This window comes from Panicum virgatum, chromosome 2N (assembly GCF_016808335.1).
Source record: "Panicum virgatum strain AP13 chromosome 2N, P.virgatum_v5, whole genome shotgun sequence".
Taxonomy (NCBI): Eukaryota; Viridiplantae; Streptophyta; class Magnoliopsida; order Poales; family Poaceae; genus Panicum; species Panicum virgatum.
In genome coordinates, this window is record NC_053146.1 from 61,049,905 (window position 1) to 61,116,525 (window position 66,621).

General features: G+C 47.0%; 11 protein-coding genes, 5 long non-coding RNA genes and 1 pseudogene across 17 annotated transcripts in view; 9 read left to right on the forward strand and 8 right to left on the reverse strand.

Annotated features, from left to right (window-relative positions):
- LOC120661580 (cysteine-rich receptor-like protein kinase 10) overlaps positions 1-2,609 on the reverse strand; it is a 3,907-nt gene extending 1,298 nt beyond the window's left edge. The window contains exons 1-4 of the mRNA XM_039940474.1: positions 1,507-2,609; positions 1,101-1,238; positions 871-998; positions 1-136 (exon numbers count right to left, since the gene is read on the reverse strand). The exon at positions 1-136 is cut by the window's left edge and continues 72 nt beyond it. Of these exons, the coding sequence (XP_039796408.1) occupies positions 1-136; positions 871-998; positions 1,101-1,238; positions 1,507-2,530 (1,426 nt within the window). The 5' untranslated portion in view covers positions 2,531-2,609. The remainder of the gene's footprint in view (positions 137-870; positions 999-1,100; positions 1,239-1,506) is intronic.
- Positions 2,610-4,630: 2,021 nt separating this feature from the next.
- Positions 4,631-5,628, forward strand: LOC120658958 (blue copper protein-like). Its single transcript, XM_039937065.1, has 2 exons — positions 4,631-4,870; positions 5,005-5,628. Exons 1-2 carry the CDS (start codon positions 4,699-4,701, stop codon positions 5,430-5,432), a joined length of 600 nt encoding a protein of 199 aa, XP_039792999.1. The 5' UTR covers positions 4,631-4,698; the 3' UTR covers positions 5,433-5,628.
- Positions 5,629-6,071: 443 nt separating this feature from the next.
- Positions 6,072-9,195, reverse strand: LOC120661581 (transcription factor ILR3-like). The gene is made up of 5 exons (XM_039940475.1): positions 8,841-9,195; positions 7,547-7,606; positions 7,376-7,453; positions 7,091-7,253; positions 6,072-6,586 (listed from the first exon to the last, which is right to left on the reverse strand). The coding sequence occupies exons 1-5, from the start codon at positions 9,023-9,025 to the stop codon at positions 6,308-6,310; spliced, it is 765 nt and encodes a 254-aa protein (XP_039796409.1). The 5' UTR covers positions 9,026-9,195; the 3' UTR covers positions 6,072-6,307.
- A 654-nt stretch (positions 9,196-9,849) lies between these two features.
- On the forward strand, positions 9,850-12,467 carry LOC120661582 (beta-amylase-like). The gene is made up of 6 exons (XM_039940476.1): positions 9,850-10,217; positions 10,294-10,368; positions 10,439-10,837; positions 10,938-11,102; positions 11,194-11,910; positions 12,071-12,467. The coding sequence occupies exons 1-6, from the start codon at positions 10,047-10,049 to the stop codon at positions 12,275-12,277; spliced, it is 1,734 nt and encodes a 577-aa protein (XP_039796410.1). The 5' UTR covers positions 9,850-10,046; the 3' UTR covers positions 12,278-12,467.
- Positions 12,468-14,072: 1,605 nt separating this feature from the next.
- On the reverse strand, positions 14,073-16,617 carry LOC120661588. Its single transcript, XR_005669965.1, has 3 exons — positions 16,381-16,617; positions 15,194-16,042; positions 14,073-14,929 (listed from the first exon to the last, which is right to left on the reverse strand). It is a non-coding gene; the product is annotated as an uncharacterized LOC120661588 (long non-coding RNA).
- LOC120661583 (beta-amylase) lies at positions 14,834-17,857 on the forward strand. Its single transcript, XM_039940477.1, has 7 exons — positions 14,834-15,066; positions 15,234-15,632; positions 15,747-15,911; positions 16,366-16,629; positions 16,794-17,003; positions 17,119-17,358; positions 17,450-17,857. The coding sequence occupies exons 1-7, from the start codon at positions 15,016-15,018 to the stop codon at positions 17,585-17,587; spliced, it is 1,467 nt and encodes a 488-aa protein (XP_039796411.1). The 5' UTR covers positions 14,834-15,015; the 3' UTR covers positions 17,588-17,857.
- A 7,221-nt stretch (positions 17,858-25,078) lies between these two features.
- Positions 25,079-26,310, reverse strand: LOC120661590. Its single transcript, XR_005669968.1, has 4 exons — positions 26,271-26,310; positions 25,549-26,173; positions 25,235-25,484; positions 25,079-25,171 (listed from the first exon to the last, which is right to left on the reverse strand). It is a non-coding gene; the product is annotated as an uncharacterized LOC120661590 (long non-coding RNA).
- A 2,336-nt stretch (positions 26,311-28,646) lies between these two features.
- LOC120661587 lies at positions 28,647-29,491 on the forward strand. The gene is made up of 3 exons (XR_005669964.1): positions 28,647-28,879; positions 28,979-29,054; positions 29,136-29,491. It is a non-coding gene; the product is annotated as an uncharacterized LOC120661587 (long non-coding RNA).
- Positions 29,492-29,928: 437 nt separating this feature from the next.
- Positions 29,929-31,265, reverse strand: LOC120661589. The gene is made up of 3 exons (XR_005669967.1): positions 30,997-31,265; positions 30,799-30,894; positions 29,929-30,396 (listed from the first exon to the last, which is right to left on the reverse strand). It is a non-coding gene; the product is annotated as an uncharacterized LOC120661589 (long non-coding RNA).
- A 681-nt stretch (positions 31,266-31,946) lies between these two features.
- LOC120661584 (oxygen-evolving enhancer protein 3-1, chloroplastic) lies at positions 31,947-33,380 on the forward strand. The gene is made up of 3 exons (XM_039940478.1): positions 31,947-32,293; positions 32,738-33,033; positions 33,141-33,380. The coding sequence occupies exons 1-3, from the start codon at positions 32,038-32,040 to the stop codon at positions 33,237-33,239; spliced, it is 651 nt and encodes a 216-aa protein (XP_039796412.1). The 5' UTR covers positions 31,947-32,037; the 3' UTR covers positions 33,240-33,380.
- LOC120661586 (54S ribosomal protein L24, mitochondrial-like) lies at positions 33,280-36,513 on the reverse strand. The gene is made up of 3 exons (XM_039940479.1): positions 36,185-36,513; positions 34,410-34,862; positions 33,280-33,951 (listed from the first exon to the last, which is right to left on the reverse strand). Exons 1-2 carry the CDS (start codon positions 36,382-36,384, stop codon positions 34,439-34,441), a joined length of 624 nt encoding a protein of 207 aa, XP_039796413.1. The 5' UTR covers positions 36,385-36,513; the 3' UTR covers positions 33,280-33,951; positions 34,410-34,438.
- A 2,665-nt stretch (positions 36,514-39,178) lies between these two features.
- LOC120661592 (probable histone H2A.2) lies at positions 39,179-40,212 on the forward strand. Its single transcript, XM_039940481.1, has 2 exons — positions 39,179-39,479; positions 39,748-40,212. Exons 1-2 carry the CDS (start codon positions 39,291-39,293, stop codon positions 39,964-39,966), a joined length of 408 nt encoding a protein of 135 aa, XP_039796415.1. The 5' UTR covers positions 39,179-39,290; the 3' UTR covers positions 39,967-40,212.
- Positions 40,213-40,891: 679 nt separating this feature from the next.
- Positions 40,892-42,919, reverse strand: LOC120661593. 2 transcript variants are annotated; one of them, XR_005669970.1, is made up of 3 exons: positions 42,280-42,919; positions 42,079-42,153; positions 40,892-41,665 (listed from the first exon to the last, which is right to left on the reverse strand). It is a non-coding gene; the product is annotated as an uncharacterized LOC120661593 (long non-coding RNA). The 2 variants fall into 2 exon arrangements; XR_005669969.1 differs by having other exon boundaries at positions 42,079-42,919.
- A 1,473-nt stretch (positions 42,920-44,392) lies between these two features.
- Positions 44,393-45,698, forward strand: LOC120661591. The gene is made up of 3 exons (XM_039940480.1): positions 44,393-44,647; positions 44,795-45,000; positions 45,131-45,698. Exons 1-3 carry the CDS (start codon positions 44,399-44,401, stop codon positions 45,336-45,338), a joined length of 663 nt encoding a protein of 220 aa, XP_039796414.1. The 5' UTR covers positions 44,393-44,398; the 3' UTR covers positions 45,339-45,698.
- A 2,058-nt stretch (positions 45,699-47,756) lies between these two features.
- Positions 47,757-51,468, forward strand: LOC120662855 (annotated as a pseudogene).
- A 5,667-nt stretch (positions 51,469-57,135) lies between these two features.
- LOC120661595 (probable histone H2A.1) lies at positions 57,136-58,284 on the forward strand. The gene is made up of 2 exons (XM_039940482.1): positions 57,136-57,415; positions 57,786-58,284. Exons 1-2 carry the CDS (start codon positions 57,227-57,229, stop codon positions 58,002-58,004), a joined length of 408 nt encoding a protein of 135 aa, XP_039796416.1. The 5' UTR covers positions 57,136-57,226; the 3' UTR covers positions 58,005-58,284.
- A 5,831-nt stretch (positions 58,285-64,115) lies between these two features.
- LOC120662856 (formin-like protein 11) overlaps positions 64,116-66,621 on the reverse strand; it is a 6,747-nt gene continuing 4,241 nt past the window's right edge. The window contains exons 5-8 of the mRNA XM_039941918.1: positions 66,016-66,621; positions 65,729-65,928; positions 65,140-65,375; positions 64,116-64,958 (exon numbers count right to left, since the gene is read on the reverse strand). The exon at positions 66,016-66,621 is cut by the window's right edge and continues 79 nt beyond it. Of these exons, the coding sequence (XP_039797852.1) occupies positions 64,116-64,958; positions 65,140-65,375; positions 65,729-65,928; positions 66,016-66,621 (1,885 nt within the window). The remainder of the gene's footprint in view (positions 64,959-65,139; positions 65,376-65,728; positions 65,929-66,015) is intronic.

The window sequence follows — 66,621 nt, forward strand, 5'->3', positions numbered from 1 at the left end:
AAAAACCCTCTAACCGAACGAGATTCTTGTGATGAAGTTTGGCCACCAGAACTAGCTCGTTTCTTAGTTCTTCTAGCCCCTGATCTGAACCCTTTGACAGCCTTTTCACAGCCACTTCTTGTCCGGAAAGATTTCCCTGCATAAATTTGATATCTTCCATGATTTTAATTCAATGAATACAATATACTGCATCAAAAAGTCTTAAAAGTATCACACCTTATATTCTCAATAATTTAGTACTAGCTTTTTAAAAAAACATCTTGAGTACCAAATCCATGCTTTCTTTATGCCTTTTACTTCATATTTTGATCATCCTTGTCTGGTTTAAATCAACTATCTTGTGTACATTATTTTTATTAATACACAGTGACACTTATCATGGTAGTATTTTTATATAAATAATAATAATATAATAACAGAAATAGTAATTTAAAAATTTTATATTAATATACTTTAATATTTTTATTATAATTATATAATTTAGATTCAGATTTAGGGGTTTCAAATTTTGGGCCCGTTTTGCATTATTGTTTTAGTGGCACAGGTGAGTAATTTATACGAATATTAGGGGGTACTTTAGTCTATTTTTATAATAACAGAGATAGGTAATTTATTAGAAAAGATAACAGATCCAATGATTATTATGATTAAAGCAGTCAAATGGATGGCTAGATATTTCTGATTTTTGTGAAAAATTTTAGTATTTCTCTATTTTTTTAGAGTGTCCACCTAGAATTCTAAGTGGCTTCACGTAGAGGTTTCAAAGAAGCCTCCAATTAGTAATAGTAAGATAACACAAATTTTTTACATAAAAGCTTGCTGCAAACTTTCAAAGAATCTTTTATTTATTGAAAATGGTGTCTTCATTACCTTATAAACTGCACCAAATCCCCCTTGACCAAGTTTATTGCTCTCATCAAAGTTATTTGTTGCTACTTGCAGCGATGCCAGAGATAACAATGTTGACTTGATGCTTTCGAAGTCCTCGGCCGTATGGGCTGGTAAATTTCCATCAATTCCATTACAGCTAGTGCTGAATTTACCTCAAAGGAAATGATAATAATTTTATAGCTTCATGCCGAACTGTGCGGAGAACTTACTTCGGCGGTGAAGCTTTGTTCCTCGGGATCTTCTCTTCTTACTCACATTCCAGACGTAAAGGGTTGTGGCAGCTACTACAGCGACAAACACTATTGGCAATATAATTCCAAGAAGTTTGCCAGCTGAATTGGTTTTACCTGTGATTTTGCCCAAAAAGAAAAAGAAACTCAGTTCAAGTTTGTCCAGTGCTACAGTTTTTTTTAATAGCTATCTTAGCTCATGATTGTAATTGTTGCTCAATGAAGGAAATGAAGTTGTAGTTTATCTCAGAAACTCCCGGATGATGCAGTAGTGTGCAGCAGGCACACAGCACTGCAATCTTACTAATTCACTACTTAAATGGGCCAAGCTCTGTTCTTTTTTTAGGAAAGCAAAGAGGTCAAGACCCGAGAGGCCTAGACACACCTCCCGTAGTGCCCGGTACAGGCACCGTCGAAGGCGCCGGCGCTGGAACGGTCGCGTCGCCGTTCATCTGCAGCTTCACCATCGGAGCGCCGGTGTAGAACCTGTCCCCGAGCTCGGACCTCAGGTTGCAGCGCGAGCCGGCGAGCCTCGCGCCCGCCCCGTTGGGTTCGAACCCGCTACCGTTCCACCACGTCGCCACCAGGTCGCCGAGGCACCCCCGGCACTGCGCCGGCGTCAGGTCCCCCGCGCACTGCGCCATGGACCAGATGTTGGGGACCCGAGGGTCGAGCCCCACCAGCTGCCCCGTGGCGAAGTACAACCTCGGCGACGACGACGACGACGGGGGCGAGCCGTCCACCGCGTAGCGCGCGGTGGCGTTGAGCAGGCGCGTGACCGCGGCGTCGTAGGCGGCGACGTCGACGCCGCTGGGGATGCTGGTGCCGCTGATGAGGGGCACCATGCCGGTGTTGTTGGGCGAGGCGAGGAAGTCGGCGCCGGCGACGCGGACGTAGCACTGGTTGTAGACGAGCGCGGCGTCGCGGGTGCGGTTGCAGACCCGCTGCACGTCCTGGCCGGCGCGGGTGCCGCAGTCGAAGCAGTCGGACGCGCTGACGTCGCCGCGGCAGAGCACGAGGCCGTAGACGGCGCCGGCGCCGGCGCCGGCGGAGCCCGACGCGAAGAGCGCGGGCGAGTTGGAGGCGTTGGCGCGGAGCACGGAGACGAGCCGCAGGAGGTTGGCCGCGTAGGCGCTCCCCGCGGAGTAGTTGCCGCTCTGGGCGTCGCAGACCGGCCACGGCTGCGCGGCCGCGAGGGGGACCATCGCCGCGAGCGCCGCCGCCGCCGCCACGGCGGCGAACAGCGCTAGGACAGGGGCGCGGGCGGCGAGCGGAGGAGCCATGGGTGGAACGACGACGAACTGGCTGGTGCGGCTGGTGAGACGTGAGTTGGAATTGGAAGCCTGGTAGATTGATGCCGCGGATAAACTTGGCAACTTGGCACGGAGGAGCGCCAGCGATGCATGCATGGAATGGGGAATGGTAGTCCACTAGCTAGCGCGATATGATAGCAGGTGGGTGGGTGGGTGTCCATGGCAACTTGTTGGCGGTCGGCCTGCCGAGGTCGACGCGTTCCATTAGGCTTTAGGAGGCCCTGAAATTGCGAATTCGAAAAGGAGAAGAGGACGGAAAGGGGGGCTGCAAGTTGCTCGGCGCTCGGCAGCAGGTTTCGCAGAAACCTGACCAGAGCAGGTGCACGTGCTTCAACTTGGCAATATTTTGATCGGTTCTTGCGTATACTAGGGTAGGCATTGCATTGCATCCACACCGGATGGATTAAACAAGGGCAGAGCCGTCGACATCGTCACCGGACATGCATGGCGCGGCGAAAGAATACGTGTGGAGTGTAGCTTGTGACTTGGAATTGGAAGACCGCGGCGCGGCTAGTCCGTGGTTTGTTCGGTCCTGGAGACCCACAAAAAGAAAGGAGGGGGAGGTCAGGTCAGGTCGTACGTAGCAAGCGCCGGTAGTATAATAAGTACAGTAATACACGTCGACCGTGCCTGCCATTGTTGCCGATACAGGTGTTCAATGTTCAAGGTCGCAGGTCCACGTCCACACCTCAACTGCCCCTCCGCGCGGTTTGCTCCGGCCCGTGCAGGACCGTCGTCGCCGGATCGTCGCATTGAATCCCGTGGGCGGGGCGCGGACGATCAGCGCGGCGGCGGCGGCGGCGGCAGTGGGGACCGGATCTCCGGGCTCGCCGCGCGCATGCCTGCATTCCCGCGACGCGACCGCATGCGAGCGCCGGCGACACGACGGACAAGCGTGAGCGGCGGATCTGAGAAATCCGGGTGCCGACCTGCGGCGTAGCGTAGCCGACGTCGCTGGAGACGGACGGGGTGCCCTTGTCCATTTTGGCTGCTGGCAGGCAGAGCTTAAGGACGGGCGGGCCCGCGGCGGGTGAACGGGAGCGATCGTCATCGTCCCTTGTGGCTGGGGCATCGGGGTGATGAAACCTGTCAGCAGCCATTGCCCTGTTGCCAACTTGCCGTGGCGAGGCCGCGAGGGCGACGCACTGCTGCTCACTGCCCCCTCCTCGTCTTCCGCGTTGTCCTTGTCCAGCAGCATAGCCCAGCCCAACCAGCGCTCTGCCGACTGCCGTGCCAACAAACAAGAACCCGGCCCGGCAGCCATATCACGACGCAGCCTCACAGATCCGGGAGTGGAGTTTTTTGTCCGAACTGGCCCACGACGCTGATTTCGGCTTCTTCCGCCGCCGGAAGGCTGCTGCCATGTTGACTGGCACAGACGACGATTCAAGGCCCACATGATGACTGCCAATCAGCTCGAAATGAAGCGGTAATTCACTGGTTATTGAGGAGGGAAGGCTGCAAATTGAGCGTAGCTCAGCAGGTAAAATTCATTATATTCATCTGAGTTCAAGTTCTAGACTCGGCACATGAGTGCTCATATTTTTCTAAATCTATTCTAAATTTTAACCGTTAATTTCTGTATCTGAATGTTGTTTCCCGAAAAATAAAGAGAAGGAAAGGTTGAACGACACCCAAATCCGGTGCCTCTCAAGGTAGAGACTAGAGATTGACGTTGCCCAGCAGGACATTCCATGCATTATGCGCCGATCAAATTCAAATCAAATCTGTAAGATCATGCGAGGCACCAATTCCATCTGCCACAGTCGTGCTCACGTAGTGGCTGCACGATGCTCCCGGAATCGGATAGTCGGTACCGAACTGAGATCACACTTGTAATGCTGGTTCTCGTAGGTCAAACCATAAACAACCAAGCCTTGCGTTGACCTTGCCAACCCGATCGCAAGCAGGCTCACGCCGCAGGTGCCTCAGGTGCAATGCACAGCTAATCATTCGTGCCGCGATGGATTCCAAATTAATTCGAAAATCACCCGCCAGATTCTCTGACGAACCAGTCTCTTCTCCCTCCCTGCTACTCCTACATGGGTGTGTCTATTTTCGTGGTTGGCAACGAACAAAAAGTTAAGCCAAAGAGGAGAAACGAAGCTCTCCACGCCCATATTCTACAGCTCCACTTCTTATATATATCCTCCTACCCTGCTGCGGCGATGTATCGCATCGTCTTCAGACAACCGATCGATCCAAGTGCAAAGACGCATCGGCCGTACCTGATCAAGCAGTTGTTCGCTCTACGACCTACGGACATGAAGGCCACCAGCTCCGGAGCTCTGCTCGCCGCCGTGGCGGCGTTCGCGGCCTTGGCCGCGACGGCGGTGGCGACGACCTACACGGTCGGCGGCATCGACCAGTGGGACACCTACATCGACTACGACAAGTGGACCGCCGGCAAGACCTTCATGGTCGGCGACACCATAGGTGCGTGCCTGCTAGCTATATACCGTCCGTCCATGCTCATCGATCGATCGATCAGTGGATCATGCACAGCTCGGTGAAGAACAATGCACCATGATTGCTTCCTAACAGTGCAAGCCTGTGCGTTGACATGGCAGAGTTCAAGTACATGCCCTATCACAACGTGCTGGAGGTGACGGAGGAGGACTACGCCGCCTGCAACCCGGGCAGCCCCATCTCCACCCACTCCGGCGGCGACACCACCTTCAACCTCAACGCCACGGGCACCCGCTACTTCATCTGCGGCATCCCGCGCCACTGCCTCAACGGCACCATGCACGTCAAGATCACCACCGTCCCCTACGACGCCGCCGCCGCCGCGAACGCCGCGGCCAGCGGCCCCGCGCAGGCTCCGATCGGCTCGACCCCGGCCGACGCCTTCGCGCCGGGGCCGGCGGGGTACAATAAGGTGGCCACGGACGGGAAGTCGCCGGTGGCCGCGCCGAGCGACGCGACGCGGTATCGGCAGCCCGCGGCGGCGGTGGCCGGCCTGGCGTTGGCTGCTCTGGTGGCCCTGGTCGCCTAAGCTAGCGGCGTGCGTATTTGCGAACAAGTCTTGTGGAGTTGTATTTAACTTTTCGTTTCTGCTTCTTCTTCTTTTTAACTGCTGTCTTTTTTTAAAACGATCTTTTTAACTGCTGTCGTCTATTTATATTCGATAAATATGGGTGGTGTAAACTGAGACATTTACTTCTTGGCAATTAATTCCATTTTGAGGCCGGCATTGGTTACTTCTTCAGTTACAGACTGACATGCTGTGTTGAATGGTCATTTCACCTCCTCTATGATACAAAACACAACACCATGTCCTGTTTTCCATTGCCAGAAGTGCCAGAGTTATTCCTCAGAAACACAGGAAATCTGAATAGCTTCCATTTCTTATACAAATCCAATTCATCTTTCTTAATCAGAGAGATGGAAGACTGACAATCAATACATTTCAGGCAAAAGAACGTGGGTGAGCACGTCTTGCTAAGTGGTGGTAAACACGTTACAACACAGCAAGCGCCACAAGCATGTACGGCACATCCAACAACCATCATGCTTTCCACTACCACACGTCCCCCTACAAGCTTTCATTTTTGCACGAACTGGCAGGAGCTCTGCATCAATTAAGCGGGGCACTTGGCATCAGTTTTCACATGTTGGAACATGGGACGACCTCTATGCAATGGCGACAATGGCGATATAGTACTACAGCATATAATTCTCATTTGATATAAGTGACGGAATTTATTTACCATATAATATACAACGGTGCCATCAGACCATGTCACGAGCTGACACAATATAACCTTCCAAGTTCTGGAGTCAACTACACCAACAGCACTGCGAACCGAGCTAGACTTGAATCAATGGAGGGCGGCATCTCCTCTTTCCAGTTTCCACCTTTTAGCTTGCTTATGCGACAGGAGGGCAAGACTTGGGGTCATTTGAGGTGTCGACATCAGAAGGTGGCATGAACTGCCACATCGGGAACCCAGGGTAGCCGATCACAGGCATCATCAGCTTGTGACCAGCAGCTGCTGGTCCTTGGGGAGCGGCGAAGGCAGAGGCTGGGATCACAGGAGGGTGCGGTACCAGGCTTGGGCGGGAGTTCAGGAACTTGATCTGCTGCTCCAGACTCTCTTTCTCGGCCTTCAGCCTTTGCTTCTCGTCCCGCAGCTCATTCTTCTCGGCCTGCAGAAGCAAAGTAATTGTGGATGAAACAGATTTTCAGATGAATAACCTGCAAAATCAAGTGCCAAAACCTTTTGCAGTAAATGGCATGCTTAATCACATACCTCTAGATAATTTATGGAAAACATGTATCCAAGCAAAGAAGTGCATACAACAAAGTAAAGAGTTAATGAAAAAGTTTAGAAGTCTAAAACTCTCAAACACAGCTGCAGAGGTTTTTCCATTAAAAAACTGCATTATATGGATATAAAGTATAAACTTGCTACAGCCGGCAATAGGAAAGAAGTGAACCCACAAAAGAGTGACAAGTGTACAAATAATTTTCTTCAGAAACGTTCCGTTGTTAAGACTGGATGAGTAAATCTAGATAAAAAGTTTGACCGAATGGAAAAGGTGATCATAAATCAAGAAAATGAAACAATATGAAGTACCTGAACAACAAAACACGCCATCTCCCATCTGAACAGCAACATAAATAACTTGCCCATATGAAAGAGGACATACCTTCAACTCTTTGATCTTCTCTTGGAGACTCTCATTTGAATCCTTCAGTTTTTTTGCTTCACTACGCAATTCTCCTACTACACGAATAGCATCATTCAATATAGCTGATTTGTCCATTTTAGGAGTCTTCCCTGGCTCCAAAATGGCACCCAATTCTAGGAATCTAACAAAAAGAATACCACAAGTACAAATGTATAATTATAGTCAACAAATACAATAATGTTACATAGAAGCAGATTAAACAATATATTGAAATGCAATCAGTCTTATTGCCAGTGAATGTACCTCTCGTTCAGCTTGTCCCTTCTAATCTTCTCCCTGCATGCTTTAGTGCTCGGTTGTGCTGTACTTTCTGACCTAGGACTGGAATATATTTTTGTTCATAGAAACATTCAATGATAATAGGAACAAAAATTAAAAATGTATGGCTGAAATACAAAGAATAAAGATGCAGACCGTTTATTTGTTGTCTGTTTTTTTCCCTGATCACAGTCCACAGAGCCACTGATTTCCACACTGCAAAATCAAAGCTGCAGTTAGGATGTCGAATATCCTGATAATGCACAAGAATAAGTACCACAAAAAGTAAATAATATTGCATAGGAAACAAAATACTTATGCAGGATGTAAAACAATACTGAGTAAATAAAAATTCACAAATTGGGACGTTGCATTTTTGTAAGTCATAACATCAGAAACTACATCTGATGGAATATCTTGGAAAAAGGAAGAATCTACCTTAGACAATACATAATTATCTGTTTCATGCAGATGCAGACAACCTGATACCCCAAAAATTCGCAACTTAACATCAAAATTTTCAGCTTCTATAATAAAGACAAAACTACAGACAGAACGCCATTAACAAAAGAAACAGAGCTGTCAAAACTCAGTCACAATATAGTAATCCTCAACACCGATCAGCTTACATTTCCTCTGTATACATCTATGAAGGATTCAATTACAACAACTAAAGTGCAGATTCAATCTTTACAAACCTCTTCTGCACACTGTCAGATGAACCAAGAGAGCATCGATACATTTTCAATCCAGATTCCAGAACAAATTTAGACTAACAAAGTGTTATCTAGTCATGTCCCAGTGAACAACGGTACTACCTAGTCACATAAAGGTCCAATAATAGAACTGCCACAATTTGATTGAAAAATGGAGTCTGTATATTTCATAAATTGATTTCACAGACTACAATCAACACCAAAGTGTGCACAATGGTATTAACTTTGCATCTAGGCTAAATGAAGAACCCTAACACTACCTAAATGCACCTGCCCAACGACTGAGGACAATAAGTGTGAACAGTCCTTTCCACCGTACTACCTACAGTATAGGTCCATTGACCCTTCCTGTGCTAAGCATTTCCTCAGTCCTTTAGCAAAGCCGAACCAGCAGAGCCAACACCAAGTCCACCCTTCCCACACAGATAGTAAATTGGAAACACGGAAGGCCCCCAGTAACTGCTACAACTTCTTCTGTTGCGCATGCACGGTCCCTACTCCCTAGTACACGGTGCAAATCACACCGCTCAGGCGCTTCATTGAATTCCGATCAGACTCCTGGTAACAACAATTACGCCACGATTCATGTAAATGTACTACGCACGAGACAATCTATAGACGCGAGTCACACGACATCAACAAATCGCGCAAAATATAACCCAAACCCAGGGCATCCGGCCAGCCAGCCCCCGCCCACACCCGAGCCCGAATCGAGACCGTACGCCGGCAATTACCAGGGACTGGGAGCCGGCGCGGTCGCGACGGCCTGCATCGGCGCCTGCACCCCCAGCGGCTGCATGGGTGGCGCCGCCGACCTGAAGAATCCACCCGAGGGGGCCGCGGCGAAGTCGGCGGCGACGGCGAGGTCGTCCATGAGGGAGCAGTCGAGGACCCACGTGGTGCCCTCCGGGGAGGCCATGGCGGGGGATCGCCGGGACCGGGGACAGATGGCCGGAGGAGGCTAGGGTTCCACGGTCGCGTCCGGAATTGGGGGGGATTCGGGGTCGGGGGCCCTGGAGACTGGCCGTCTGGGGAGGAAGCGGTCGTGGGCTCGGCCGCCGAGATAAGGACTGTGAGCTCAGCCGAAATGGGACGAGTGAGCACGAGGTTCACGAGTACGGATTTTATGGGCCGTGATCTGGTGGGCCGAATGTATGTAGGCTTGGAAGAGGAGCTACGGCAATATATTTTATGGGCCTAATTTGTTCTAAAATCTCGAATCTAATATGTTAGCCCAAACGGATAGCAGAAGGGTAAATGTACCCCTATAGACCTATAACTGCTTTAACTGCTATAAGGTAACATTTTTAATCTCAGCTACTCAATTGCTTACCATGAAAGCAATCGAAATGTGTGCTCCGTCTCTGTTCCAAATTTTAGATCGTCTTAGTTTGTCTCGATACATAGCATATATCCAAATGAATATTAAAATATATGCATCTAAGAAACCAACATTTTCGATCTTGCATTTCATTCCTCGCTTTCAAAGTTATAAGTCCCTTTTTTTTCCAGCGTCAGCATTAGGACCGGAAAGTGGAAACATATAAATTTCCATTTCCCACTGAATCCACACCGTTGCTGGCGCTCTCATCGCACGGAGCCAAAACTAGGGAATTTTCTCAAACTAAAGAACAGACAACCGCAATAGTCTCATCTGGCACGTTCTTCCCCTTCGCCGGCCGCAACACTAACCACGAAAGATAAGCACAGGGCTAAAACCAGAGGCGCACACGCACTTTGCACATGCGGTTCACACGAACCACACCCTTCGCGGACACCACCTCTTCCCCTCCTCCCCTGCTCCACACTGCCGAAACGGAACAAATCGTTGCGCGTCACGCCGATGCCATGGCGCGCCAACGACGGCCACGGCCACCCATATAATCCGGCACGCCAAAGCCACAAAGCGTCGACGGAGCACGGCAGAGACACTGCGCACCATGCTCCGGAGCTCGCCGGCGTCGCCGGTCAAGCCGCAGCAATGGACGGTGCGCCGGAGCAGCGCGGCGGCGTCCCCGCCACCAGTGGTCGCCGTCGCGCGGAGGACGGTTGCCTCCGCTCCTCTCCGCGCCATGACCACCGAGTCCGCGGAGACGCATCCCGTGCCTGAGGTACCTAGTGCTAGTTCTAGCATGCACGCGCAACTGCAGCTTGTTCACTGACATTGGCTGGCATTGCTCGTGGCAGCCTCCGCCATTGTTCGCCGACGAAGAGGAGGAGACGATGCTCGGCAGCTACGTGCCTGTCTACGTCATGCTCCCAGTAAGCTCACTGAGCCCTCCCCAATGGTCGCGTAAGCATGTCCATGAACACGACACGTTGTGCGCGGCAGCTGGAGGTGGTGAGCACCGAGAACGAGCTGGAGGACGCGGAGGGGCTCCGGGCGCGGCTGCGGCGGCTGCGGGGCGCCGGCGTCGACGGCGTCATGGTGGACGTGTGGTGGGGCATCGTGGAGGGCGCCGGCCCCGGGCGCTACGAGTGGCGCGCGTACCGGGAGCTGTTCCGGATGGTGCAGGCCGAGGGGCTCAAGCTGCAGGCCATCATGTCCTTCCACGCGTGCGGCGAAAACGTTGGCGACGCCGTCAGCATCCCGATCCCGCGCTGGGTGCGGGAGGTCGGCGAGGCCGACCCCGACGTGTTCTACACGAGCCCCAGCGGGGTGAGGAACCCGGAGTACCTCACCATCGGCGTCGACGACAAGCCCCTGTTCCATGGCAGGACGGCCATCCAGGTAAGTGCGCATGCAACTTCTCTGATCATGCCATTGCTGAATGAATGGAGAATTCAGGCTACTATCAATCAATCGATGTCCGCATTGTTTCATGGCTCAGTTGTACGCCGATTTCATGAGGAGCTTCAGGGAGAACATGGCGGACTTCCTGGACTCCGGCCTCATTGTGGACATCGAGGTCGGGCTCGGCCCTGCCGGAGAGCTGAGGTACCCGTCCTACGCGGAGACCCAGGGCTGGGTGTTCCCCGGCATCGGGCAGTTCCAGGTAACCTGGCTCCACCGTTCAATCTCCCTGCCTGGCCGTCCTGTTTGTTGCTCCGCGATTCAGAGTTATTAGCACGAATGATCTGCTGCAGTGCTACGACAAGTACCTCGCGGCGGATTTCAAGGCGGCGGCAGCGGCTGCCGGGCACCCCGAGTGGGATCTTCCCCGCGACGCCGGGGAGGTCAACGACACGCCGGAGGACACGGGGTTCTTCGCGGCGGAGGGAGGGACCTACCTGACCGAGCAGGGGAGGTTCTTCCTGACGTGGTACTCCAGCAGGCTGATCGCGCACGGCGACAGGGTCCTCGAAGAGGCGAACAGGGCCTTCATGGGGTGCCCGGTGAAGCTCGCCGCCAAGGTTTCGGGGATCCACTGGTGGTACAGGCACCCGAGCCACGCCGCGGAGCTCGCCGCCGGGTACTACAACCTGGGCGGGCGCGACGGGTACCGTCCGATCGCGCGCGCGCTGGCGCGGCACGACGGCGCGGTCCTCAACTTCACGTGCGCGGAGATGCGGGACTCTGAGCAGCCCGCGGAGGCCCTGAGCTCGCCGGAGCGGCTGGTGCGGCAGGCGCTGAGCGCCGGGTGGAGGGAGGGGGCCGAGGTGGCGTGCGAGAACGCGCTGAGCCGGTACGACCGGTCCGGGTACAACCAGATGCTCCTGAGCGCGCGGCCGAACGGCGCCGGCGCGCCGCCGCCGCGCCGCAGGGTGGCGGCGGTGACGTACCTGCGGCTGTCGGACGAGCTCCTGGCGGGCAACAACTTCCGGATCTTCAAGACCTTCGTCAGGAAGATGCACGCCGGCATGGTAAGATAAGAGGCAGGCAGGCAGGCGCTCGGCTTGGGCCTGTTATGTTTTTTTTACTTTGGGCCTGTTATGTTAGCACGTCTGGTCTAGGCCCGTTTAGTTTTGGTAAGCAAAGTGGGCCGAGCCTGCACTGACCATCATCTGATCTCGTCTGATCCAGGATTACTGCCCCGATCCGGCCCGGTACGGGCGGCCCATGAGGCCTCTGGAGCGGTCGGCGCCGGAGATCCCCATGGAGCGGCTGCTGGAGGCGACCGCGCCGGCGCCGGCGTTCCCGTTCGACGCGGAGACCGACATGAGCGTCGGCGGCGGGCTCGCCGAGGCCATCGACTGGGTGATCGGCAAGATCGAGTGGGTATTCGGGTAGGAGTAGGATCAGATCAAGCTCAGTCCGTCAGTCGGCAGCGACGTTTGGGCTCGCTCAGCTTCGACGGCATGACCGCAGACGTGACTGAACAAACAAGTGCATCGGCGAGACCACGATGCGTGTATAGGGAAAGTCGTACGCGTGCACAGTGGCAGTGCCGCCTCATCGACGACAGATAGTACATTGTGCATCTTTCCCATTGATTATTCCAGCAAGATCGATCGGCGGTCGGAACGGCTGCATCGTCAGGCCCCGCCAAGATTTGATGATCGAACGAATTGAATGGCGCATGTCACACCGAGACCTGCTGGTGCTGGGTCCATTCATCACCGTCCATGAGGAGGATCCGAGGCACGACATGCCGCCGTGGCTGGGGCTGCTCCGTTTTCAGTTGAGGTGCGCGGAAACCGAATGGTTTTTCGCCAAGCACGCGCGTTTCAAATGCGCGGCCGGGCGAATTTCACCTCAATTTTGGTTACATCTGTTTATACATTAGATAGATGGAGCAGAACACGCGCGAGAATCGATCGCGTAACTTGCCAAGCAGCGCCGAATCTGATTCGGACAGGCCGAGTGAAGCCGGAGAGGCACCGGACTTGTCGGTTTGCTACCACCAATCATGCAGACGACGCAATCCGATACGGTTACGGTCCCTGTCCCTCGGATCATGGTGGATGCGGTTCCGACTGGGAGCATCACATGCGTCATGCCAACTGGGATCATGCTGCTAGCGAACCTGTTGTGCGCTGGCACGATTTTAAAGCAACACAGTACTCCAGGCAGCAACGGCGTGTAGAGCGACGCCGGTGATGCTCACCTCCGGTCGATTCCGGCGTCTTCATGGCCCGGGCGGCGCAACTGACCGCCAATCCCGATCCCTCCACTGAATGCGACGAAAGCAATGCGCCACCGTCGGACTAGCTACAACGGCCGGTGGTTTCTCATGATTTGGCGTCCGTCGCGTCCCGTCCCCCCGCGGCGTGGTGGCGGGCCGGGGACAGCTAGCGCCGGGCGTCCAGATCGAGCACCGGCGGCGACGTCGCTTTCCGCCGTTAATGGAGCGGGGCCTCAATTCCAGCGACGTGACGAGGCGACCCGACGAGCGTGCACCAGCTGCGAGAGTGATCCCGTTTCGAGGTTGCTCGGGTTTCGTTTCGCTCTCCGGTGACAGGAAACCACCGAGCTTGGCTGGGCTTGTTGAGCGAGCCCAGCCCTGAGCCTGAAAGGCCCAAAAAAGTATTAAAGCCTCAACGATTTGATTTATTTATTTACAATGTTAATAAGGGAACTGTATTCTGGTATTCGCTGAGGAAAATAATACTTTCCATAATTCCATTCCAAAACTATACCAGCGTACCATAGCATTAAATATGAGCTAGATATTTTGCCTTTCTTACACATGCACTTGCCGCACAAATATTTTGATTTTTTTAAAAGAAAATTTAGAACTGAGACTGGATAAATACGACCGAATCATTTGAGGCAGCAGTTTGAACCTGGAACGGGTCGCGCCGACACGGCAATGACCATCCAAAGCCGTAACGGAGTACAGACTCTCTGTTGCGCGCGCTCACGCGGCAGGTACCTACAACGGATTCCGTTCCGTGGCTAGCCGCAAGAGATGTACTACCGTCATGGAGGACATGATGAAACACAAAGAGTGCACGCAGCACGCATGGTTGTTTTCTGTGGATAGCATTTCAGGCTGAGGACAGAAAAGTAACAATAATACTAATAATAGAGCTTAAACTCGTAAAGGACATGGAAAATTGAAGAGTCATGGAACCAATACAAATAACATATGCACATGCCACGTACTTGCATCCGTAAATTGAATTACACCGTGCAAGTACATTTGCTCGAACCCCACTTTGCTGGAACTCACAGGACAGGATATTTGGTTCCAAATGCTAATGTTCAAAAGTGCTATACTTTAGCATTAGTTCATCCAAACAAAAGTGCTAATAAGGTGAACTAATATTTAGCTAACATTCAAAAACTTTAGCAAATATATAAGTACTAATAGCTGTTAAAATTTAGCACTCAACTTTAGCACATCTAACCAGAACCTCAGTCTTTTCGGACGTGTGGGGCTTGCAACTCTCTGTTGTAACATCAGACATCATTCACATGTGACAAACGAGGACAAGAGAAGAGCATCTGCTCGGCCCTCACTCTCCAGTAACCAGGAAACGTATAATTCTCACCTGCCTTCAGTACAATCATTGGCGGACCGTCAAAACTCAAAACAGCAAAGGCACTGCCGCCCGACAAATCACAGATTCACAGCGACGAATGACCGATGATAGCACCACCGATGAGAGCTTCCTAGCATGGGGTGGTAACCAAAATAATCAGCTAGAGGTGCCAATGGTGCCAATTGGTAACTCTTAGGTGCCCCTCCAACCCTCCTTAGTTCAAAATTTTATACTAATTCTTCAAAACGATATCTCAATTTGAAAAACTAGTACAAAATTTTGAACTAAAGAGGGTTGGAGGTGCACCTAGGAGTCACCCATTTGCACCCCTATAATCAGCCCACACTCACAGCGCACCGTTCCTGTTCCTACGCGGAAGTAGCTTGTACCGGCTGAATGGAAGGTGCGCCGCTGGAGAAGTGCTCCCCTCTGTATAAATAGGCCCCCAGGCTCCCTGCAACATTCATCAGCGCGAGCTCAGTGAGCACCAAGCAGAGACCAAGCCAGTGGGTGTTCCGAGAGCATAGCCAGCCAGCCACAATGGCGGGAAACCTGCTATCTAACTATGTCCAGGTCTACGTCATGCTCCCGGTAAGCTCAAGCATCGTGCAATTATTAACATGCCACCACTACCAGCAACGCACAAACCAAGAAACTTTTAGCGAGTCTGCCATTCCCAACAAAAGGAAACATGAACCTGGATGATTTCTCAACTAACCTGTCTTTCTTCTTCCGATCTTCGTGTGCGGAACATATAGCTGGATGTCATCACTGTCGACAACACGTTCGAGAAGGCCGACGAGACGAGGGTGCAGCTGCAGAAGCTGGTGGAGGCCGGCGCCGACGGGGTCATGATCGACGTCTGGTGGGGGCTGGTGGAAGGGAAGGCGCCCGGGGTCTACGACTGGAGCGCCTACAAGCAGGTGTTCAAGCTGGTGCAGGAGGCCGGGCTGAAGCTGCAGGCCATCATGTCGTGCCACCAGTGCGGCGGCAATGTCGGCGACATCGTCAACATCCCGATCCCGCAGTGGGTGCGGGACGTTGGTGAGGCCAACCCCGACATCTTCTACACCAACCGGAGGAAGATGAGGAACATCGAGTACCTCACGATTGGAGTGGATGACCAGCCTCTCTTCCAGGGGAGAACTGCAATTCAGGTCAGCTGACTTAAAACCTTCAGTGTAACGCCGGCAGAACAACTAATCCTTGGTGAAATCAAGCGTTCTTGTGATCTTGATGCGCTATCTTGGGGGCCTCTCTGTCTGTGACAGCTCTATGCTGATTACATGAAGAGCTTCAGGGAGAACATGGCAGAGTTCTTGGACGCTGGTGTCATCGTGGACATTGAGGTCGGACTTGGCCCTGCTGGAGAGATGAGGTACCCCTCCTATCCACAGAGCCAGGGATGGGTGTACCCAGGCGTTGGAGAGTTCATAGTGAGTGCTCTTTCCAGAAATAAATATTCTTCCATATTTACTTTAATAAATCAAAAGGGGATATATCCATGTGTTGGGCAAAGGCGGTCTAATTCTCTAATCTTGGTCCAAGTGTTGATTTCGGCTGGAAACTGTTCAGAATATGCAAATGTTAAAGTGATTGCAATCAAAAGAGATACTTGTCTAAAATTCAACTTATTTGGCAAGAAGATGCTGGTATAAAATAAATTCTCAACTTATTAGGCAAGAAAGGCCTTGAAACTGTACAGTTCTTTTGAGAAAGGTGTCAGAAGCAAACCCAAAGGACCAAACCAGAGGAATCAAATGCTTGCAAAACTGACAAGGAATGGTATAAAATAAAACAACCAAATTTTATACGTACGTCATTAAGAGTGGACAGAGGGCTGCACTTTAGCAGCTATAACTGTTGCTAAAGCAAAATTAAAATCTGCAGTGCTATGACAAGTACCTGGAAGCAGACTTCAAAGCTGCAGCAACAAAAGCTGGGCATCCTGAGTGGGAATTGCCTGATGACGCTGGGGAGTACAATGACACTCCTGAGAAAACCCAGTTCTTTGCGGACAACGGAACATACCAGACCGAGAAGGGGAAGTTCTTCCTCACATGGTACTCCAACAAACTGATCAAGCACGGCGATAAGATCTTGGACGAAGCAAACAAGGTCTTCTTGGGATGCAGAGTGCAGCTGGCCATCAAAGTAAGTACCATGGTGAATAACCTGGCTTAAAACTTCCCATTGTTTTCAAATTAGAATAATAAAGCCACAAGCTTCACTAGAGGCTAGAACACAAACTAAGAGATATTTACTGATATACGGGTGAACCTGGAACATAATATAACATGATCCAATATTGCTTGCAGATCTCTGGCATTCACTGGTGGTACAGGGTTCCAAACCATGCAGCTGAGCTCACTGCCGGGTACTACAACTTAGATGACAGAGACGGTTACAGAACCATAGCGCACATGCTCACAAGGCATCGTGCTAGCATGAACTTCACTTGTGCTGAGATGAGGGACAATGAACAGAGTTCGGAAGCAAAAAGTGCACCTGAGGAACTGGTTCAGCAGGTAATTAAACTATTGCTCACTCATCTATAAATTGGTGATTTTTCTCCTTGTACGGAACACAAAAGCAGCTCTAAATCATCATCAAATATTCTTGTGCAACCATAAAAAATGGCAGGTGCTGAGTGCCGGATGGAGGGAGGGCCTAAACATAGCATGTGAAAATGCACTCAGTCGCTATGATGCCACAGCTTACAACACAATCCTCAGGAATGCAAGACCACAAGGAATCAACAAGAATGGCCCTCCTGAACACAAGTTGTATGGGTTCACCTACCTCCGAGTATCGAATGAGCTCCTTGAAGGACAGAACTATGCCACTTTCAAAACTTTTGTCAGGAGAATGCATGCTAACCTGGTGAGTAACACGCTTGAAAATCAAGACATTCAGAATAGGACATATTTATGTTTGGAGCTACATACTGACAGAAATACTAAAATTGTTTCAGGATTATAACGCAAACATCGATCCACTTGCACCTATGGAAAGATCAAAGCCAGAGATACCAATCGAACAAATCCTGGAAGTAGCACAGCCAAAGCTGGAGCCATTTCCTTTCATCGAGAACACAGATCTACCAGTTTAAACATCCCAATGGTTCAATTTCAATCTACAAGAAGGGGCACAAGGAACTTTAAGAATCAAGACAAACACAGTACGCCTATTGTCGAACAATATGCTGAAACTAAATAAACTGCTATGTTAAGCAGACTACAATCATGTTGCACCAATAATCTTGTGTTGTTCAACCTGAGGCTTGATGCTTGTCTAATGAGCTGTAATACCTTGGCCTTCACATTGTTGTATGTATTTGAGCTAATGAATAAAAAAGTTATGTGGCTTATTTATTGTGCTATTTGGAGAGGCCACTGTAAAAAAAATCATTTGAGAACATCATGGGAAACACCAACGATTCATGAAAAGGAATCAATACAACAAGTAGTTTTGCCAATTGGGGTCTATTTAATGTTATTTTAAGAGACTAAACTTCACTGCAGAACAAATAGAGCTCATGCTTAAGAGACTATTTTCTGGCTTTTGGTTTTACTGATGCAGAGTGACAAAAATCCAAAATGCAGTATCTATCATAGTACAAAATACAAACCTCCAGGTAGCTGAAATCTAGTTCGTTTCACTTCAACATTAAAGGTGCTCCAAATTGCAGCGGATGTGTACTATGTTTTGCAGACCGTTATGCAGTTGTATGAGGAATGGAAAACTTCACTAAATCTGATAACCACGGGACTGAGAACTTGCTTGGATGATGGGGTGGCTGTCTCCTAGAATGCTAAGAGAAAGGAAATGACAGCAAAACAGCAGAGCACAGTAACAGCCTGTTTTCTTCGAGATGACTAGGCCATACGTGCTACTACCTCTGTTCGTTTTTTAGTAGCCGTATTAGGACTTGAAAAGCTTTTAGAGATATACTTTGATCACTAATTTCTCTTATAACATCAGTTAACAATATCAATGCCATATTAAAGACATTTGAAATCTGAATTTATTCATATACCTTTTATGCACTAAGCATGCATACAGTTTGATTAATTATTGGTAAAAATTATGAATTTTTAAAATCCTAATACGCCTACAGAAAACAAACAAGGGGAGTATTTGATTACTGATAGGGCAACCGAATTTAGGATTTAAATAGTTGTAGGTAACTAACCAAATGGGAAACCACCAATTCAGTCAGGTAGTTAGCGGACTAACTGTTGCTAGAGCAAGAATTAGTCTATCAAAACATGTTATGACTTAAATGGCTGGTTTGGCCAAGTTTAGCAAATCACAGAATTACTAAGAAGGAAAAAAACTCTCTACCATGTCTCACACTATCCGTGCCAGATTTGCAATTGCTAGTTTCATGCTGAAAATCTCACATAGCAACTTGGGCGTTACAGATAATTTGCTAATATGTTGTAAACTGATGGTTAAGTGTGCTACTTCAGTGAAGCGCTAGCAGGCCAGCATGATGGTGGTAGCGCGGCCCTCGGTTTCATGTTAACCAAACACACATACTCGATTGGGTGGTGATATCGTGCTCAGGGTCTAAAATTAAGGGATTGAAATGCATCGTCCCAAGTCTCAACAAGGGTGTGTCTAGAAGAACTCTGAACGTGGGAGCCGCGAGGCCGACTAACCTGCCTGATGCCGTGGGCTCTGCCGGGGACGACGAGTCGACAAGCAACACGCATGCACCTAAGCCCTGCGACCTGCGGGCCCAGCGCTCGCCGCCCTCGCGAGCTAGGCAGCGGAGGCCGCCGCCGCCGCGGTAATCCGCCACCGCGACTCCGCGAGTGGTCAGGATGATGTGGATTGTGGTGGAACTTTTTTCTTTTTTATATTTAAAAAAAATTAAAATTTCAAAAATATATGTCCGTTTTCAAAAATTTCAAAAATATACCCCGGTCGCCCTCTCATAGGGCGACAGACCCAATGTGTAATTTTTTTTTTCAAATTTGCAACGAAGTCTCTGAAGAAAAAAAAACAAGCCCTGTCGCCCGGCCCACGGGCGACCGCCGCTGGGCCCGGCCCACAATCGCGGCAGGGGGCCTGTCGCCCCCCCCCCCCGCGGGCGACCGGGGTCTCCCCCTTATAAAAGCCCCAGCCCTCCCATTCCCTCCTCATTTGAGCCCGAAAATTCCACCAAAAATCCAGAAAAAAAAAAGAGAGGAGTGAGGAGAAGGAAAGCGGCGAAGCCCTGCCGGATTCAGCACTTGTGATCTGCAGGTTAGTACATTTAGTTTAAATATTGTTATATTTAAGTACTACGTATTTGAATATGAGTAATTTAATTTAATTAGTGCTATAGTAGATCCATTTAAGTAGGAGTTCAATGATACTTTAGTTTGTAGTTACGTAGTAGTAAATTAGTTTAGAAAATTAGTTCTACGCATTTATTATTACAATTGCAGTGCTATTAGAGACATGTTTATAAATTAATTATAATTTAGAATAGAATTTGGCATATGCAGTATAGAATTCGAGAGTCATCACGTAGTTATGAATACTTATACGTTATAGTTGAATTCCATACTTAGTTTTTACGGATTATTGAATAAGGTAGTGAAGTAAAGAGTATAACTCGATAAGTATTATGTGATATACAGATATGTCGAGCAAAATGCAGTTTCAAGTATTTTATGGTGAATACAATGTTATGTATGGGCCAAATGGAGTAGATCTTTCTGCCTTTAAGCGCACATCTAGCGGCATAGATAAACATCTGGAAAGGAGTTTTGGTTCCATATGTAAGTGGCTGCAGCGTGGGTTCCATGTTGATCCGTTGACACATGTGATCACTGTCCAGTCTCTTGTTAATTGGGAGGTAGAAAGTGAATTATGGGAATTAATGATGATACACAGCACTGATGACTGGCAGAAGTACATGCAAGCAGCTCTAGAGCGTGGGTGGCCTCTGGCCATTCTTGTTCAAATCCGGGATAAGACACAAAATGAAATCCAACATTGTGCAGATCAAGGAACTCCGAGTATTCGAAGAAAGACCAATTATGTTGAGCAAGATGAGTCAGAAGAGACAGAGAACCAAAACATGGGACCACAGGGCCTTGCTGATGAGGGAGAGAGGATAAATAGCATTGTGGACGAGATGGAGGCAGAAGACCAAACCGCAATAGAGATGGAAGAATATGAGGACTCATCTGATGACGAGCAGTACTCATTGCCAAAAGAGTGGAAAGAGCATGGTTTTGGCAGTCATATCGCAGAAGATGTACGAAATCAGGAGTGAGAGTACAGAGGGAATGAGGTAGTGCAAGGTGCAACATATCCAAACATTGAAGCCGTAAAAGATGCTGTGAGACTATGGGCAATCTCATTGAAACGAGAATTCAGAGTCGTGAAGTCTGGCAGTAAAGAATATGAGGTGAAGTGTGTGAATGCTGGATGTCCATATAATCATATTCATAAGATAATTCATGTGTTTGTAACTTTACTGAATTGATGCAGTTTCGCCTTTGCAACATGATGGAGATGGACTGCTCGACTTACCTGACGAGGGTACGTGCCGGATCCCCGATGACCCAGTTTGAGCAGATAGAGGCATGGTCGAGGCAGCGTGATCAGTTGCGTCAGGTAACGCACAACTTCGGAAGCCGTGTGCAGTACGAAGACAGCCACGGGTCGTCTCAGGCGTCGTCGTCGTTCCCGTGTCCGTCGACCATACACGGGCCGACGTCGCAGTTCTTCCCAAGTACAGGTAACGTACATATCTCTTTAAAATTACATCAAGTGTTCCTACATATTTACTAATATCATATACAGGATACGATCCAGCTACTGCGTTCGGCCATACTGGAATGTTTAGAGGGACAGCACCAGTTGGCGGACCGTATCCAGGGATGGTACCGGGGCCACAGATACCGGCGTGCACAGGTTAATTTATGTTTCGTATTTCGGTTTCTACATGTCATTACGAAATATACGAGCGTACGCTAACATCCATATTTTTTGCGTAGGATTCTACCCCGATGCGGGCGCCGCACCTTCTTCTTCCTCCTTTCGACCAGATAACGAGACATTCACCTTAGACGACTTCGACAGCTTGAGTCCAGAAGAGCCTGCCGCGCAAGGTGACCCCGATGTCTTGGGGTATTCACAGCTAGGAGGAGCACCACTTGGGATCTCTCAGCAGCAGACACCGCAGCCCCTTGCGCGTCCTGAGCGACAGGTGAGGTCTCCGGATGTTCTCACCTACTCCGAGGGACATGTCCGTGCCCAGCAGAGGGCTAAGAGGGTCCGACGCCCTAGGGGTGGTTAGATGTATATGATGTTTATTTGTAATGAGATAGCTGTGGACCGCTTATTTGTATCCGATGTTTATGATTGTGGTAGGTTACTTGTCATTTGTTTTTATAGATATTATTTATGTGAACTTATTATGTTTGTGGGTTCCATAATGCTCGTGAAATAAGGGAAGTTCTTGCGATTTTTTTCCGTGATTTAATGAAGGACAAGTAACGTGCGGTAGGAGTTAGCGGCCGAGATCTTGCCGACGATGATGACGAATACACGCTCGAATAGCTCAAAATAGGTCCCTGCAAAAATAAAAGTCCGAGAAAAAAAAGGGGGGCCTGTCGCCCCCCCAAGGGGCGACAGGGACCTGTCGCCCGAGGGGAGGGCGACAGGCCCCTGTCGCCCGTTGGGGGGGGCGACAGGCCCCCCGCCTTTTTTTTTCTCTCCAGGGACTTCGTTGCAAATTTGAAAAAAAAAATTACACATTGGGCCTGTCGCCCTATGGGAGGGCGACCGGGGTATATTTTTGAAATATTTGAAAACGGACATATATTTTTGAAATTTTAATTTTTAAAAAATATAAAAAAGAAAAAACTTCATTGTGGTGTGGGGTGGCCAGGTGGGCTCACTGGGCTGGGCCGTTGGTGTCGCCAGCCGAAGTGGGATCAGGACTCAGCAGCGGATGGAAGGCGGTTTTTTTTATTTTTTATTTTCATTTTTTACAAAAATATATTTTCGATTTCGAAATTTACAGCAATATACCCCGGCCGCCCCGCTGCCGGGCGGCCGGCCCTGGCCGCCCGGCTGCGGGGCGACCGGCCGTAATTTTTGCAATTTAACCCATTTCGCGAAAGAATTTCACATATGTGCCCTTTTTGTAACTTTTTGCAGAAGTAGACCATGTGGGTCGGCGCCGTAATATGTGGCGCCGAGATAACATGTCTTGGCGCCACAGATCACGGCGCCGAGGTGCCACGCACGCACAAGCAATCTGGTGAATCTTCGAACTTGCCTTTAATATTTTCGGACCTTTTCAGGTGACTAGAATACTATGAACCACACATCAAATATAACGGTAAGAATTAAGAACTAAAAACTGCATTACACAATGTAAATCATAGGAATTATATCATAATACAACGTTAATGAAACACACATCAGACATGCAGTGGCATGGTAGAACCCGTTGCAACTACAGTAAACAGATTCTGAACTAAGCTAACATACCTTAGGTAATTTAAAAAAATACAACAAACACAACGATGCAGCATGTCACTAGCACTAGGTTGTTCTAGTAGCCGTACCCCCACGTAGCAAACTGCGTTGAGCCTTCTCCGCAGTATCCACCCATTGCAGGTGGTGCAGGCGGTGGTGCCGGAGGGGCAGGGCCCTTCTTGTGACAAGGGCAGTTGCAGTAAGGAATAGTGCATGGTTCATCCTGTGAAGCGGCAGCAATGCTGGTATCATCATCTTCGTCGTCTTTGTTACCCTCGCTCACTTCATCGTAATGGTTCACCTTGCATTCCAAATCAAAGATCTTTATCTGGAGGTACTCGATGAACTCTTGAACTGAATCAATTGATGCAGGATCGACCCACCTGGTAAAACCACAGTTTTCTGGAGCATCTGAAGACTGCAAAATAAATTTCATGTAAGGTGTCTCAATTAAGATAAAGAAATAAAACAACCGAGTATTAGCCATGCGTGTGGGCATTTGAAGAAACGCCGACCGCCATCCATCCCGTCGGTGCACATTTGCACTAAGCAGTCCTCACCATGTCCGTATTTTGGCCACGGTTCTCTACGGTTATCGTATTGTCGAAGAGGAGTTTCATTGGTAAATTCACTCTTGTGCTATGGCGGAAACTCAAACACTGGTTCCGAAAAGAAATCAGATCCAAGAGGCCCCTCCCATATTATGGGGTCTCCCTTTATTCCCCCTTTTCCTTTCCCAAAACCGTAGTAATTCTTCCTGCTAGACCCACCTCCAGACATTGGGTATACAATGAGTTTTGGTGTTTGAGTGCTGCTGGGAGTTCACAAACTTCGGAGTATTTATAGGCGCACAAAGGTCTGATACCCGGAGTGTGGAGTGTAAATGCACCTGAAAAGCCTACATGACAACACAGTGAAGAGGCTAGCTGACCGAACACTGAAAATGCTAGATTCAATTCTCGAACTGACTACTCGATGTATCTCTGTGCATGCAGAGCATCTAAGTGCATGCAGACTCACAGCACTGCATCGCTGCCGCTCGGTCGATCGTGCCTAGATGTCGTCTTCCCCACTACACGCCACAGACCTTCGCTGTAGAATGACAGTTCCGTCGTCCTCGCCCGAGAGACTGCTTTGAAGGTGAGCTGGTGTGGTTGCCGTGTTGTCACATCTTTTTGAAATGGTGAAAGGGCACTGCTATTGGACTGTCGTCTTTTGTCACGTTTGTCTGGGCAAACAATGCGACATATGGGAAACCCGTGATCGCCGTGCTGAGCAGTGGCAACCAGTGATCTCGTACTCGCAGCTAGATACACTATGGTCCCTATTTTGAGCTATACGAGCGTGTCACGAAGTTTACGCTGTATGCGGTAGTCGTCATCATCGTCGGTGGGATCTCGACCGCTAACTCCTCCCGCACCTAACTTGTCCTTCATTAAATCACGGAAAAAATTCACAAGAACTTCCCTTATTTCACGAGCATTATGGAACCCACAAATATAACAAGTTCACATCAATAATATCTATAAAAACAAATGACAAGTAAACTACCACAATCATAAACAACCATAATCCGAACAGTCGAAACAGTCCATAATAACAATAGAGAAATAAGTGCCAACAACTAACCACCCCTACCATTCCGACCTCTCTTACGTTGTGCGTGTACGTGATTTGTAGGGTAGCTATGACGCTCCGGTGGCCCAACGTCTCTGGCAGGACGGCGTAACAAAGCCACAGGTGTATGCAAGTTGGGATCATCGTCCTGGGCAGGCGTAGCAAACAACCATGTAAAGTCGTCGAAGGAGGCCGCGTCATTGGCTTCAGACCACCCTATAGATTAAAAAAAATTAAGCAACATTCAATAGGTGAATGCAATTTCGTACAAATTATACTACGTACCCTGTGTTTCAGGTGGTGGTGGTGGTGGTGGTGGATAGGAAGAAGCTCCTTCATATCCTCTTGCTGGCGACATAGGGTGATACGAAGACAGCCCCGCCCGGTGAACTGTTGTGATCCTGAGTATAAATAATAACGAATGAGCCTTCGACCATAAAACATAAGCAAATAAAATTATGCATCACATATTTACCTAAAGACCCTCCAGCTGGTGGCATAGAGGTAAACTGGGTTCCTTGAAATGGAGCCCCTTGCGAGGCACCTGGCCCTCCATAGGGCTGAGAACCGGGGTACCCGTACCCTGTGTGGAGTTATATTTAAATACTGCATATAAACATACGGATCGGTAAATATCACACCATACCTTCGTACTGTCGGTGGTATAAGGGAGGCTGATGCCATGTGGGACCACAAGGAACCGACGTCGACGCTTGCGACGATCCGTAGGAATCCTCGTACTCCGTCCGCGTACCAAAGGCCTGAAGTATGCCTCAGGCTCTATCACGTTGAGTGGTCCAGGCCTCGAGTTGTGCCGGCATGCTCATCGTAGACCCGCCATGAATCTTCATTACATTCAGTGAGCAATCTAATTCAAGCAACCTACAGGCCTCGAACTGCAACAAAAAAACATAGTATACAAATCTTAAAAGATCGAAAATGCCGTCAACATTTACTCACCGCCCCAGCTAATGCCTCATCCCTGTGTCGTGCATTGCGATCCTGTGAAGTCGCAACATGCGGGTGTGGATGCATGTCAACATACGTCTAACGGCAACGAGTCTTCGGTTCGTACCAGGTCAGGTACGCCCGAAACGAAAGCTCAGTGTGTGGACCGGTATCCTCAGCCAACTGCTTGCCTGCATCATCCCACGCAGCCACCCATGGTTGTAATCTAGTGACCCACATTGTCGAGAAAGGATGTTCAGCCCTTGATAAACTGCACGTTAAATAGAAATTAGTTTCACGTTATTAGTACATGGGGACTTATATATTTTTGTTACCTATGATCGTGGCACTGAACACTATCCAACGCTAAAGACACAGGGAAAGACTGGCATCGACCGAACTGCCTCATGACTCTATCCGGGCAGTGGGCCTCAACTGCAACGTCGTACACCAAAGCTGCAATAGACATCCATAGGCCCTGGTCCTGTGTGCACACCAAAGATATCCCAAGCGGCGCAGGTGCGGCTATAGCCGAAGGACTGTATGGCTCCCACACAATGTCTTCTGGGGTCAATCGATCAAATTCGGCAACAAACTCAGGATAAGACCGCCGGGTCTGTTCATGTGCCCATGTTTTCTGCAAAAATAAAAATTATGTGTCCATAAGAAAGGTATTGAGGGAACAATGTATGACCACAGTATGCATAGAATATAAATTTTTATCGGGTCCATACCTGTCGAGAGTACCAGAGAGTCCCCATGGTGGGTCTGTCGCCCTCCGTGTCACCGTACATATCCGGCTTGTACGGTGACTGGTCAATCATGGGACGACCGATAGCAATCCTCTCGTAAGACCAAAGCTGTAGCAGAATTGGGCACCCCGTTAGGACAGCATTCCTATCATTCTGCCGTGATGCCTTGCAGAGTCCACGATATGTGCATGCAAGAACCGTTGAACCCCAACTATATAAGGGTATGGCATCCTCATCTGCATCGGTGATCTCCTGTGCATAGGGCAGAAGCACCCTATCCACACAGTGGTCGTGTGAGTTGTTGAACATGATGTACCCAAACAACCACAGCAGGTATGTCTCGAGTGATCTAGTCACGCTGTACTCATCAGCATCGGCTGCCAACAGATCCGGCTGCAATGAAGTACGAACATTGAGAATAAGAAACACACATGATGTATTTCAAAGCCATAAAATACATCAACACATCGTTTTGTACGAAATTGTACCTGAAACTGTAGGAGCCATGACTTGGAAGGGCCTTTCGACTGTGGGTGCTCATTGAAATCTTCATGATCAATCGTGGTGGCAACACCTGCAAAACATTCCTCAAGATCCTTCAGCCACATAGAAGGTACCACGCAGGGCCCGACAGCGTCTCCGGTGATAGAAAGACCAAGCAGCATCGCAACGTCCTGCAGGGTCGGTGCCATCTCCCCACAAGGGAGGTGGAACGTGTGTGTCTCAGGTCTCCACCTGTCAACGAGAGCTGAAAGTAGAGACCTGTCTAGCTTCACCAAAGCACTCTCAGCAAGACGAGCCACAGTGAGAAGACCTGCCTCGCTCAGCCTGCATCATACAGTGCACAAATGCTAATACATTATATAACGAAATGTATAACGGATAAAAACAGAAAATAGATGACATATCACCTGGGCACCCATCGTGGGTCTACAGGAACCAACTCTGCAGGTGGACGTGGCGCATCACGTTTAGTTCTTGGTGCTGAACCTTCGCAAGGAAGGATCGGTGACCGGAGTCTATTGTTGGGTCCAGCAACGCAGGAGTAACCCCGGCCATACTTACCACATAAGATCAAAACAATACAATACAATCATCTAAATATTTCTAATAGTTTCTTATATTTCCTAAATAATTTCTAAGATTTTCTAACAATTTCTAATAATTTCTAAAATTTTATAAATTTTCTAATATTATCTTGCAATTTTTAAGACTTTCTAATACTTCTCTAACAATTTTCTAGTACTTTCTAATATTTAATCTAGCAATAATCACTACTAACATTAATTAATTAGATTGCTGATGTACTATATCAACGCTAATCACTACAAGTAACTATACCTAAATGTACCACTAATCAGTCCTAATAATAATTAAATTGATTGCTAATCTACTATTTCAACAAAATAGTTTCTATAATTTTCTAACATTTTCTAACATTTTCTTTAATTTTCTACAATTTTCTAATATTTTCTACAATTTTCTAATATTATCTTGCAATTTTTTTGATTTTCTAATACTTCTCTAACAATTTTCTAGTTTTTATAATACTAAATCTAACACTAAATGTACTATATCAACGCTAATCGCTATAAGTAACTGCACCTAAATGTATCACTAATCACTCCTAACAATAATTGAACTGATTGCTAATCTACTGTTTCAAAAAAATAATTACAACATAATCTATTTATAAAATGTAGAAAATTTTAGTTACCTACAGTCGCCGGCTTGAAAATCCGGCAGGGCTTCGCCGCTTTGCCTCTCCCTCACCCCTCCTCTCCCTCCCTCTCTTTTCTTTTTTTCTGGATTTTTAGTGAGGCAAATGAGGGGGTGAGGGGTAAGGCTGGATGTCGAGCTGGCTCGGCTCGGCTCGTTATCAGGCCGAGCTGAAAGTCAGGCTCGGCTCGGCTCGTTTGGCAGCTCGAGCTGTCTCGTTTGGCTCACGAGCCAGCTCAAAAAAAAAACCCAGCCAGCTAGCACTAGCAGAGCCAGATGCCTCCATGGCTGCGGGGTGGTGGCGCAACAAGAAGATGTCCAGGGTCTTCCTCCATGGCTGCGGGGAGAGGGGGCCTGCAGCTGAAGGAGCCGTCGTCGCACCGAGCAGGTCCAGCGGGGGGCGAGGGCGCAGGGGCGCCGGCCCCCGGCCGCGAGGCGCGCCGCGCGCAGAGGCGCCGGCCGCGAGGCGCGCCGCGCGCAGAGGCGCCGGCCGCGAGGCGCACAGGGGCGCCGGCCGCGAGGCGCACAGGCGCGCCGGCCCTCGGAGGCGGGTCGTCGGAGGGGCGGGCCGGGCTGCCGGGGACGACCGGACGGGCGAGGTGGCGGGGCGAGGTTGGGGGAGGCGACGGGCGAGGCGCCGAGGGGAGGTGCAGCTGCTACTTTTGGAATCTCGGGTCAATGAAAATACATGTGCTAGACCCTTTAATGATGAGGTGTTCTCCTACAAGCGTTCAGCGCCGCCATGGTCAAAATGTAACTATTATCAATGAAGCTATTTCAAGGTGCAAAGATACATTCTTTCAGGGCTGGTCAGTAAACATGAATGGATGAGATAGATGCTTCACTGTTGGTCTTGGAACCAGTTGCCACAGGTGAGCTGTATTACACACTGTAATTCTGCTTACACACAGTAACCAGTTGCCACTGTTGGTCTTGTATTGACCAGTCTTTTCTTGTCAAATTTACTTCAGAAATAACTCTGGATTGTTTGCTGCGCACTACGCTCGTGCTTTTGATGGTCACCAACTTCTATGGGAACTAAAGACGGTAAACAAGCAAATAAAATCAGTCATTGCTTATTTTCATTTGGTTTAGGGAATTTGCTCACCAATTTTCTTGCTTACGCAGCCTGAGCATGCTCTAAATCGTGCGGAGATGTTGTACCAACTTCTGTCCATGGCTGGGAATTCTGGAGACATACCGGAATTGTTGATTGACCTCCTTGAAATTTGAAGTTGATGTCTCAGCGTTGTCACCACTTTTGAGTAGACAGAAAATAGTGCCTACTTGTTTGTTTTGTTTATGCTTGGAATCAATTGGCAGTGTTTGCCTACTGTTTCCACCAGAATTGAAGTCACCTTTAGAATGGTGTGGTTTATCGAACACTGTATAAGTGTCGTGAAGTGTTCTTGAACAATTGTACTGTTCCGAATATTGAAACATTTCCTACCCAATTTCGAAACCGTATGGTCAGCTTTGTTTCATGGCCTTGTGATCAGACGTTATCTGCATACATTTTTTGCTCAGACGTGTTGCTATTACCCTCACATAAAAAAAATATTCAGCTCGTGAACGGAATGTTGGTACTAATATCAACTATTGTCACCCGCACATATTGTTTTGAATGTTCATAGCATTCCTGAGGGTACAACATCTCCGCTCAATTGAGTGCGTGCTCAGACTAAACTACTTGTATAGACTAAACTACACGTACTTCATGAACAAAAATTGCACCTGGGGAACGAAAATACACTAAACTACTTGTTTACCAAGTTAGTTTAAAAGCTGTACGGTTCATGGATTTCTTCCTGTTCAAAGATGCTGGACAGGTGTGGGTTCATGTCCAGGATTTCCTTTGATCAGCCATGTTGTTGTGTCCAGCTGCCTGATGCATATAACACCAATTCATGACACCAATTAGTTGATATGACACCAAGTCATATAACACCAATTCATGACACCAATTTAATTCATGACAGCTGCAGTTGGTAGGACCAGATGGCTTATACATGTTACAACAACTCAAGGAACCAGCTTTGAGAAGAAAAAAAGATAACACCAATCAAATTGTTGGCACCAAAACATTAGAAATCCCAAACAGCTGTGGGTTCATGTCTAGGATTTCCTTTGATCAGGCATGTTGTTGTGACACTGGCATTGGAATTCTTGCATTGTCTTCCCATATTTATCACCTTTTTTTGTACCAAATCCAACCTCCCAAGAATATATATTAAATTCTTGCGCTTCACTCAGACAGTCAAAAGTCATCCCAGTAGTGGCCTCAAATATATATTTACCCTTCCTATTTGCAGCATTGCGAAGAGCCCGCTCAATTGCACCAACTAGGCTTTGGCTGCAACTATCAGGAGCATCTTTAGGCAGCCTCTTTCTGGAAAAAAACAGGTATCCATTTACATAAACCATGAATAAGCTCTTATATAAATAATTGGATACATATATAGGTTTCAGTCATATATTTTTCATCTATAGTCAATCCACCATCTCCTATATTACAATCAAACAAAAGAGACATCAGGTCCTATGCACTTATTTCCCTTCTCTGTTATTTCATTTTAAAAGATCGCATTACTCAGTCAGCAAAGATGCTGAGAATTCAACTACATAGCTAAAAAAAAAGGACAGCAAAGATGCTGATTCATTCGAGCACCTGATTTGTTGGTCACCAAACCAAAAATGCAGGCAGCAGCGCAATATTCAGAGCAACAATTTTGATGCAACCGAGTTGTTCAAAATGAAAGTTTTCAAAGCTCAGTTAGAACACAACACATACCATTTTGTTTCCCCATCTAGTGGTTGAAGTATGATTGGAGCATGAATGGGTAGGAGTTAAGAATGGCGGCCTCTCGAACCGAAACAAATCCAATAGCTGTTTAATTTTTGCCCGGGAAAATCGAATAGTTAAAACTCAACGGAGTAGAAGCTGGTCATTATGCACGAAAAACTGAGGAGTACAAGTTTGTAGCTTTACCAGCGATTGGAACTTGGTTGTCCGCCTCGTCGACATTCCTTCCTTCCTCTTTTCCGGCTTCCATTTCGTCTTCTCACCAAGTTCCGCGAAAAACGGATCTGAGTTTAGGAGAGAGTCGCCATTGGTGAGCTCCTCAAGAATCTCTCGTGCCTGAAGCTTGTTGGCGCTCGTTGGATTGGAATCCTATGTGCTGTGTGGGTCCCACAAAAACTGCCTCACTCCAGTGCCTGGCGAGGCTTCTGTTGAAGCCAGGCAGCCTCATCAAGGTAGGACCAACTTCGCTGGGTGGATCTAGACGCACGAATTTTGAAGCTCCATCGACGGTTCTGGGTTCGCCTGCCCGGGCCGGCACCGACGAAAAAACCACACTCGTCTCGTTGCTTGTCAATTTGTCATGCTCATGCCTCCTGCGACATCTGTTCAGAGGAACAGGGCGTTTCTTTTTAGCGTTTCTTTTAGGAATGGAGGAGCACCTCCTATGAAGTTCACAAGGCCCAAACATGTTCTGAATAGATATTGGTTGATTCTTCAACCAAAACTCTGACCTCGAAACTATCAATGGAGGAAGGGTTGTTCTGGCTTTGATCCACTCAATTGGGTGTCTTTTTTCATTCAGGGTGCGTGTGCGTTGGTGGTTTTAGTGCCAAGACATTTTGATAATGCACAGTTTCAGAACAAAGTTAGCAGACTACTATTACTTCTATGTTCATGAATCTTGACTGCTAGTCTGCTACAGATTTCTTTCAAAAAAAAAGTCTGCTACAGATCAACCCGGGGTGCAGAGAGTGGTGACGAACACTTCCAGGCACGGTCAGCGCCCCATTGGCGGTGGCGCAATCCAAATGGAGGTCTCAAGTGATTCACGCGGCCACATGGCGTGCACACACTGGCCGCCAACTTATCCAGTCAGATAAGGTCACGGCGGCAGGCGGCGCCACCACGTCCGTCTCATATATCTTTTTTTGCCACGCTGCCACTCCAGCCCGAGACTGCTCGACCGGAGAAGCACACACAAGCCAGCCAAGGCCTCCCCGAGCTGAGATGGCACAAGCCATGGCGTCCATGACCGGCCTCTCGCAGGGCGTGCTGCCCAGCAGGCGCGCCGCCAGCAGGGCCAGGACGGCCGTCGTCAGGGCGTCGGCCGAGGGCGAGGCCGCGGCACAGGCTGGCCGCCGCGCCGTGCTCGGGCTGGTGGCCACCGGCATCGTCGGCAGCGTCTTCACCCAGGCGGTGCGCGCCGATGAGGCCGTCAAGACCATCAAGATCGGCCCCCCGCCGCCGCCCTCTGGGGGACTTCGTGAGTGCCTTGCCTGCACATTTTCTTTGATGCATGCTAGACGTTTCCGCCAAGCTTTTTACACCTGCTGAATCTTGATCACAAGTTCAGAATTGATGTGTAGTTTCAGCTTCCATCAACTTGTGTGCGCATCTGGACAGTAGAATATAGTAAAAGATCATAGGATTTTGATCAACTTTTCAAGATGTGTATCTTCAAAAAAAAAATCATCAGCCTCTGGATCCTTGAACAGATTAAAAATGGCGCAAACTCCTGCAAACATCGAGTAGTAAAGCACTGCACTGATCCTTCACATGAAGATGAAGTGATGAAGCACAAGCAGACTAAAATGCAAGAAAAAAATGATCAAATTTAGTGCAAAATCAGCTGTATAACTCATCGAAAACCACGTGATTAGGAAACAAATCCGTCTAACGCATCTGTTCCTAATTTACTATGGCACAGCCGGGACCTTGAACTCGGACCAGGCCAGGGACTTCGACCTCGCCTTGAAGGAGCGGTTCTACCTGCAGCCGCTGCCACCAGCGCAGGCGGCGGCGAGGGCCAAGTCGTCAGCGCAGGACATCCTCAACCTCAAGCCGCTCATCGACAAGAAGGCTTGGCCGTACGTCATGAACGACCTCCGCCTCCGGGCTTCCTACCTGCGCTACGACCTCAACACCGTCATCGCCTCAAAGCCCAAGGAGGAGAAGAAGAGCCTCAAGGAGCTCACCGGCAAGCTCTTCAGCACCATCGACGATGTAAGCCATGATATGCCATCGAACTGAGAACAATTAGTCTATTTATCTCTCTCTTTTTCACCAGAACTGTGGAAATGACATGTGAGCTTCTCTTCTCATTTTGGCAGCTTGACCATGCGGCAAAGATCAAGAGCACCCCAGAGGCTGAGAAATACTATGCGGCGACTAAATCTGCCCTCGATGACGTTTTGGCCAAGCTAGGCTAGATGGAATATAATGGGCTAATGGCCATGTAATTTCAGACTTTTGTGTTTGTTCATATGGAGCCGGCAATGTACCATCTCCTGTTGATATTATATCAACAAACACTTAACTATGATGCTATCGTGAGGTCTTGACAAGAACAATCCCAAGCAGATGTGATAATCAGAAATCAATACCAACAACAATAATACGAGATCCAGGTACATAAGAAAGGAATCAAATTGAGTTTTCTGTCTAAGGAGGCAAATATTGGTCATGACATAAGTAGCAGCATAACAGCAAGCATGCGAGTTCATGATAATTGTTCACCGAATTTTATTTTTATTTTTTTTGCACCAGATCTTTCGACACTACAAACTAAACTAGTGAAGCATTCATTTTGCTTACTTGCAAGCAATAAATAATAAGAATGTAACAGAAATGAGCTAGGTTGTTAATCGCTATTATTTCAACAATTTAGTTGGTGTGGCAGCTGCAGTAAATAGAGAAATTCTACATGATAAACTACCTCAATTCAGGCTCTTGAGTCTTGAGTATTCAATGGTTGTACAAAATTTCCACCAAAATAGGAGTTCTTACAACACTAAGATGTTGATATAGAAGAGAGGTTGGCTTAACATACACTGCTGCTCCCAAAAATTTGCCCAGTTTATATCAAGAGTAAGCCTTCCATTATTTGCCAGGAACAACCAATATTTTGCTGCCTCCATTTATCTGTGAGAAAAGAAGTATTTCAGCTCTATCACAACTTTGGGCTACAAAAGGACTGCCATATGCATGTAGGAGGCCTGGACTTTGATGTTTGAAGATAACTACAACCAGACATCTAATGCAGCAAAACAGAATTTCAAGTATATAATAACTGCAGAAGCAGTCACAGCGAGACTCAATTTCATCTATGTGTGATTTACTATCACATAAGAAAGGCTTCATCTATCTGAGAGATGAAATAATGCTGCAGTAATCTGGGTACATGCTATCTGGATCAACAAGGAATATGAACACAGCCATTTTGCCAATAATAAATTAATGGACTTTTAACATCACAATTATAGTTCATCTTCTGAGAAAATCCACATCTTGAATACGATACGAAACAGAAAAATCTTTGAAAAGCTTTAAGTGATGATCATTGCAGATAGAAAAGTTTGCAATCATACAATCATACTTACCATTCAAAGACAGGTACAAAAGTTCAGGTTCAAGCTGCAGCAGCAGTAGTAGATACCTCTTCCTTTTTGTCTGTGACTTCAGTTGTTTGGTCTTCACCTGCTTCTAACTGCCTTTGCTTTGCCAAAGCTCTTCTTGCTTCCCTACGGAAGTCTCTCTTGGCAGCACGGACCTCGTCAAAACCCTGGTCAATTTTAGCCTCTTCCTCAGGAGGGAAGAAGCCTACTTCCATTTCAGCCAGCTCTGAATACATCTTTTCAATCTTTGCTTTCCACGCTATCCCCATCTCAGTATCCATTTTCTTGTAAGGTGTCTTCAGGAGGTATTCATCTATACCACCAGCTTTGTCAATGCACCGAAGTGCATGTGTGGTAACCTTAACTCTAATGTGACGGTCATGAATATAGCTGAAGAGACGCTTCTCCTGAACATTTGGCTTCCATGATCGCCTTGATCTAAATAAGAAAGAGGTAATTTGATCAGAAGATTATAAAATTAAACCATAAGTTTGGATTTGCATGTGCTACATAAAGATATGTCCATCACTACCAAGATATTCTTAGGAAATGTTACTGCCGTGTGGAAAGTTTATTACAATGGCATCATTTTAGAGTGCTGATGCAGAAGCACACTTTCCCAGTGTTAAGATTTAAGAAATCTGCCACTATAATAAGAAAAGGTGGTGATCCAGATCTTAACATTATCTCTTTCAAGAGATGGGAGTGTAGACTATAGAGGCTAGAGTAATCCCCACAAATTTATACAAGTTGTCTAGCAGATTTATTACTCCACGTGTAGAGGTTATAAATGGCACCAGAGATGCAAATCAATGCACTTCAGTGATTGAATTCATCAACCAGCTAAGAATGAACACTGACTTCATAAATAACATCAAAATAGATTCCTCCAAAAAAATATTTAAAAATGTGGAGAAAAATGATTGATGTATTATCTTTGCATAATGAAATACAGATAATTCATAAGGTCGCACCGGCTATGTTAAGACTGTGACATTGATCCTGAGATAATGGGATTGCAAGGTTATTAGATTATGATTCTCAACATGGCTGATGAATTTAACTGAAATTGAGGACATCATGAAAGAATTTAGTTGTATTGTATTAAACTAATGCAACAACATGCTGGAACCTCAGCTGCCGTTTCAAGATTTTTTTTAAAAAAAAATAGACTTAGGAAGGAGGCATTTTTTTTTCTCTTCTCAACCAAGCTCAGAAATTGTATCTCGCATGCTAGCATCATATGGTATGCCATATGTACAAAATACTAGCAATTTTGTTGGTTTGGACATTCCACATATCAAAGAACATATGATCCAAACTATTAATGCTTCCAATGCTCCAGGCAGTAATAAGGAAACGGTTCGGTCAGACAACTAACACTTCCGAGATGGCATTTCGAGGTGTCCAGGCCAGATGCGAGGTGCAACAGAACAGTGCAGCCTTGCCCTCCACAGATAGCGCTCACCCTTGATCATACACAATTTTCTTCTCTAGTTCCATTTCCTCTGGGGACTAATTCTTGTGCTATTTGCTTCAGCCCTGCATCCAGGTCGGTACATCCTAATTTCCCACTGAAGGCTGAAATCACACTATTCACCATCCAGCCCACCAAGTCTATACGAACACACTACAATCAATTACAAAACCTCAATCCCCATTTCGAAAACTTAATTTCTGCAGACAGCATCTACGCGCATGGATCAGGACATGAGGGAGGGAAATGAATTGCCACGGTGAAGAAAGGCGAGATGGCTTACTTGTTGCCGCCGTCCTCGGAGACCTTATTCCCGAACTGGATGTGGCGGCCGGCGAAGATGCCGCGCTTGGCCCGCCCCATGACGACCTTGCTGTTGGGGAGCATGTCCTTCACCGACTTCATCAGCTCCGCCGGCAGCTTCCCCTCGCCTCCCACGCGCCGCACCACCTTCTTGTACATCTCTCTCGCCCGGAACGACATCTTGCTCCACTTCTCCTCTTGCTTCGAGGGCGGCGCCGGCGGCCGGTCGCTTCGCGAGGTTTTGGTGCGTAGGGGCGAGGGCTTCCGGCCTTCCGCTCGGTTCGCCGCTGGGAGCTGCAGAATTGGGCTTTGGGGCTTCCGCTCGGTTCGCCGCTGGGAGATGCAGAATTGGGCTTTGGGCCTTTCTGTCGTATGGTGGCTGTGCTGGATTTTTTTCATTTTTGTATTTAAAAAAAATTAAAATTTCAAAAATATATGGCGGTTTCGAATAATTTCAAAACTATACCCCTGTCGCCCCTTGCCTGGGCGACAGGCCCCCTGTCGCCCTCTGGATGGGCGATAGGACCTAAATATAAAAAAAATTTACATTTAGGTCCTAGCGCCCGGGACGCATTAAACAACAAACTTGTAAAATAGATATAAAATCGTAGAAAAATTGGAAAAATACAAACTCAGCTGTTCTGGATTCTATGAAACAAGATCTACAACTTTTGTTATATAAAGTTTTTCATTTGATCAATGTATCTTGCTCTATTTTAAATACTAGTTTAATGCACTTTTATTTAAATCTCAAGATCCATCCTTTGGATGCATATCATATTTGGCTAGAGTGTTGCATATAGTAAGCATAAGCTTGTACAAAATTGGTAGGCCCAGAAAAAATTTCTAGAATAAGTTTTTAAATTAAATCTTGCAATATGTCTAGTTTAAATGAGTTATTTATCCATGCTGCTATACTGAGTTTTAGAAGCCATAACTTTTACAGTACCATTATTTTATTTCCTAAGAGCTACAAAAAAAGTTTGGTAAATTTTAGATAAGCACAACTAGACCAAATGGTGTACATGCGCAGGGGAACGGGGAAGTCGTCGTTTTTCCCCCGAATCGCGGGGGTACAATGGTCGAATACTGTAGGAAGTACACTGTGGGCGTGGCGTCGGGCGTGGCAGTCGTCCTAGACATCGTCCTTGGTCTTGCGGAGATCGCACCGGCGTCCTGTCAGCCCCAGCAGGCGGCGTGGTCGTCGCTGTAGGGTGTATAGTCCTCCAGATGTGGCATGGTGGCGTTCCGCTTGCCCTGCAGGTCAGGGTCTCACATGCCCCAGCGGTAGCGGGGCACGCGGCGGTCCCAGACCCCCCTGAACGGAGTGTTGGCGCGCGCACTAGGAGGTCCGAGAGACACATAGAGATCCCGGACCCCTCGAGGGGGAGGTCCGGGACTCCGGCTACAAATGCTGAGCGTCCCTCCTTGAGGGGCACGTGGCGACGCCGGACCCCTTCCCGGGAAGGGGGCGGGTTCGGGGGCACACGTGTGGTGAGGTGGAGTTCGGTGAGCCGGAGTTGGCAGAATAGTAACGGAAACAGTGCCGAGCACGTCTCGTTGCGGTGCCGTAGCCCGCCGCTGTTCCCGTGGGCTTTGCACGCTCGCCTGCCCGTCGTCGGGGCGGGCTCCTCGTGCTGGCGGCGCCGCCGGCCAGGGCTGGGGCGCTCCCCTACTCGTTGTTGGTGCGGGCTTGCGCTGGCCTCTCCATGGCACTGCTGATCGCCGGCGAGGCCTCTGCGCACGACGCACTCGCCGCCGCCGTGGCCTCTGAGTGGCCGCCGCCGGCTAATTCGGCGCACAGCCGTCGGATTTATCGCGCCGCCGCTCAAATCGACCGTGCTCGAGGCAGGAAGGCATCGCGGGGAGCATAGGATCGCCACGGGAGAAGCGACGGCACTGCAGGGAGCACGAACGGGAAGACACGGCGTGGACGGGAGCGAACTCGTCCAGTCATTTTCGCGGAGCGAGTTGGTGCTGAATATAGAGCGAATATTTGCTTGGAGGAAGCTAGGGGGTGCCAATGGGTGACCCTTAGAGGCACCTCCAACCCTCTTTAGTTCAAAGTATTGTACTAGTTTTCCAAAATGGAATATCATTTTGAAGAAATAGTACAAAATTTTGAACTAAAGATAGTTGGATGTGCCCCTAAGGGTCACCCATTGGCACCCCTAGAAGAATCGCTCCGCTCCTATGCTCGCGAAACAAAGACGGGACGGGACGACTCCATCCTATGATGCTCTTGAACCAAACACACCGTAAGAGCAGAGAGCTTGGTTTGGTGTCCATACAGCCAACCAAATGTGCCCTCAGAGGTGGTTTGACTTCAGTGATTAATTTGGGTTTAGATCTTATCGGATGATTGAATATCAATTACAAAAATTAAATATGAGCTAACTATAAAACTAGTTATATAAGTCGGATCTAGTTCACGAGATGAATATATTAAACCTAATTAATCATCATTAGTACATATCTAATGTAGGACACCGTGATCACATTATGGACAAGTAGGTTTAATGGATTCGTCCAGCGAATTAGCCTCCATTTATATTTGGTTGGTAACCAAATTTAGGCAAAAAAAATAAACTCCACGTCATTAAAAACTAAAAGTGTGGCAAGATTCCTATAGCTAAGAAATGCAGATTCCAGATTCTTTACCACACTTGGCTAGAATCCGTTTCGGACCAACGGGACGGAAGATCACGGGAGCCGAAACGGCTAGACACTGACACGCGGTCCCACGCGGACGGACACGTCACCGATCCGGGGACTCCCGCTTGGCGGGGGTTTTCCGACGCGAAATCGCCTCCCGCCGCTTCCGGAAGGCGACCCCGCGCGGCCCGCCCACCGCGCGCATCCGCCGTCCGCTCGGACGCATCCGACGGTTCCCGCACCGCGATCCGCGTGATGGCCTCCCATTGGCTGCCGCCCAGGGCCCGCGCCCCTATATATTCCTCCGCCCGCGCACGGCACCTCACCTCCCGTCCCCCGCCTCGCACTGTCGCTCCCAACAACCACTCCTCTCGTTCCGTCCCCAGCCTCCGCCTCGTTTCGCCGTCGTCGTCGAGTGGTAGAGAGAAGAGATGGCGGGCCGTGGCAAGGCGATCGGTGCGGGCGCGGCGAAGAAGGCGACGTCGAGGAGCTCTAAGGCCGGGCTCCAGTTCCCCGTCGGTAGAATCGCCAGGTTCCTCAAGGCCGGCAAGTACGCCGAGCGCGTCGGCGCCGGCGCCCCCGTCTACCTCGCCGCCGTCCTCGAGTACCTCGCTGCTGAGGTAAGAGGAGACTGAATTTCGCGGTTGGAGTCTTCGATTTGGTTTTGAGTAGTAGTTAGTACAAAAATTGGGTGCGGGGTTCTCGTTTCTGTGCTAATTAGGGTTGGTAGCAAAATTGGGCGAGATATTCTGCAATCAGATTGCAACAGTTGGGGCTTAAGGGAAATGATTCAAATTCGAGCGGCGGGTGTAGTTCGATTGGCTAATTTCAGTCGAATCAGTGTGAATTTTGACTAACCGCTCCGATTTCTTCCCCTCTTTTGGCTAGGTTCTTGAGCTGGCCGGAAACGCCGCAAGGGACAACAAGAAGACCCGTATCGTGCCGCGCCACATCCAGCTTGCCGTCCGCAACGACGAGGAGCTCTCGCGCCTCCTGGGCACGGTGACCATCGCTAGCGGTGGTGTCATGCCCAACATCCACAACCTACTGCTCCCCAAGAAGGCGGGCGGCGGCAGCGCCAAGGCTGTGGCCGGCGATGAGGACTAGATCCCTGACTGCACCGTCCTTCGGGTGGTCGTGCTTCTTGTGGATGCCGCGTATCACTTGTGCTTGTGTAGTAGTGTCTTCTAGACTCGCCTAGTAGGGAGGTTGTATGTGTGTGCCTGTACCGATGCTAAAACTAGTTTACTCTTGGTTCGCTAAGGATTAGTTTTTTCTGTATTTGTTGCCATGTCTCTATAAAAGATCCATCGTTCCGATGACTTGTTAATCAAATCTGTTGTTTATCCTCAATTTGAGTTGGAGGCAACCTCGAATTGTGCATTGCTGCGCAGTAGTGAAACCCAGTTGGTGTTCTGAATGCTACTATGTTGCTATCTGAAGTCAATCTGAGACATGAATTTCAGAAATGTACAGCACACCGGCATTTCATACTTGAAGTGGAGGGGTTTTTCATACTCTTATTTCACCAAAAAAAAGGGGCATTGTTACCACGCAAGATATAGAAGAGATGTCGCTGCTCCCAAAATAAGGGGTATAGTAGCACGCAAGAAATTTTGCGCATCATGAGCAAGGCCTTCCATTATTTGCCCAGGAACAACCAATGTTTGCTACCTCCATTTATCTGTAAGAAAAGAAGCATTTGGGCTAAGGACTGCCATTAGCGTGTAGAAGGCCTGGACTCTGATGTTTAGCAGATAACTACAACCAGTCGTATAATGCAGCTAAACAGAATTTAAAGTATATGATATATGCAGAAACAGTCACAACAAAGACTCAATTTCATCTGTGTGATATACTATCGTATAAGAAAGGCTTCATCTATCTGAGAGACGAAATAATGCTGCAGTAAAGTGGGTGCAACCTATCTGGATCGACAAGGAATCTGACTGAACACAACCATTTTGCTAATAATAAATTAATGGACTTTTAACTTCACAATTATAGTTCGTCTTCTGAAAAAATCCAAATCTATGAAAGGTGTGTTTATTGGTAGTTTTTTTATTAGAGTTCTTCAAGGGACAAGTTCCCTTGCCCATCATGCCTTGCAACAAGATATAAAAGTTTTACATCATCTTACGTCCATGCAAAACAACACCTAGCAAACCACTCTGCGCAGCAAATCAAAAGAAAAACAGGTCTGAAACCCCAGCAACAATCAATCTTCCCACAACAACCTAACTATCTATTGTCTTAGAAGCTACATACATCAGCGAAAGAAACAGCACAAACTGGTGGCAGCTTCAAGCACACTAGGCATCCCCCAGTCTCACTGCATATCTGTCCATGTCCATGTACCCATTCTCTGACAGCGTGCCTGTTGAAGAATGAGCCGGCAACTCATAGCCAGTGGGTTGGTTAAGGGAATGGAACCCACCAGAGTTGTAGCAAGTGAGTCTTCATATATATAGGGAATCTGAAAACATTAGATCTTAATTATTAATTTTAGTTATTAACTAGTTTGAAATTGGAAGTTCTACTTAGAATTAGTAAAAAAAAAATACTAGACCAAAGCAGCCCTCCATCGGAGACTGATCAGCAGCAGCTCTGCCATCACCCATTAGGATCCTCTCTGGTCTTGCCACCAGCGCGGAGATCACCTACCAGATGTTTGAGGATGGGAATAACAAGCCGCCACAAGTTTGACAAGCCTCACCGTTCATTGTCCACTACTCCACTGTCCCAAAAAAAATGCATTAGAAAACCATGGCAATTCCACTATGCTGCTGCTGGTCCGACATGGCTACTGCAAGATATGGTGCATTGGTCAAGCGTTACTATTTGTCCATTGTCAGGCAATGTGATTGGGATCAATGGATCATCATGTAAATTGAAAACCTCCACTTTTTTTTTAACTGAAAGCAACATCATGGTAGAATACTTGTTACATTGATAAAAAGACACCATAATAGGAATAAATAGAAAGGCAAGTATCATTTACTAAGACCTAGAAACTACACGATTTGTCAAGGACATATCATCATTTCACTCAATCTGAGAATATAGGTGGAAATATTATCTATAAGCTTATCAACTACGATTATTGATCAGATTATCTACTAAAGTAACTACTCTGAAAACATTTTATATTTTTATCCATGGGAGAAATTGAATAAGAATATGATAAATCTAAGGAGCTTCGTGAAATTCAGATCTCACCTCACCCTCAACACGAACAAGGCCTACGCTTAGCAGAAGTCAATCACTGTTCTGAAGTAGCAAACAGTCAAAGACCTACAACTCAAGATTTAGCGAAAGGGGCAATCAAAGTCGACATCTACAAAGACGGCCTGCCCAAGCAGAACTCACAGCTTCAAAGTATGAGTAACAAAAAGAAATACAACTGTTAATATTATTTACCTCTGTAGTATGCACATCAATAGCCTGCATGACAAGTGCTTCACTCAAACTGCAATGCACAGAAACCTAATTTAGCTCATGGCAACACGACATTATTTTCTCGGTTACTAATGCTATAAAGAATTAGTGACAATTTGAATTCTCTCCTCTATTTATTACAGTAGCTTGAATCTAGTTGTAAGTGGTACATCCATATATCAAGAAAATAATTTCAGGTTTAGATCAGAGAGCCCTCTTTGCTAGTATGGTTTTGAGACAGCCAGAATAACAGATCTGCTTTTCTTTTGCAATCTATGACTTCAAGCATAATAGTCTAGAGGTAAAGGTTACAGGTATAAATTTATCAACCTGGACAATAGGATGATCCTTGAAAAGGTAGCTAACACTGAACCTATTCAAGAATTACGCAACCAGCATGCCATTGCAGAGCATTACCAAAATTACGAACCAAAGTATGAATTGTAAGAGAGAAAAATTCAACACCTCATTACCTTCAAGGCTTCAACCAAACCTGTTGTGCATATACAAGGTAACAAAAACACATAACGAAATTTGGAAGGAAGAAAAAACGACTCAGCACTGACATGCATGCATGTAATTGGAGTTACATCACAAATCGATCCGGATACCAAGATGGTACCATGCCTTCGCCGCCCACGCGCCGTACCACCCTCTTGTACACCTCCCGCGCCCGGAACGACAACTTGCCCCACCTCCTCCGCCGGTCCTCGCCCTCTTGCTTCGACGGCGGCCCGCCAGCGGCCGGCTGCCTCGCGAGGTTTTTGGGATGTAGATCGGATACGCACGGATATTATTGTTATCGTATTTGTTTTTATATTTATATTCGAATACGGAGTTGGATATGGATAGTGTTAATTTTTGTCGGATAAGATTGTAATAGATATCGACATCATAAAAATATAACTTTTGAGCATTCGGATATGGATCAGTTACAAATATTGGATACTCAGAATTAGATATGGACAAATAAAACCTCTTCCAAATTAGATCAAATTCGAATACGGTCGGAAAATATCCGGACGACGAGAGAGGCGGTTTCTGCTCCGCTGGGCGCTGGCGTAGGGCTGCAATCTGTTGTGTGGTTGCCGGGCCACTGGCCTGTGCGGGCCTGATTGGTTCCCGCAATTCCTTTTCCCTGTGAATACGTTTTGTAATTTTGGATCCGGTGTAAAATGCGCAACTAAAAGATTCAGAAAAAAGGATGAAATGACTGGAAAAAGCTTTTTCCTTCTAAATGATTATTATTGAAAAAAAATAAATGATAAATCTGCATAGCTTTCCAAAGAAATTAAAACTCAACACGTACAGATGCTATGCAGCCATGACGACCAAAGTGAGTACAATAAGCTTGCCGGATCAGCCTTGCCGTTTTGTATTGTGGTGCTGTTCCCTCTTCAATACGAGTATACGACCAGCATCAAGATGCAAAGTGTCTCGCTCACTTTAGTCTCAGCCGCCCTCTCTTTAGTCTTTAGTCGCAGTCGTCCATGATGACGCCTTATTTGCTCTACTTTGCTTTGCACAAGCAAAATTATCGTTATCTTCTCGTTCAACTTTCACGTCAAATGCACTCACCAAAACATACAGGATCACATTGTCGGTAAAAGATATTACAGCCACAAGTAAGACTATAGATGTGAGAAGAATGCGTGTGTGTACACCACCTTCTCGTTCGGGGGAAAAACGAGAACCTAATACAGTACGCAGGCTTTCCCAAGCAAATTTTCCGGAGAATAAATGGCATGGCTGATGGCTCCCAGGCAGGGGCGGAGCTACGTTGGCTCCGCCGGGTGCCCGGGCACCCACGTCAAAATAGAAACTCAATGTTAATTATCAAATTTCCATCTTATAAATTAGAAAGCTAGCAGCAGAAACATGGACAGGGCTTCAGTCAGGTGTGTTCCAGCCGAGGTTACACGATGCACTGCACTGCCCGCTGGAAGTGGATTGTTTAATGGTACGCCATGGAGGATGTCGGCCGAGCGAGCGTAGCCTCAACGTCTCTCTTCTCGCTCGGCGCGCGGCGGACACCTGGTGCCTTTCCGCAGTGCTCGTGACACGGAATGTGTAAACCAAGGCTGAGGCAGGGATAAAGAACATGAAAAGCAGAGACCGGCTGCATCTCTGTCCCTCTCGCGCACCCCACTCCATTTCACAGGCTCAGCACTGTCGCGCTGCGCCCACCCTGCACGCCAGCATCGCAAGGCACTGGAGGAGAGGAGCAGGAGGACGACGGAGAAGCCGGGCCATGGCGAGAGTGGAAGCCGTGGTCGTCTGCCTCCTGGTCCTCGCCATGGACGCCGCCGCCGGCGTGCTCGGGATCCACGCGGAGAAGGCTCAGAGCCAGGCAAGTCGCGTCTCTCTTCTCGGGGTCTTTCTTGAGCGTCTGTGTGTCACTGCGTGTGTACCGGCCTACCCGGGAAGCTGGGGCTTCTTTAGGCTGTGGCCGACTCCGCTCACCTGGCGTGGCGATTCGGATGGCTCATGGTTGCAGGGGCGGCACCTGCGGATCCTGTTCATCGAGTGCCGGCAGCCGGTGCGGCGGGCCTACGAGCTCGGCATCGCGGCGGCCGCGGTGCTGGCGGCGTCGCACGCCATCGCCAACGCCGCCGGCGGCTGCGCGTGCTCCTGCTCCGGCGACAAGCTCCGCCGGGCGTCGCCCAACCGCCATATGGCGTCCTTCGCCCTCGTCCTCACATGGTACGTTTGCGCCATCCCCTGCTCCAACAAGTCCAGGAAATCTTGCTCTGGACATGAAAAACCTCGGTTTGCTTTGGTGGCAAGCGATTATATTCTTAATTCTTGCCGTGTCGTTCGGGGTGATGAGCAGGATGGTGCTCGTCGTCGGTGTCGCGCTGCTGGTCCTTGGCGCGCTGCCCAACAGGAAGCACAAGCTCGCGGACTGCGGGGTGGCGCGCCAGCGGTTCCTCTCCATCGGCGGCGTTCTCTGCTTCGCGCACGCGCTCTTCTGCGTCGTCTACTACGCGTCCGCCAGCGCCGCGGCGCGGGAGGAACGCCGCGCGGCGCCGCACGTGTAGCTCCGGCCGGCCCTGGTCCGTGGCCGCGTGCGTCGTGCTAATATCTTCTTCCCCGTCGACGGCATGCGACGGGCCGGGTTGTAAATTGTAATTTTGCTTGGTCATGCATGGTAGCTCGGCTTGCTTGGCGTCTTGGAGGGTGCAGCATGTTATGAACATCTCGCCATCGTGTGTCCTCGGGTTGGCAAGCTCGACATGTCAATGAATCGTTGCAGGAACTTTTTGTCGTAGCAAACTAGCAATCCCATCGACCAAGGATGATTAAGAGATGAGCTTGTATTGTGAAGGGGGTATTAGGGTTAATGATTCATTAGAACAAGTATTATGAGCAAGTATTACGAGGGTGGAAAGCTGGCGAAATCCTATGTGGCAGAGAGAAAGTAAAAGAGAAAATGGAGTGAGCGGCTCGCAAAACACTCGCTGGAGTGGGCGAAGAGGTGCTACGGGATCTCCTATAGGCTAGGATCTCTGCAATGCGTTAAATATCCATGGGGTTCGCCATGGGTTGCAACTAGCCGCTACTGTAGCTATTAATCTTGTTCTTGCCATTCCTAGTAGAGAGTAATGCGACGGAGTTTCACCTCCAGCCTCCCCCATGGGTTCCCAGGGGGCTCTACGGCTCCGGTGGTGGTAGGAGAGGCTCAAGCGTCCTCTAACCCACCGCTAGATCTGCCTCTAGCCATAGTTGTGATAAATAAACATACCTTTTATTTTAACAATTTTTTTCATAAAACAAAGATCACGTTGTGTTGCAAATCATGTGAAAGAATGGCTTGCCACATATACACGTTTGGGCTCAAGAGAAGTTACATGTCTAGCAATATCTTTCTCAAGGCCTTGTACATAAGTACATAATGTACTAATCTCATGGCATTAGAAACAGATCGATTTTAATTCACCGTTTAGTAGGAATGCGGAGGAATAGAGAAGATGCATCTAGGAATTATTATTGACTACACTATCGTTGAGGAGAGAACATACACTTTTAGCAAGGTTTTTGTTGCATTCAAACTATGTATCGATCAAGTACTTAGAAGAATACCATGCCCGGCCATAAACAACCTTCTTGAATGGCAAGTACTAGGGGTCAACTATTAGTTAGCTAAGTAGTGTTCCCTAATGGCATGAATTTTGTTTTCCATGCGCTCAATGCATGGAATTGAAGAACGTGAGCAAGGAGTATCATGGCTATTTAATTGATAAGAACATTTATTTCATCAACAAAGCATGTCGAAAGGAATGATTTAATAAGTTTATGGCCACAGCAAACCCCGTCCTAGTTGCATAGATTGGCTTGCAAAGGATCACCCATCCATATAGGCCAATAATATCAAATTCATGGATCACTTCAAGTGGCTACATTTTTAAAACAACACCTCATAGTCGATGAACAACAAGGTAATCCTCAAAAAGGAATGTCAATGATTGAACTTGTTGATAAAGTGAGATGTTATTGATGGAGATGACGGAGGTACAAAAGATACATGAGGAAAAAAAATCAATCCATTTGTTTTGACATAAATTAAATGAACACAATGGTAACTCCTCCGAGAGGGTACATATATAATCCCATATATAGGCTCAGCCACCTCTGCCCAACTCAGTGGTTCTAGTAATCTCGACGAGACTACTTGGATCATGCAATATATAGAACTAGACTTTATGCATGGAATCCACTTACAACAAGGGATAACTTTATAGGAAGCTATATATATGCACTAATACCTAGCTATTCATACAGATAAATGTCAACATGGAGGTTTTGCTATCTTACTATTACTAATTGAAGGCTCTTTTAGAGTTTCCACATGAAGCCACCTATAATTCTAAGTTGACACTCTAAAAAAATAAAATTTTTTTATAAATTTTTATAAAAATTAGAAATATCCAGTCATCAATCCAACGACTCTAATCTATCTATATAGATACTATATCTATACTATAAGAATATATCTATACTATAAGAATACAAAGAAATTGAAATTAGTATTACCAAGACTAATCTAGCCATACCTCTCACAAACCATTTTTTTAGGACCCACATGTAAGACTAAAAATTTGACGAAACTTGGAGGCACACTCATTTGGTTGCTTGTTTGCACGCCGCGCGCGCAAGACCCCGTTTTTTTTTTCCACCGCGCCCTCCCGCCGTACCCGCCTGCCCAGCCCGCGCAGCGCTCGTGATCACCTTCCAAAATCCCTCGCTCGCCTGGATCACCTTCCAAAGCGAGGACCACCTCGCACAAAAACGCGGGGCAGCAGCGCGGCGGCCTGGATCTGCGGCGGGCACGGGATCTGCGAGCTGCGGTCGGAGCGAATCGAGATGGCTCGGCGAGGCCGGTCGGCGGCGGGGCTGGACGGCGTAGCCAGGCACCGCGGCTCGGCACGGCGCAGGGGTGCGCGCAGCCCGCGCCGAGCATGCGGCGACGGCGCGGCGTCCACGGTGCTTGCCGGCGGCGAGCTTCGTGGGGGGGGGGGGGGGGAGGCGACCATGTGAGGCTCCCCAACGTGCGCAGCAGCCCGTCCGCGGCCTCCCCAGCTGGTCCGCGGCCCGCCATTAGCGCGTTACTGCCGCGATCCCACCCAAGGTCAGTGCGGCATCCCGCCTCCCTGTTCCGCCACATCCTCGCTTCGCTCGGGGGCTCGGGGGCGCTCTTGCCCCTGTGCCCTGTTTGCAACTGCAATCGGGGCGGATCTGCCGTTCTCCCACTCGAGCTCTGGATCCGTTCAGGTCCGATGCGCGCGCTGTTGGCTAGGTGCTTGTTTTCTCGGCGCGCCGATGGTTAATCTGTGGCTTGGCTCCATTTGATCTCCTGCTGTTTGCCTTTTTCTGACGCCTTCGTGATCCGTCTCGTAGCCATGGCCCGTGGATTGGATGGAAGTTGCGATGCTCCCCGCCCCTCCGAGGATCGGAGCAGTTGCACCTTATTTGATCCATCATTCATTCAATTAATTCAATTATCAATTTAGATGGAGCTTGTATTATGCCTTGGCTCCTTCAGACATCTGGTGTTTAGATTAGGGGGAGTCTGAGCATTTGATTTGATATACTGCAAAAGGACAAACTACAAATTTTGTGGGTGTGCAAGGTTGCAGTATCCCTCCCCTGTTTAATGGAAGTATAAATTTCTGTATCGCTCAAAATTCCCCTTAGCGACTGTGCTTGGAACCTGTAGATTGCACAAGGTACATAATGATTTGGCAAGTTCAGTATCTAATGATTTGGGAAGTCCACATAGAGGGCAGTCTCAGTGAGCTTTTTGTTGATTATTAGTAGACTGAACCATCGCCTACTTATTTAAATCCGCCCTTCCATTCAGAAACTAATCCCATGTATTGGTTCTGAATTTGTGATGATTATCGGTTCTGAATCATCGCCTAAACAATATGCAATTTATAATGTGTAGACTGAACAACATACATGCCACGCAGCAGCGTCTACGCCGCTTCCGAGCACAAATCAACGAGCAGCCATGGCGAATCGTAAGCGGATCTGAACCCATTGACCCTCTCTCTGCTCTTTTGATTTGCATACCATCTCTGCTCTTTTGTATCTACATGTAAGTGTCGCTGGCTAATTAATGAGTTAATGCATCAGGGTGGGGAGTGCGACCTCCAGGATCAGTCTATGGCATTTGGTGCTGACCGTGGTCGGTTCACTGAGATGAAGCGCTCAGTTGTTGACAAGAATTTGGGTCGGGTCCTTTGGTTAAGACAGTGCTGACCCATTGCATCCAATGTACAAGGTGATGCCTTTTTTTTTGCTTCTTGGTAATATCTATTTACATCGCTTTAGCTGGTTTCATTGTTATCCTGTTAGTCTATGTTGTGTTTTCTGCAACCGCCTCATTATGACGCACTATATACATGGTTAGTAACTGATCAGATCAACTTTAAAATATTTTCAACCTCTTGAGCCCAGAATTTTTTATCTGATATATATTCATTCTTCTATCTACTGGTTTCTAAATTTGCGTTGTAGAAAATTGTTCTAGCTACTTGTGCAAGCTCTGTACCTTGGCTGAGATGTATTGCTATTTTCGTTTCAATGTTGCAGGTGTGTCAGGTTTGCTACTGAGGTTGCTGGTGTTCAAGACCTTGGTATGTTAGGTCGTGGCAGTGGTGAAGAGATTGGAACATATGTTGAGAAACTTATGACAAGTGAACTGTCCGGAAATGTTATTGATATCTGCCCTGTTGGGGCTCTTACATCTAAGCCATTTGCATTTAAAGCTCGGAACTGGGAGCTGAAGGGCCCCGAGACTATTGATGTTACTGATGCAGTAGGGTCAAACATAAGAGTTGACAGCAGAGGTCCTAAAGTTATGCGCATTGTTCCACGTCTCAATGAGGTTTGATTACTCCCCACTTCTCTTACAATTTTGACTCCTTTATGTTTATTTTGTTGGTGATAGTCATGTGAGCTAGCGCTTCGTGGTGTATCGTAGAGTTCATTTAGTCTGCTATTCTATACCTTTGAGAAAACTATTCTATACCTTTGAGAAAACAAAGATTATGTTTAGCTAACATCACTTCCTGTTCCTTGCAGGACATCAATGAGGAATGGATATATGACAAAATGCGGTTTTGTTATGATGGTCTGAAGAGGCAAAGACTAAATGACCCTATGATCCGTGGTCCTGATGGCAGGTTCAAGGCCGTGACATGGCGTGATGCTCTTGCAGTTGTTGCGGAGGTTTTGCATCAAGTTAAGCCAGAAGAAATTACTGGAGTTGCTGGAAAACTTTCTGATGCAGAATCCATGATGGCTCTGAAAGATTTTGTTAACAGAATGGGTTCAGATAAGGTCCTCTACGAGGGAATTGGTCCAAATCCTCCAGCAGACCTGCGATCAAACTACCTAATGAATACAGGCATTGCTGGGCTTGAAAAGGGTGATGTCTTCCTTTTGGTTGGCACTCAGGTAGGATTATCCTCAAGCTTAGGGATGATCTATGCCAATTAAAAGAGCTCCTGATCAAGTAATGTTTTACATGCTTTATGATCTATATCAAAATCTTTCAATGTCAACATACCTTAATTTATCTTTGTCGTAATCCTGATCGACCATTTGATATATCCACCATCTTGCACTTCCCTTGAACCAAGGGATTGCCAAATATTGACAAAAGTCCGAGTTAATTTTATCTCAGAATGGGTTATGAACATATCATGAATAGTTAATATGTTTCTCTCCCTGCAATTTTTATATTGGACAATGAACAATAAAGATTATGTCTGAATTAATATTATATTATGTCTTTTCATAGGAGAGTGAGACAACTTACCAGGTTGTGGTAGACTCAAACCGTAGCCATTTGTGGATTAACCTAGAGTAATTCATGAAGATTAGTTTCTGGGTGGTTGATTTCAATTTTTATTGTTTGTAAATTATAATTTCTTATGCTTCATCTCGATTACTTTCACTGCTTTCAAAGGTAGGATATTTACACTCTTGGGATATCATTTTTATTGCTAATTTCTTTCGTGACTTGCATTTTGCAGTCACTGTCGCATTGTTTAGTACTTCAAATGTAGAAATATTCCCTTTCAAAAACTTTACACCCCGCAACTAAACAAGGCCGGTTTATTATTAAATTTGCTTCTTGCCAACCTGTACTGTGGATTGGACAATGTGACACATGTGAATTATTGTTTGACATAAGTAAGTCATCTGTTCAGTTAACTTGTCAACCGTTCAATCATATTTGGATAGCCCTTGAATGAGCTAGCGGCTGAGCAATTGAAGGAGGAGTTATGATACATTAAATGAATCATGATTCCTATGGAGTGAAGGATGTCAATACGAAGTCTATTGATTGGCGAGCATCAATGTACACGAGGTTGCAAAAGCAATCTCTTATGGAGGGGTGGCATTCTACTTGCCATAATATTTTTTTCTACACATTTTTTGTTTCGATGCAATGAAATCGTTTTTTGTTTTTAAATAATTTGACTTTAAATATGTGCCACCCTCTCCACTATGCAGCGAATAGAACATAATGCCTTATTAGAAAGGGAACATATCAGGTGCAAACCAATCTTTCCATACAAATCGTGCACCAAACTTCAATCTGGACCACTAGATCAACATCCAAGGGAGGGCGCAGAGGGAGTGAGAGGGGGGATTAAAAAAATGTGATTATCCAATTCAAGGGTAGGCGGTTAACTGTAAAATTACCAAATCCCCTCATGCCCTTTGGATGTTGATCCGGTGATCCATATTGGAGTTTGCACGGTTTGCATGGAAATGTTGGTTTGCAGCGGTGTTCGTAGCGGTATCATGTTTTGAACATATTTTTATAATTATATACTTATACATTCCATTATACACTATCTTATACATACCATTTACCTATTTTTATAATTATATACTTTTGTCATATTTCGAATATTTTGTCTATTTTTGATCATAATTGAGATCTCGTTGACCATATATAGTTTCTTAAAAATGGCTGTTGCAACTAAAATTTAGTGTGGTTATTTTTTTCGCCACATTGTTCTTTAGACACGTCCGATGTCGCATGTGCACGCTACTAGTTATAATAACAATATGATCTATTATCTTTTCTAATAAATTATCCACCTCTGCCACTATAAAAATAGACTAAAGTAACCCCCTAAATATGTATCTAAATTATCCACCTCTGCCATTATAAAAAAATCTAAAGTAACCCAATCTTTATGTAAATTACCCACCTATGCCATTATAAAATTAATAAAAATGCCCCCCTAAATTTGCATATAAATTATCCAATTATGTCATTATTATTACTATTACTAATTGGAGGCTCCTTTGGAGTCTCTAGACGAAGCGACCTAGAATCCTAAGTGGACATCTGAAAAAATAGAGAAATTCTATAAATTCTCGCAAAAATCAGGAACATACAACCATCAATCCAAAGTAACCCCCTAATCTTTATCTTTTCTAATAAATTACTCACCTCTGTCACTATGAAAATAGACTAAAGTAACCCTTTAAATCCTCGCAAAAAAGTAACCCTTTAAATATGTATCTAAATTACTCACCTCTGCTATTATAAAAAAACCCTAAAGTAACCCCCTAATCTTTATGTAAATTACCCACCTATGCCATTATAAAAATAATACAAATGCTCCCCTAAATTTGCATATAAATTATCTAATTATGTCATTATTATTACAAGTTAAATGACTCCTAAATTTGAATCTAAATTATATAATTATAGTAATATATTAAAGTGCACCAATATAAATTGTAAAATATTATTTCTATTATTATAATATATTATTTATTATATTATTTATATAAAATACTATCAATATATGTCACATGGAAGAGATAAGAATATCAGTTCACAAACAAATAGTTCAACTGAACATATATTGAATACATGTGGAGGTGTGATGTAAAATAAAATCTATTATAACTAGATAATGATAAATATATATTTTGGAGTATGTGTTAGAATATTTAATTGATGAAAAAAGATGTGAGATAAATAATTATAATTATTAACCTCATTTTTATATTAATTTTAATTAGGCTCGTGCGGGAGCACGGGTTGATAGACTAGTTACTACTTAATTGCTTAAAAATTCCAAGGCTACTCATAACCTTAATAACATTCATCCAATGCGCGAAAAGGGTGCTAACTTGATTAGATTGCTCCGGTAGCACTCTCTAAGCCAGTGAGAGCGAATTTTAGGCTGATGTTAAAAAATCCTCCTCGCTAGCCAAAGAAGCTATGTTCGCGGTGGGGGTGGGGTGGGGGGTTCAGAGCCCATCCCAGAGTTTAGGATGCAAAGGTATGCTGTGGATACTTCTGAACACTCCAACTTTATATTGATCCTACTTTGAAGTGTAATTATGATTTTACCTTTATTTTTAAAATTTGGGATTTTGCCCTTTACTATACATAAGCCGATGCAATTTTACCTCTAGTCAATAGTCAAAATAGGGGTAAATAATACGTAAAGACCAAGGGTAAAATCATAATAGCTTGTGAAAAATAAAAGGTAAAATTATAAAGTTAAAAAAATAAAGATAAAACTACAATTGCGCTTCGAAGCAGATTGAAGAACATAAGAAAACAAAATAAAAAAATGGATGTCTATAAATGCACGGCCTTAGAAATAATAAGGGCAGCTCTAACACGGTTACCAAGGAGGTGCTAGCAGGGGAGAGAAGACCATGGCAGCTTGGGCAAACGTTGGGGCCTAAAATTCCTTGGCACCGATTCCTTAACTGAGGACCAGAGCTAATGTTTGGCTAATGTTAAAAAAATCATTCATTCCTATTGATGAGCAGCGCATGAGGCGAGGAAAAGCTGAGTAGGGGAGTATTTTATTTTTTAATGTGAACCCAGAGCAATGCTAGACGTTGCTAAGAGTATGTTTAGATCATTTTAGCAAAATTTTTTGAAAGAGAATCTTACTAATTTAAAGTATTAAATAAAATTTGTTTATAAAATTTTTTGCAGGCATGAGTTGTAAATTGCGAGAAAAATCTAATGAGCTTAATTAATTTATAATTAGTATATAATTAGCAGATGATTATTGTAGCATCATTGTTGTAAATATTGGATTAAGTAGGTTTGTTAGATTCATCCCGCGATTTACAACCCATCCGTGCAAAAAATTTATAAATAGATTTTATTTAATACTTCATGCTCAATATTTGATATGATGTTTTTTAGTGTAAAATTTTGAAATCTAAACAAACCGCAAATGTTGGAGTAAAATGTGACAAGCTAGCATCACCTCTGACATATCATATGTCAGAGGTTTATACGTTGGAGTTGCCTGAGAGCAAGGCTAATAGTTTCGGTGGCTGCTCGTGGTGGTGGCGGGTCCTACTGCCATTCATTGCACAGCTAGTTACTCGGCCAATCCCAGCAGCCGCGGCCTCTCTTCGCCCGCCGGAGCCGGCGCTTCTGTCGGTGTCCAGACCTCGTGGCCTAGCACCGACTAGTACGATGCTGCGTGTCTCTAATCCTAGATGGTTGATGCAAGAGGTAATACAATGACACGAGAGTTTATCCTGGTTCCGACCACGGGGCCGTACGTCCAGCAGGGTGCGCGAGAGCACTGTATTATCTTGCACCGGAGTGCCTGTAGTAGAGGGTTACAAGCAAGGCGAGAGAGGGAGAGAGGCTCCCAAGTCTCTGTGTATGCTAAGGATGATTGAGGCGAGTGCCAATATTGGGCTCAGGAGAGCGTGCGTGTGGGAGTTGTGTTGTGCGGAGTTCGGTCGTGTCCTAGGAAGGAGCCCGCCTCCTCCTTTTATAGGCTCAAGGAGGGGGCGGTTACATGTACAGGGTGATCATTGAAGTCGTCGTCCTCCCCCGAATCGGGAAAGAACAGTGTGCAGTTGCTGTTGCCGGGCACTGGAGAGCTTGGCGTCGGGCGGAGCAGTTCCTTGGAAGTCTTAGCCACACGAGGAAGAATCCAGCGTCCTGTGACTCCAGTGGGCGGTGTGGCGGTTGCGGTTGGTCGTACTGTCCTCCGCGCCTGACTTGGCGGAGCGCCGAGGGTCCTGCAGACGGTGGTCTTGCTCTGGTCAAGGTCCGTACGGTGTCCGAGGGTCGTCCCCATGCTTGCCGAGGGTCCTGCAGTAGAGGAAGTACGAGGAGTAGGCAGCACAGTGGCGGAAGGAGTGTCAGGCATGTCCGCACAGCACGCCGCAGGTTCGCACAGGGTCGGAACAGCGCCGGGAATAGCGGCACAGTGACTAGAGTTGGCATACGAGACTCCGGTCTCACCCGCTGTGCGGTATGGCCCCGTGACGCCGTCTGACTCCCGAGTCCTGCGGTGGAGTGGTTGGCATTAAATGCGCTTGTCAGTTGGATGGGTGAGAAGATGGGTTGCTGTTCCCGTCTGTCGAGGGGTAGCCTCGAGCGAGGCGGAGTTTCCCCCTGAGCCGAGGCTCCGCGGAGGACTCGGCCGAGGGGGCTCGAACGAGGCTTAGTCGGCCTGCTTTCCGAGGGTAGGTCCCCTATCCTCGAGCGAGGCGGAGGTGGAGCGCACTGCTGGAGGCCTCGGCGGGGAGGTCTCTCGAGCGAGGCGGAGATTGCTCCGTGGGTTGCGAGGGGACCTCGGATGGGTCGTACATCAGTGTTGGGCCGTGGGTCGAGTGTGGATTGGGCCTCTTTGGAACCTGAAGAGGGCTTGAGCGTTGTGGAAGAGCTGAAGGAGCTCCATGATGTCCGGGTGCAGAGCGACGACGGAGTTGTTATCATTGGTGGCTTTGTTGATCACCAGACAGTTCGACGACTTCTTCCTCTCCAGGATCGCCGTCGAGTATTTCTTCCCCTTCGAATCGGAGGAAGACGACTTGCCTTGGGTTGCCATGACTGTTGAGTACGACGAGGTGGTTGGTACTGTGGGCTTGATTGACTAATCACATTTTACGCTTTTGAGAGCGTTTTAGTCCCTTAATTAGGGTGCCCCTGATTGTGGTACCCGAGAGCTTCGCGACACGTCTATTCTCTTCTCTCTTTTCACTTCTCTCTACTCCACATAGGATACCAGTCACCTAGTTGCCCATCATAATAGAGGATTAACTATTAAGGACAGACGATGCAAAGCTGGTTTTCGGACGAAAGTAACGGGGAATAACGGGAGTCAAATAGACACTGACATGCTGTCCCATGCGGAAGGACACGTCATTGATCCGAGGGGGCTACCGCTTAGCGCGCGTTTTCCGACGCGAAACCACCCAAACGAAACGAAACGAAGGCCCTGATTGGCAGGGCTCCACGAGCGGCTCCGGCCGCAGCCCTGCCAAACGCCTGTTTTCGCTGCAGCTCCAGATGAGAAGCGGGTGCTGGAGCCGGTTGCGGCTTCCACAAGGGAGGCGGAGCCCCGTTTTCGTGGCTCCAAGCGGCTCCGCCCCCCACCGTCCCAGATTTCCCCTCGACCGCCGATAGCGCAGCCAGCAGGGAGGAGCAAGATGGCGGCGAAGGCAACTCGCGGCGGCGGGGGCCCCTGAGGCGGGCTGCAGTGGAGGGAGAAGGGCGACGGTGGAGGGAGCTCGCGGTCGGGGTGGGGCCTGAGGTGGCCGGCGGCGTGGTGGAGAGGGCTGGCGGTCGGGGCGTCACGTGGGGTTGCCGGCTGGAGTGCGGGTGCAGGCAGAGGAAGAGGCGCACGCAGTTGGCGGCCGCAGTGTGGAGGCCGGCGCGCGGGGCCGGTGGCCGCGGCGCGGAGGCAGGAGGACGGGGCGGCAAGCGGTGCTGCCAGCCGCAGCGCGGAGGCAGGCGGACGAAGCCGCAGCAAGGTAGAAGGGTGCGGCGGTGGTCGGCGGGGAGCTCGCGGAGGAGGAGAGGAGGAAAGGAATGGAGGGGGAGGAGAATGTTCTGGATGGATAAGGAGGAGAGGAAAAAAACAGGAGAGAAAAAAGAAAAAGAGAGGGGAAAATAAGAAGGAAAAAAATAAAGAAAATATAAGGAAGAGTATTTTAGACATTTTACCACTTTAATTTAATAGGTGAAGCTGTTTTGCGAAATGTTTTTTAAACCGGCTTCAACTCCACCAAAAAAATCGCTCCACCAAAAGAGCCCGGAGCTGTTTTTTAGGAGATGGAGCTCTGCGAAACAGTCCCGAAACGAAAACCCTCGCGCGCCCGGCCACGCCACCGCCTCCCGCCGCTTCCGGATCGCGAACCCGCGCGGCCCGCCCACCGCGCGCATCCGCCGTCCGCTCGGTCGCATCCGACGGTTGCCAGGCTACGATCCGCGTGATCGCCTCCCATTGGCTGCCGCCCCGGCCCCGGCCCCGGCCCCGAGCCCCTATATATCCCTGCCCACCCGCGCCTGACGCCTCCTCATCTACCGTCTCGCGCGACTCGCCCACAAGCCTCCGGTTCCGTCCGCCGTTTCGCCGTCGTCGTCGGGAGGTAGCGAGAAGAGATGGCGGGCCGTGGCAAGTCGATCGGCGCGGGCGCGGCGAAGAAGGCGACGTCGAGGAGCTCCAAGGCCGGGCTCCAGTTCCCCGTCGGCAGGATCGCCAGGTTCCTCAAGGCCGGCAAGTACGCCGAGCGCGTCGGCGCCGGCGCCCCCGTCTACCTCGCCGCCGTCCTCGAGTACCTCGCCGCTGAGGTACATGCCTCGCCTCGTTTCTCCTCTGATTTCGCTTCGGGTTTGGACTCTGGTGCCTCGATCTGGTGTCCTCGTCCTTCTAGATGCACTAGTACGGGCGTTCGTAGATCTGAATCGATGGGCCGCCTTTTAGAATTTGACAATGCTGGTATAATTCTTTTCACGGTTAATTTGTTTTTTAGCGAAAACCATTGGCATTTTGAAATTAACCCAATAATCGTGCAGATTTCTTAAGCATGTAGAAATTTGAGGCATACAGTTGTGATTAATGCTAGTCCTGAAGCACTCTCTTTGGCCTGTTGCAAAAATTCCCCAACCATTGCTATGAGCTCGTCCTAACCTCATGGTTCGTTTTCCCTAAATCCACCAGGTTCTTGAGCTGGCCGGGAACGCTGCGAGGGACAACAAGAAGACACGCATCGTGCCTCGCCACATCCAGCTGGCTGTCCGCAACGACGAGGAGCTGACGAAGCTGCTCGGCAGCGCCACCATCGCGAGCGGCGGCGTCATGCCCAACATCCACCAGCACTTGCTCCCCAAGAAGGCCGCCCCGTCCAAGGCCTCCAGCCATGACGACGACGACAACTGAGGCATCCTGCCGCCGTCTTGTTGCTGGTTTTGTAGGAGTAGCGTTTTGTTGTTTTGGTGATACCTGCGAGAGCTTGATGTGTTGGGGATGGGGAAGTAGGATAAGAAGGTTGCAATAGGTTCTTGGCTGGTTGGCAATGTTCTTTGAATGGGATGTGAATACCGCTAAGTTTTTGGGTTGTCGAACTCAGGGGTGGAAGGCAGATGATGTTTTAATTTATCGTTGAAGAAATGAAATGTTAAGAAGTGAAACTTCAATCAAACCGTACTTCCACTTCGCATTTCATATTATCATCTGATCTCACTGGATACTCAAGCTGAATCCTGCATCGGCGAAGTTGCTGAACCATTCTTTTTGGCGAGATTGCCAAAACTCGAAGTGAATGCGCTGGCCGTTTCGGCATGTCTCATCGATCCTGCAGGAGTGTGACGCTGGCGCCATCAAACAAATTGCGCGGAAGAACGCCGCCAAGACAGCAGGACCGAGGAAAACAGGACCTGGATCCTGTGCAGTTACTACTGCTACTGTAAGTTATGCCGTCCCTCCATTTGAACCTTCGAAGATGCCAACAATGGTTAAATGGTTAAGATTGGACTTTTCTTTTCTACCAGGTTTCATCCCCAACTTGTACTGTTAGCCACCGGTACTTAGAAAAAAAAACAACAAGGAACATAGAAGATATAAATGTTACAATGAAAATAAATACAATAATATTATCTGTATTTTTACTGAAAATCGAGAATTTAATGCCCTTTAAATTTATATCACCAAAAGAGCATATGTTAAGCTGAGATTCTTTTACATATACTAAGGTTCTCTATTGCTATTGATATACAAAAGCTTGCTTCACCAGTAGCAGACTTACATTCACAAAAGAGGCAATACCATTTGCTTAACCCAAAAGAGCATATGGTAGTCTAGGAATATAATAAGATTCACTTTGCCTAATTCATATACAAAAGACTTGCATCAACCATAGCAGCCCAGGCTCAAGGACACGGCTTGCAAAAAAAAAACAATTATAGATGATGATTTTTCAAGACCATTTGACCTGCATAATTGACCTATACTTACACTGAAGCTTTTCTAAAACTGCCATCCATCTATCTCTTCCAAGAAGTGAGGATTGCTAACATCTTGAACAACATTTGAACTCTGAAAAGAGAGGGATACAGAGAGATAGAAACATAAAGAAAAAAATAGCATGGTCAAATCAAATATTGGAATGCTATTCTTATATAAACAGAGAAGTATAGAAAAGTTTACACAGTCTGCCAGCATACCATTAAAACTTCATTAAAACTATGAATTGATTCATATGCTTGTGATTGAGGTATATGACTTCCACATTCTTCATGTCGCACATGCTTGCTTTTTTTTTCTTGTTTGATTTTTTCTTCTTTTTCTTAGTAAGTTTGTCAATCCAACTCTTCTTTCGTTTTGATCCACCTTTTTGCTTTTCTTTCTTCTTTAGACCAACGACATGAGCATATTGTTCTGGCAAGCTGAATGTTTGTTCAGCACTAGACTTTTCTGCATCAATGTTAGGAGTTCCTTTAATTTTTTCTTCCACCTGCCATGCATTACTGAAGACCTCAGCCACTGCCTTTCCCATAGCAATATCTTGGTCAGTGAAAATTGTTTGAGGTTGCTTTTGATTATGTGTTGACAAAAAAGCATTGAACATCCACTTGAAAGATTCAAATGTCTCATCATACATCAAAGCTGCACCAAAGACTATTGTCTCTCTAAACTGGTTGAAACCTACAAACATGCCAAATGGTCTATATTCTTTGTTGGTTCCAAAGGTAGTGTCGAATGTAATGACATCACCAAAGTGAGCATAGTCCACAATCATCTTTGCATCATCCCAAAATATATTTGCTATCTGTTCTTCACAATCCATTTGTATTGCATACTGAAATGAGGGATTCTCCACCACTTTATCTTGAAAATATTTTAGCAAACTTCCAGCCTCACCATACAACATCTCTCTTTGGCGTTTAGTACGTAGATAATTTTTATGATCACAATGGGTATATCCAAGGTTAGCTGATCCACCAACATACCGACCAAGAAACTCATGGGCTGCTTTAGGTGCAATACCCGAATCATTAGCCACTTCAATGTCAATAGCTTGATGCTTAGAAATGTTTCTCTGTGACAGCATCAGATGACTAGTTTGTGCAGTTTGAAGAATGTGGTTGTGCTCAACAAATACATCATGCACTTTGTATATCTTATTTTCTCTTTCCAAAGTAATGCCCATGCGAACTAAGCAGCCTGTTCTTGTATGAGCTCGATTACGCTTAACAACACAAAACCTTTTATCTCCAGCACGAGAACCCTGATTTGAACAAACAAACCTACTTGATGTCACCAATCCATCAAGATTACTCGTGTTTGTGTAAGACTTTCGAACATCAAAACCCATCCGACCACCATATGTCACCCAGAACTCCCAGCCTTCATCCAAACTACTAAATGTCATACCAAGTCGTGGAATCCAAAAAGAAGTTGCAGCAACTCTGCAATCGTGGGTAATAGGTAATGCAATCAACCATTTTGCTCATTTACAGTAGTACTTTCTACACAGAAATTAGTAATGTAGAGCACAAACCTTGTTGGCAATTCCTCAAGCAGCTGCTGTGCGTCATCCATAGAGCGACCAGCCTCAGATGCAAGCGATTGCACAGGGGTGCGGGGTGGTTGCGCTTCCTTGAGCAGCTGCTGGGCATCATCTATGGAGCCACCAGCCTCAGCTGCAAGAGATTGGACAGGGGCGCGGAAATGGCTGCTCAACTCCGGCAACAGATGAAGAAGCATGCGGGAGAGGAGGTTCCATGGCGCGCCGGCCGCTCGCACGGTCGCCTCCCTGCCCACGGCAAAGAATAAAATGGCGCCAATTGCTGGCGCTTTCCCTCCAGTCAGCGCCGTCGCGCCCTTTTTTCCCTCCAAGAAGTGCTGGTGCTTTCCCCGTCTGTAGCAACCCTTCGATTAGTTTGGGACGCTCCAGATTCTGCGACTGCTAAAGTTGCAGTCTCTATAGCAACCGCACCCGATCTGTGTTCAGGAAAACAAGCCACTGCGTTCGGCTGGTCTCTAGCCCTCCAGTGCTACAATATTTCTCTCTCACAACACTCCGCCTCCAGCCACCAGCTAGATAACAGTCTTTTTCTCTCACATCACTCCATCTCCAGCCTGCTGAACACGGTCTGTTTGGTGAGGTCACACCATGACGCACATCACTGACTCCAATTCGGTAGTTCTGGCCAGCCGCGCACCAAGGGTGTGTTTAGTTTACTTTAGATTTTGGATTTAGAAGGGAATATTTGAAGTATTAAATATAGATTAATCACAAAATTAATTATAGATTTCGTCTCTAAACTATGAGACGAATCTAACGAGTCTAGTTAATCCATTATTAGCATATGTTTTCTTTAGATTTACTATAGTAATTTAGTGTCTAATCACGATCTAATTAGGCTCATTAGATTTGTCTCGCGATTTACAGTTCATTTATGTAATGCGATTTATTTTTGGACTATATTTAATATACCATGCAAACGATTTATAAAATATTGGATTTTAGAATTTTGGATTTAAACACGGCCTTGGCTCTGAGTAGTTGTCGCTAATTTGGTGTGAGAAAAATATTGCTGGTTAGCTGACAAGTCAGTCGATCAGAATCATTAAATTTGTGAGTCTTTCTATAATCGCTGTGTTCGCTTGGTTTGTCAGCCAATCAGCCAGCAGTACTGTTCTCTCATATTAAATTAGCACCAGCCACCATCTACCAGCCAATCAACAGTACTGTTCTCTTATGACAAATCAGCACCAGCTATCAATCACAACCAAGCGAACACAACGAATATGATACTGAGTCGTGCAAATTGTTTCAAAACGGAGTATTTCTTCTTTTTTCTCGATTTGGGATTTTCTTTTTTTCGTTTAGGCCCTGTTTCGTTTTCAAAATATTTTCCATAGTACCTATTACATCGAATTTTCGAACACATGCATGAAGTATTAAATGTAGTTAAAAAAACTAATTACACAATCTAACTGAATAGCACTAGCTGAATTTTTTAAGTCTAATTAGTCTATAATTAAACATTATTTGTGAAATAAAAACGAAATATGCTCTGGTATCGAAACCCAAACTTTTTCATCAACTAAACGCACCCTTAGATTTTACAGGTCATATGAACCAGCTAGATTGCGATCCAATTGGTTTAGAAGGATTGAATCGATCCTGCCAAGTTCCTTTTTCTCCTCTCGTCATTGCTCCCCTCTCAGTCTCTCCTCCTCGCCATTACGGAACAGTAGCGCTACCTTCTCGACATCCTTGCGGCCCTCCATCCCGTGTAGTCAAGCCGAGAGCTGCTCCTATCCCCTCGCTCCCTGGGCCAGCGTTGTGTGCTCCACCCGAACAGAGCGCGCCCCGGCGTGTGGGCTCTGTTGTGCTACGGCCGAGGGCCGACGGAGGAGGAGGATGCAGCGAAGGGGAGGAGACCCATCTTGCAGTAGAGCACGAAGACTTCGCAGTTGTTCTCGAACACATCGTCAAATCTGTTCTGGAGGAGGTGCATCGCGCGGCGCACCACGACATCGAGCCTGCTGTCGCCAAGCTCCATGGTGCAGTTCCCGTCGCGGAGCGGCGGCGCTCCTGCTGCCTTGGAGGAGCGGCGGACAGTGGCTCTCCTGTTCCGTCATAGAGCTGCGGCGCCAGGCGACGCTTTCTGTTCCTATGACAGGAGGGACTCGGCTGGATCGATTCAATTCAATCGGTTACCGATTGGGTCAGCGGTAATCTGGGTACTTCATGCGTTCTCTAAAACGGAAATGATAAAGAAATTCGCGAAATCGAGAAAAGGAGGAGAAACCCTCTATTTTGTGCTATATTTCGAAAAGTTTATGAATTTAATGTCAAAACAATTGAGCTGCGCGTATTCGGTGTCAAATATCGAAATTTCTCTCCTACGATTGTGCTTCGAACAAACACGGTGTGGCCGACTGCTGTGCAGGTTTCAGCGTATGCTACTGTATGAGTTTAGATGCTGTTGATAATTGTAATTGTCCACTGCTGCTACCATAACCTATCCCATGTGTCTTCCACCACGCACTCGCTTTCTCTCATCTTCTTCAGCCTTCTCTCCTTTACTTCGCTGCTTCTCGCCGCGGAATCTTTCTTGGAACCCTAGCAGCTAAGCCATGGTCGGAAGAGGGAAGGCGACCGTGTTGGGTGCCGCCAAGAAGGCCATGTCTAGGAGATCCAAGGCCAGGCTCCAGTTCCTCGTCGGCAGGATCGATGGGCTCCTCAAGGCCAGCAAGTGCGCCAATATGTTCGGCATTAGCGTGCCTGTATACCTTGCCGCTGTGCTCGAGTACCTTGCTGCTGAGCAGCTAAGGTAAGAGAAGACTTGGAAATTTTACTGTTGGAGTCTTTGCTTTGGTTTTGAATAATACTAGTTAATATCCAAAAAAATGATGGAAAAAAAATGCGTGCTGAGGTTTCAATCTCCTTGATAATTGGCGAGGGTTGCAAAATTGGGGTGAAATTCTTGGCAACCAGATTGGAATTTTCACCCAGGTTCTTGGAGCATCAGATCATAAGTCTCAGCACTACATTTCTGTGTATTTGGTACAAAGTGTATAATGAACAAAAGGAACAATAATATCAGAGTTAGCCTACCTCATCATGCATGTTATGTCCGCCCTAAACTAGGTCAGTTTTCTTCCTTTTCCTTTCAATCGCCCCATTATGCCTTTGGTTGCACCTTTCAGATGGATGCTGTCTTGACCATGAGCATCTCTTTTGCTCTATAGGAGAGTGCAAAACAACTAACTCGGAAGGCCAACGTAGGTCTGCTGAATTCCAAATTTTTCCAATAGGACAAGTGTACATCAAGTCTAGTTTAGCAGTTTGATTCTGTTGGTACAGTGAATGGACAAAACAGCGTCGATGTTATCATACCCCCATCGATTTTTCACGTGTTTCGTGTCTGTTGCACGATACTGTTTGCAAGGTTCATTGCAGTGCACTTCGTTTTTTTTTTGGGGGGGGGGGGGGGGGGGGGCTGATGGTTTTCTTGATTTGATATACAACTCAACCTAGTCATCCTCGTCAGAACTTGAGCTATCTGCCCTCCGATCTTCAATTGCAGGGAATTGGTTGCGCCTTGGATCATTGAAAGACGGTTGGGATGTTTGGGGTGGCTGATGGGTCTTTGTTTTCTTTGGAGCTACTTTTGATTCTTCTTTCAGCTCTTTGCATACCTTTTCCAGCATTGTGAGGAAATCACGCACTACCACAAATAACCGTAGGCCTTCATCCTTCCCTGTACTCCCATGAAAATAATCAACGGTGCTTCGGACCATCGAACGTATTTTCTTCTCTTCCTCTAGCAAGAAAGTAACATCAGCTTGAGACTGCTCAGTGAAATGCTTAAGCTTGTGGTGAAACCCACTGTCTTCATCCAAACTTTTCATGCTTGTGTTCAGGAATTCTTTGGTTCTGACAAGCTTGTGGCCAAGGCTTGCTACCGACATAGCCAACTGATCTGCATCCAGGATTGCTGCCTTCTTGACATTTTGGAGTTCATCACCTAAATTTGACACCACTTTCAGTCCAAGTTGTTTATAACCATCTTCAGTTTTTTCCTTGTTGTCATCAGTAACATTATTGGTGTCCAAACTTGATACACTAGTGCTCTGCTCTTTTGCAGCTCGTGTAGCGCGAACCCCTTCAGAACGAATGATTTCTAGAACAACAAAATGTAATAGTGTTGTTTTCCCATCAGTTCCTTTGACATCAGAAAGCTTAAGGAGCGTATCAAGTTTAAAAGCCTGCGCTCCTCCACGAAACGTGCCAACATTCATCCGATTTCCTGTTTTAAGGACCGCCTCTAGTAGCTTCAAGAAAAGGCGACTGTTTGTAAGCTCTTGGCATGCCACCTGATCAGGAAATACCAGGAAACATTATCAATAATGATAAATATAAAGGGTAGAAATTTCAAAGGCTTGTGCAAGTTGTGCATGTTTGCTAATGAAAATTCAAGATCCCATGCTATACAGTGAACAAATAATGATAAATACGTCTGTGTGACATATAACATATAAGTTTAGAGGCTATTACCTCTAAAGTAGCAAAAGATTGCTTCACATTTGAAGCTTCCTCTGGAAGATTGGACATGAAAAGTAATGCATCCAGGCGTTGAAAAACATATGGAATGTCAATAATTGCTTTCAGGAATTGCTCTGCAGGACCAAGTTGAGTGAGTTCCCCAGTGTATAGTCGAAGCCTAAGCTCCTCATCACTACTTGGTATCCACTTCACTATGGTGTCTATCAAGTCTGTTGGAAGATCGTTTCCTACAAATAAGCAAAGGTAGTGGATGTGTTGATAAAAGATGTCAAGGAAGAATCAAAATTGTTCCAAATGAAAAGATTAAAGTTTGATATATATGGAAAAGGCTTAACAACTTATCTTAGGAAAAAAGATTAGTCTCTAATATTTATCTTTATATTTTGAAGGGCTCCATTATTATCATGTGGTAATGTATATTATATCCATTACTACAAGAGAGGTTGTAAACTAGAAGCTAGAGAAATTTAAACTTGTATATAAATATGCAATTACAAGATTATGCACTAAGAGTAAGAGTAAATAGCAGAAAGGAAGACCTATGCAAGTAAAAGATTGGTAATGGCAGAGTCGATATTACCTTCTTTAACGGCACTGCATACTTCCACCGGTGAAACACTTAGAGCTCTCAAGGATATCGCCAGGTTCTGTCCCTTTTTAGGGTCAAGTATCCTTACGAATTGAGGAACATCCTTTGATGCTAAATCTTTTTTGCCATCACCGCCTGTTTTGTCCGTAGAGTTATAACCAAAAAGGGTTTCAATCCTCTCCTCATTGAACCTGCAGACCATTATAGGTAACTGGTGAGATCTTGCAACAGGGGTAGGTGAGGTAAATAGTCGTACGTAAAGCCATAAAGAAACTTACTGGAATGATCCAGATTTAAGGTGATCCCACACCATAGATTGATTAGCATTTGCTGTTACTTTATCCCAAAAGAAGGGCTTTAGTTTTGTTTTAGCTTCTTGAGAACCTGCGCCATCATCTACCTTATTGCCTAACTTGTTCATGGGTGGTGGTGGACGCATTTTGGAACTAGGCAACGCTGGAGGTGGTGGGCCAGGTGCACCAGAAGATTTTGGCGGCGGTGGTGGAGGTCCAACTTTTGGCTGAGGAGCAGTGCTTGGTGGAGGAGGTGCTGTGTTTGGCGGAGTTCTAGTGTTTGGCGGTAGAGGGGTAGAGTTCGGAGCAGGTGGTGGTGTGGATTCTGCATGATGAACTGGCTCAGATGGTGGTGAGGATTCGGCATGAACAACTTGAGCCAGTTTTGATGGTGGCACGGATGCATCAGGAGTTGATGAAGCATCCTGTGGAACTGTATGGGCTGCAGGTGGCCCAACTTGTGGAGGCGATGGCTGCAATATAGGGGTAGAAGAACCAGTAGCCATTGGGTCAGCCCAACTGTTGTAGACTGCTGGGTGAACATTTGTGTCAGGGACTTCAGAAGAGCTTAGTTTGACATTGCCATTTTGG

Coding starts and splice junctions, on each gene's coding strand:
- LOC120658958 (XM_039937065.1), top strand. CDS start 4,699: ATGAAGGCCACCAGCTCCGGAGCTCTGCTCGCCGCCGTGGCGGCGTTC. Junction 4,871..5,004: donor CATGGTCGGCGACACCATAG/GTGCGTGCCTGC, acceptor TTGACATGGCAG/AGTTCAAGTACATGCCCTAT.
- LOC120661581 (XM_039940475.1), bottom strand. CDS start 9,025: ATGGCCTCCCCGGAGGGCACCACGTGGGTCCTCGACTGCTCCCTCATG. Junction 7,607..8,840: donor GCGCCGGCTCCCAGTCCCTG/GTAATTGCCGGC, acceptor TTGATTTTGCAG/TGTGGAAATCAGTGGCTCTG. Junction 6,587..7,090: donor AGAAGATCAAAGAGTTGAAG/GTATGTCCTCTT, acceptor TTGCTTCTGCAG/GCCGAGAAGAATGAGCTGCG.
- LOC120661582 (XM_039940476.1), top strand. CDS start 10,047: ATGCTCCGGAGCTCGCCGGCGTCGCCGGTCAAGCCGCAGCAATGGACG. Junction 11,103..11,193: donor CCGGCATCGGGCAGTTCCAG/GTAACCTGGCTC, acceptor GATCTGCTGCAG/TGCTACGACAAGTACCTCGC. Junction 11,911..12,070: donor GGAAGATGCACGCCGGCATG/GTAAGATAAGAG, acceptor CGTCTGATCCAG/GATTACTGCCCCGATCCGGC.
- LOC120661583 (XM_039940477.1), top strand. CDS start 15,016: ATGGCGGGAAACCTGCTATCTAACTATGTCCAGGTCTACGTCATGCTC. Junction 15,067..15,233: donor AGGTCTACGTCATGCTCCCG/GTAAGCTCAAGC, acceptor CGGAACATATAG/CTGGATGTCATCACTGTCGA. Junction 15,633..15,746: donor AGGGGAGAACTGCAATTCAG/GTCAGCTGACTT, acceptor TGTCTGTGACAG/CTCTATGCTGATTACATGAA.
- LOC120661584 (XM_039940478.1), top strand. CDS start 32,038: ATGGCACAAGCCATGGCGTCCATGACCGGCCTCTCGCAGGGCGTGCTG. Junction 32,294..32,737: donor GCCGCCCTCTGGGGGACTTC/GTGAGTGCCTTG, acceptor ACTATGGCACAG/CCGGGACCTTGAACTCGGAC. Junction 33,034..33,140: donor TCTTCAGCACCATCGACGAT/GTAAGCCATGAT, acceptor TCATTTTGGCAG/CTTGACCATGCGGCAAAGAT.
- LOC120661586 (XM_039940479.1), bottom strand. CDS start 36,384: ATGTCGTTCCGGGCGAGAGAGATGTACAAGAAGGTGGTGCGGCGCGTG. Junction 34,863..36,184: donor TCCGAGGACGGCGGCAACAA/GTAAGCCATCTC, acceptor TTTCTTATTTAG/ATCAAGGCGATCATGGAAGC.
- LOC120661592 (XM_039940481.1), top strand. CDS start 39,291: ATGGCGGGCCGTGGCAAGGCGATCGGTGCGGGCGCGGCGAAGAAGGCG. Junction 39,480..39,747: donor TCGAGTACCTCGCTGCTGAG/GTAAGAGGAGAC, acceptor TCTTTTGGCTAG/GTTCTTGAGCTGGCCGGAAA.
- LOC120661591 (XM_039940480.1), top strand. CDS start 44,399: ATGAAAAGCAGAGACCGGCTGCATCTCTGTCCCTCTCGCGCACCCCAC. Junction 44,648..44,794: donor CGGAGAAGGCTCAGAGCCAG/GCAAGTCGCGTC, acceptor TCATGGTTGCAG/GGGCGGCACCTGCGGATCCT. Junction 45,001..45,130: donor TTCGCCCTCGTCCTCACATG/GTACGTTTGCGC, acceptor GGTGATGAGCAG/GATGGTGCTCGTCGTCGGTG.
- LOC120661595 (XM_039940482.1), top strand. CDS start 57,227: ATGGCGGGCCGTGGCAAGTCGATCGGCGCGGGCGCGGCGAAGAAGGCG. Junction 57,416..57,785: donor TCGAGTACCTCGCCGCTGAG/GTACATGCCTCG, acceptor TAAATCCACCAG/GTTCTTGAGCTGGCCGGGAA.